The sequence below is a fragment of the Hetaerina americana genome, unplaced genomic scaffold (assembly GCF_022747635.1).
Source record: "Hetaerina americana unplaced genomic scaffold, ioHetAmer1.1.p SCAF_2, whole genome shotgun sequence".
Lineage (NCBI taxonomy): Eukaryota > Metazoa > Arthropoda > Insecta > Odonata > Calopterygidae > Hetaerina > Hetaerina americana.
In genome coordinates, this window is record NW_027286763.1 from 43,475,492 (window position 1) to 43,547,580 (window position 72,089).

Below are 72,089 nucleotides of genomic sequence, written 5' to 3' on the forward strand. Positions count from 1 at the left end.
TCTTATCCATCCAATAACTTTCATGAAATGCTCTCTGATTGGGCTGTAGAATCAAGTAATTAATAATGTAATACAATAAAGGCATCTCCGCAATAATACAGAAAAAAGCGGTTTCAACTGAGCGTTGCAGATCGTTTGAAATATTTGGGTGTCATCGGTTCATCTGATTGGATCATTGAATAAGACATTTTTTTAATACATACGGTGCTACCTTATGAGCTAAACTTCGCCGAATGTCCACTTGAAGGATGTAGCAATGGACAAAGAAATCCTTGTAAAATATAGGGAAGGAAAGAAAGAAATAGGAATGCCATTCCCCGTCACAAAGGCTACACGTGGAATATGTCGTGAGCATTTCGGACCCATCCCAAGGAAACATAATTCGAGAATCGAACGCAGAGAAAGGTATCCGCTTTGTCAAACCATTGCAGCGGAAGAACGCAAAAGTCTTTAAATGTATTTCGTATGCTGAAATAGAATCCCTGGATATCTGAAGACTCAACTGAAATAATCAACGTTCCAATCATTCGAAGGTTTCAACCTCCCTATTTCAGTTCAACGCCGAGGAAATAATTTATGTCCACTTAAAAACGGTAGATTGGAAAAGTTGATAGTGTCAAAAATAGTGAATCGAGGATTCGTTTTCTTCTAGTAACATTCACGAACAAAATATAGGGAGTGATAAACAAGCAAAGTATTTCTATTTTCAGACTTATTTCACCATGGCTACTTTCCTGATAGCCTGTCGGTTCCGGTTAGCTTGTAGGGTACCATGAATTTATGTATATCTTACATATCATTGTCCGATCCACATTTTCACTGAATAACTGAGCTTCTGGACTGCAATGCTGAAAGCTCGCTGAAAAGCACATCGCATTTTTCTATTGGCAAACTGCAGAACGTTGGAAATTTGTCAACAAATTATTATCACAAAACATAATTCACAGCTCGCAAGTGTGCGTCTGAGTACTTAAAAGTTGCATGAGTAGGCATGTGTGCTGCCTTCCATTTTGTGTAATTATTCGATGCATTGAAAACGTCAAAGATTTTTTAGGCTGCGTTCGATTTTTCTTTGATTCTTGATAACTAACTGTCATAACTTTTAAAAAGGTAAGTTTGACTTGCACAAATGAAATTTATAAACTCAATCCACTCTCCAGATACTGCAATCGCAATACGCATAAACGAATACCGTTTTACTACAGAGGAGAACTGCTTTATGGCGCAATTATGGCTATACGGCCAAAAAGTAGGCCAAAGAATGTGGAAAAACTCCACGCCCGTAATATACGATTCACCAGAAGGTGGTTTCGTACCAACAATCACACATCCCTCGATTGTTTACGGGAATTTCAATTCCTTGCCTAAGCGAGAAGCATGATCTCGGACGTTGTACCATCCTCACGGGAGAGGGGAAGACACGGTCAGGGTACGCGGACTTAAGGGGGATATAGCAGGGAATTTAATGCCTCCTGGAACTACCCGCTGACAATCTATAAGAAAATAATTGTAGTTTGCAAAACAATCGCTGGTAGTATCAGCACGCGAATGCCTTCGGTCGAAAAAAACAGCGAAAGAGTCTGGGAATTTCGGTCGCTGAGCAAACGTCTTCGGCGAAATAAAGGAATGAAGAACTCTTAACAGAAGAAATACGAGTAAACCGGTAATTGGCATCCAATATAGGAAGCGTGTGGGAAATGAGTAGGAGATGGAAATTGAGTAAATTGACCGTCCTCTTTTCTTGCTCCTGGCAAGGAGAGGGAACGGTTGATGCTGATGTTTACGAACAATGCTGAGAAGGAGTATTGGCCACTAAAAGGCACAGCCTGACTTATTGTGGTGTTTCCTCGGCAAGGAATTAACTTTCTCATTAACAACAATAGGACAGTTGAGTAGGAGTGCCTACTCGATTTTGTGAGAATACTTTAATACGGCCATGGAAAGTTTCTTTATATTTCTCTAAATTTTATAAGAAATATTCAACTACGCCATGCTCGAATACTCAACCCTTGCCAACAATTCATCAACATACAAATCCAGCCAACTACGCTCACTAATCTTTCAAGGGAATAACTACTTGGTGACGAAGACTTGCATGCCTGGGCGATGTCCTGGGCTACTACGTACGTAACCATTATTATCGGGTTACTCCCATTTGGTACAGTAAATAGAAAATATAAATGGAAAAACTCAGAAGCAATCCTTTACCCCCTTTTTAATATTATGTTTTCCATTCTCTACTTTTCTGCATGACAATTTCTTCAAGCAATCCTTCAGGGTGTGTGGAAGGGTGTGATTCCACACCAGGCATGCAACATCAAAATTAAATTCTGCTTAATCATTACTAACCGATAAACATGTGAAATAGTTCAAATATTGGAGATCTTGTTGACTACAGATCAAACACTACCGTTTCACATTTTTAAATACTTCTCTACGCGTGATAGACGTTTACTGTCGTTGATTAAGGAATGACTGAACCGAAAAAAAACATTAACTTAAGCAACCTCTCCAAAATCTGCAACAAACTTGAAGACATTCCGCGGAAAAACCTAACGTTCCGTATTTCATACGATCCATGAACCAATGAGATCAATTATTTATTACCAACTCGACGCCCATTACCTTCCCAATGCTGTCCCAATTTTAGCGATTATTATTCGAGCATTTGGTATTCAAAACAGAATGTCATTACTTAATGCAGTCATTTTACTATTCTGAACAAGACACAACTGCTTCAGAAACGTTACTACAGGCAATGGCACCGAAGAAATGGATCACTTCTGTCAGATCTTATCTATTTAATCTTAGTTATAACCTGTCCACTACCCATTACGGAACCGCTTTATAATGATTGTTTACGGAAACACTTTGGCCCGATATTCACTTAATCTTATAAAAATATGTATTTTTTTCACTGGTGAAGAAATAATACGATTATTATGCGACTTTAATGAGATTCATCTGAGAGCACAGTTAACACCTTAGTTAACTGACTACCCTTTTACATGTTCCACTGAACCGGATTACATGGTCTTATCAACACATTGTTCGTTTCTCATACTTTACGGAGAATTGAGAGAAAAAGGATTGATTAATACCAAGGAGGACTATGCACCTATTCTAAAAGTTTTCGCTTAAACGACGGTCTGAATTCAGCACTTCACGCACACTTCAGGAAAAATATTGTATCGATACCTTTTATATAAACTTTGTATTTACTAAATAACTGGATCCAATTTGACGATGCATCTATATTCCAATGGAAATATAAATCTCAAACGAACAAAGACCTTTCGTCTAACAAATATATCAAATTGTGGTCTGCCTGCAACTTTTATAGAAGTTGCTACAGCGGTGACGTTTATTCTTTTGTCCTGTGATTTGCTCTTACCGTAATAGTATCAAGAAACAGGATTAAATATCGCCGAATTACTTATTCGATATTCTCTATTTTGATTAGTGCATCTGAATCTTTGCAAAGCAGAATAAAATCTTTTAAAATATGCAAAACGAAAAATGGCATTGACCCCGCTGTCTCTACTCTTGGTTAGCTTGGCCACATATTCAACGAATATGATTCATCGAGAAGAAGTCGTAAATATGGATATCGCCTTATTATTCGAGCCTAAATTCTCTATTTCCCATCGAGAAGAAGTCGTAAATATGGATATAGCCTTAGTATTCGAGCCTAAATCCTCTATTTTCGTATTCCCGATGGAGTAGGGGTTCGAAAGAGAACTGCGCCATCTGGTCATATGCGGATCGCCCTGCATTTGGGAAGGCATACGTTGCAATCGCAACCAGTCTCATCACCACTCACTTAAAGGGTAAACTTCGTAAATATCATATATTCCCCCAACACGAATTGAGGAATCCTCGACAAAATGAAGCAGAAATTTAAAAGGATAACCCATTGACCAAACGGTGAGGGATACAAATGAAATGTCAGATACAGTTTCCTTTTTTTCTAATTCTAATTTTTCAAATTTTTTTTCAAATTTCTAATTCTAAATTCCTCTCCATAATATTTTTCTATCTTGTCTAAATTTCTATCAATGACTTTGATTCCCTTTTTTATGTGAACTTTCTAAATTATTTTTGATGATGTCAGACCATAAATGATCCCGATGTATGATTTCATTTATGGATAATTAAATTAACTTTCTTGGGTATTTTGTGCATTTTTTTACAAAAATTTGGAATCCAAAATAAAACAATGAAACCTATTCTATTCTTTTAATATTAATCATATTCTGTCTCAGATGCCTATTTTTCCAGGTCCCTTTGCTATTTCATAAAGCAATAAATAAAGACATGATACTGTTTATCATAATCATACTTACAGCCTTGGACTGTGGACTGTCCCCATTACTTGGTAAGTAATGAAGTAAAAGTATTGCTGAGAACATCAAGCTCGTATAATTTTCTACACAGTTACTTTCCTGTCTTCCCTTTAAACTGTCCTGAAACCCATATATCTCTCCTTTCCTTATATGTCTTGAACATAATGTGAGTAGTGAATGAAATAGCTGATAATTTATTCTAGTGGATGTTTATTGCCAGGGAACCGACAAATGGAGGCCTTAATATTTTGAAGGTGAACTTGTATACATTACAAAATCAGCCCACTTCCAAACACATTGGGACTACTTTTAATAAAGCAGTAAATTTCGGTCAGGGGAATAGTAAGCAAGCATAACTGCTCAAATTCAAAGAAGGTTTGTGTTAATTTGACTGTAATTGCTGAAATATAAACATCCAGTGTTTCAAGACATTGATACAGATGTCATTTCCTTTATCTAAAATACGCAGTAAGAATGGTTAGACCTCATTTTCTGCCTTCTTGCTGTAAGATTTGCGCATAATGATGGATGTAAATAGTATTTTATTTTGTTTTCATGAAATCATTGCAGTACAAGGGACCAGATTCTTTGTAACTTTTTAGAATACGTATTCTTGTGTTGTAATTGATTTCATATTTGACTTTTTAAAGAAACAAAAACAGTAAAGCCTGAAAAAAGCAGCCCAAATTTAAAAAAAATACGACGAGAAAATAATGCATTCCTTTGAAATTAAGATATAAAAGATAAAACTTGGAAAAATCTTATCTTGCCTAAAACTTTTTAATTTCAACAACTCAAAATTTATTAATGGTATTTGATGTTTACATGCAAATACTTTTGTACCATCTCTACTTTTCATTAAAATTTCCCTCATTTTCAATAGCGCTAGAAATGTTTATAAATATATTTTTTTAAAGCAATATACTAGTTATGTTAGGTTTTAGATGGACACAGCTAACACATGAATATCTTGTCTTTCCTAACATACCATCATGGAATGCAGTAGTAGAATCTAATTATTTCTTATAAAACTCTCTTGCTTGTTCCTTTAATGGCATAATAAACCTTTTTGCAAAGTATTTCTCAGCTGTTTATGTAAAACATAATAGTACTCCTCTGCAAAATTTTCATACTTTCACTTCACAAATTATTTTATATTGATTGGCCATCATGTTTGACTTTGCTCCAATCATTTTAGTAGACATATTCCGTCCATTACGTGAAACGTTCCATGAAGAGTGCGCACGTAATGATGGTAGCTCATATTTTTAAGTACAAAAGCCATATAAACATCTAGTACAAAGGATGGCATTGAGTTTAGTTTAACCCTTAAAATTACCAGCTGTATATGCCATGTAGAAAAGAAAAGTATATCTACGATACACGGTTTTTACTTAAAGTATCGGGAATATTTTCGGCAGAATAGATTTATTTCAGATTGCCATAATGCCTCTAAATTCTTCAAAGGACATCCTTTGAGTGCTGACAGCGGCATTTCTCGACTCTAATGCTCCCTGGTTAGCAGATTCCGAAAGGTCCTTAAGGGTAAGCATGCAAGCTTCTTTGACGACAGTAGGTTCCTTATAGATAGGTAGTGGTAGGGAGCATATAATTTATGGAATAGGAAATACTCTGCTAGTGCCAGCTGGGGACTGGAAGGGGGATGGATAATCGTCGCGTCGCGTTGTAGGTCTTCACAAGCAGACACTAGACTCTGCTTCCGGTCGACAGTCGAGACCTTCGGACGAGTTTCGCAAAGATCTTTCGCATCGCCAAAATTTCAGTGATAATGGTGTGATGTGCCATCTTATCATGCCAATACGATCTGCGCCCATGCGTACACTTAAACTGCGGGCTGAATTCAGCGCTTAATGCATACTTTAGGAAAACGATTTTATCGATGCCTTTTATATAAACATTGTATTTATTAAATAACTGGATCCAACTTGAGGATATATGTATATTCCAATGGAAACTTAAAACTCAGACGAATAAAGACCTTTGGTATAAAAAATATCTCAAATGCGGTCTGCCTTCACTTTTTATGGCATGTGCTATAGCGGTGACATTCATTCTTTTGTCCTGTGATGTGCTCTTATCGTAATAGTATCAAGAAACAGGATTAAATATTACCAAATGACTTATTCGATATTCTTACTTTTGATTAGTGCATCTGAATCTTAGCAAACCAGAATAACATCTTTTACAACATGCAAAACGAAAAATGGCATTGACCCCGCTGTCTCTACTCTTGGTTAGCTTGTCCTCATATTCCACGAATATGTATCATCGAGAAGAAGTCGTAAATATGGATATCGCCTTAGTATTCGAGCCTAAGTTCTCTATTTCCGTATCCTTGATGGAGTAGGGGTTCGAAAGAGATCTGCGCCATCTGGTCATATGCGGATACCCCTGCATTTGGGAAGGCATACGTCGGTCGCAATCGCAAACTAGTCTCATCACCACTCACTTAAAGTGTATACTTCGTAAATATCGAATTATCCCCCAACACGAATTGAGGAACCCTCGACAAAACGAAGCAGGATTTTAAAAGGATAACCCATTGATCAAATAGTGAGGGATACAAATGAAATGTCATTAATAGTTTCCTTTTTAGAATTCTTCTACTGCCTTAAGACACTTTTAATTTTCATGTTATTGATACTAATATTATCTCTAAATGTTTTATCAATGTTATTTTTTCCTACAATTTCCGATGCTATTGCCGCCTTCACTGCATATTTCATCATATTTTTTACCCGCTATTTTTTCTCACTGCAATGTAATTTATGAAATCCAATGTAATTAATACTGAACGACAGAGGCTTGCTCGTAAACTAGGGCTGACTGTTAAATTTACAGCCCATATTATCTGGCAATTCCGATAAGTGCAATAATAAGCCAACATCTTCTAGGTCAATAATAAAAGACGAAATGGAAACAAATATGGAATGTCAGTTTGTTGTTATGTGGTAGAGTGTGAACTTTTGCAACAAAATTTAATGGTAATAAATTTATCATCAAATTTCTTAGGTACCAATAGTATCACCATAATTACGACCACGTATGAATGATTATCTTAGTTATTTTTATACATTCTATTTCATTGTCTTTTACAAAAATTATCACCAAGCTAAATCGCTTTCCCGAAACAGTATACGATATGCTAACCTCACTTCACCAAAATCTTTAGGGATTGAAAAGATAAAAAACAGAGTCACTACTATAAATAAAATGTCTTTGACTTTCGTAAAACTTCTTTGCCTTCGGCCATAATAGACACCACACGATTTCCTATTTTAACAAAAACAAATAAAACGATTCCCTTGAGTGATTTCCTATCATGCTCTTCAATGTGCTTTCAATAGCCGAACACAAAGTAATACAAAGTTTATTTAAGTTAAACAATATTTCTCAGCGCAAGAGTCCAACAATGGCCTTATTTAATTTAAAAACACCATTCGTGAGACACTCTTAATAAACGCTAATACCCCCACTTCAGTAATTTTATTCGGTCAATGAAAGTCGGAAAAGAACTATTTAATATTAATTTCAAGTTTCACGCATAGTTATTACTTCTAATCTTATATATACAGAATTTAAATACACATTATTCATATGAAATTAACTTTTCATATGAAGTAGGAGCAAACAATTGGAAACGTGCAGAATATGGTAGATTGAAAATATGTTAACAAAATAAACAAATGATGTTGCGTCACAATGTCAACAACGTCCATTGTTATTTGTTTGCTACGGCATTTCATGAGTGCAAAAAGAGTATTTCTGCTCCCGAAAAATAGTGTAATATAGAAGTTACATCTATTACTGCGTAAAAAATAGTTATTGTATTTGAGCAAGAGTAAAGAAGAAGAACCTCAGCCTATTGAGAAAAGGCCCCAAGTCGTCCAAAGCAGTCTCTATAATGGTATGTTACTGTATGATATACCGCGGCCCCGCAACCCGTTTGGTCGTCTTAACATGCAACCCTGGTAAGAGGGGTTGATCATCCTGGTACTCACAGGGGACTAAGGCAGGTCCACTCTTTAAGACATAGGTTGTAGAATGGCTGACACCCAGATCCAGGTTCATGTACCACCTAACACAAGTACAATTTTCAGAAGATTTAATTTTCACAAAATACGTTTCCTTATTTTGCTCCGCGTCTGTCAGTGGTCATTACAAAGTAAATTTTACTTCTCCTCTTTTGGCTTATATGCAGTGACCTTTTTTTTTGCTAAAGTCATAAGATTTTATGTTTCGCTGTGCTCAGTGCCATGTAGTGTGTCGCAGCATCTTCTGAGTGGTAAAACATTTTCCGCTCCCAATTTTACTGTACCAGATAAGGAAAAACTAAGTTATATGAGTTCGCATCCCTTTCTAAGTGGTTCAATATGAAACATGCTAGAGCATTCAATATTTTTGTACCCCCTAATGGATACGGTTGATATTTTCCTTTTAGAATACGAATATGTACTATAAAATTATTTTATTGCATAAACTGAACCAAGCATTTCCGTTAGTAAACCGGAGATTTTACTTTTTTCTTTTGGATTTTTAGTCGTGACTTTTCGTTTCATGTTAAAGTGAAACTGATTTGTATCTCTGAGCTCAGTTTAGTGCTATGTTGTGTGATTAAACATTTCCTCAAGGTCCGAAAGGTTTTCACCCATGTTTTAACAGCGTTTGGCCAGGGCGAAATAAAATAGGGGAGCGTGCATTCTTTTCTGCGCGGATAAGAAGACTAAATAGAGGTGGTATCAATAATTATTTTATGCCTCAAAATTTGAAGTGTTTGATATTTATAAGTTATAAGTGTAGTTCATTTTCGAAATGACCCGATTTCCTTAACTTATGCAATCTCACGTCCGCATCGTCGTAAGAGGGAATATATTCCTTTACCCAACCGGTATCTGTTGACTTCGTATACCATTAATGCGGCACTAACGACTCTTAAAAATGAAGGTCACGGTCTCCTGCAGCGCCTTATAGAATAATAATGCAAGCGAAAGTATTTTATGTGTGAAAATGTGAAAAAAACACTGGATATTTTTTCTGGATTGGGAGACCTCCCATCTCTGTCTACATAATGCGTTATTCTATGTCCTATAAATTACATTCTGTGGAATGTAATTAAATGGAATACATTTCATCCTGTGGAAACGCAATGTCTTTGATCCTTTCCACCGGCATAAGAAAGGGTAAAGTACTTTATAGTTAGTATTATCCCACCACACGGCTGTCCTCGAAGTTGGACCGCGAGTCCATTAAACGCAGGCTGATTTAGAGCAAATGTTGCGTAAAAATTGTGCGTCTCGTGGGCTGGGAAATACGGTAAGAATTAAGAACCTATTGCTTATGAGTCTATCGGAAACGATAAGGTACGCCTCAATATGCTTAGGAAGTCGCCATGATGTGCTCGATGATATCGCCCATGTATCGAAAGCGGTTGAATCGTAATAAATTTATTTCGAAAATGAACAATGTTTACTCATTCAGCGTACATCAAATTTGACAAAGTGGGGCCCGAAACATTCGAATTTAGACTAAAGCAATTTCGACGTCAATAGACAGCACTTAGCTTATTGTTTTAAACAAGTCTATAATAATCATTGAATATCCAAATTTAATTATTCGTAATCCTTGTTGTCTTTCTTTCAGCCTTAAGGCGGCTGGTTACGGCATGCCTTTCCCGTCCAACCTGCTTGGGCGGAGATGGACATGCCGAGGAAGGATCTGATAGAGTGGATGCAAATGACGCTATAATGGGCAAGAAGCTGATAAATCAATTCCATCCTCAGCAGCATTCGCGGAAAACAAACCACGGCCTGTTATCTCCCCAGGACTGCCATCAGCAGCCGCTGTAAGGCTTTCTAGAAAGGATTAATGTTGACAAAAAGAACAAACCCAGCACAATGGAATCTTTATTGCAAAAAAATGTACAATATCAGTCAAGGGAAAAACTGCCAAATACTTTTTTTCAATCTACCATATTCTGCACACTTACATTTGTTTCTCCTACTTCATATGAAAAATGTGTATTGTGAAATTGTACTGTATACTGTATCTGTATTGTAAATTTGTACTTGGGTTGGTTGGCACATGAGCCTGGATCTGGGTGCCATCCATTCTACAACCTATGTCCTAATGAGTGGACATGCCTTAGCACCCTGTGAGTGCCAAGAGGTTCATGTCCTCTTCCCAGGGTTGAATGACAATACGACCAAACGGGGTGCGGGGCCTGGGTATATCAAATAATAACATACCATTATAGAGACTCCTTTTGACGACTTGAGGCCTTTTTCAATAGGCAGACGTTCTTCTTCTTTACTATTGCTCAAGTACAATAAATATTTTTTACGCCGCAATAGATGTAACTTCTCAATTGCACTATTTTTCGGGAGCTAAAAAACTTTTCTGCACTCATGAAATGCCGTAGCAAACAAATATCAATGGACATTGTTAACATTGTGATGCGACATCATTTGTTTATATTGTTAACATATTTTCAATCCACCATATTCTGTACATACAATTTTTCAGTCGTTAGATAGTGTCTTTTTTAAATCTACCATATTCTGCACGTTTTCATTTGGTTGCTCCTACTTCATATGAAAAATGTGTATTTAAATTCTGTATATTTAAGATAAGAAGTAATAACTATGAGTGAAACTTGAAATTAATATTAAATAGTTCTTTTCCAACTTTCAGTGACTGAATAAAATTAATGAAGTAGGGGTATTAGCTTTTATTATGAGTGTCTCACAAATGCTGTTTTTAAATTAAATTAATGTAATAAGGCCATTGTTGGACTCTTGCACGGAGAACTATTGTAAAACATAAGTAAAAATTATAAAAAAGGCTGAGACTCTGCTTAACCTTTTTATTTTGAAGAACTTCGATTATTTTGGGTGAACACAAATAACAGGTGTCTTTGATTTTTATTTTTGGATTATAAGCTAATGTCAAGTTGGTAAACATGATAGAGTTTTCTAATGAAGGAATTGGACATCATGGGCATTTCCAGGAAAGTTAGACAACGTTTGAAGAATGGTGTTCAAAGGTGAAAATGTCCATTAGGGTTAGGAATAATACTAACTAGTAAGAATCTTCATAGGTTATTTCTGGATTTCTATTGGATGCACAAATATTCAGATAATACTCGTGAAAAACATCTTCTAGTTTAAGGTGAAGCAATGGATATTTATTTTATTTTGGAATAATATGCAACATAAGGATAATTGAGTAGGATTAAAACCTAAAAATATTAGGTTATTCCGCTTGAATTGTCAAGTTCAATCCCCCTGCGCACTTAAGTATACCTTGAAATAATTGACAGGACACTTTGATGCAAAATCTGGTTGTGCTTATGAATAGGCTATGATTGGAAGCACCATTTCAAGAAAGCAAGCATAATATTCAAATTGAAAGTTAGTTTGTGTTAATTTGACTGTAATATTTCAAATATAAACATCCGGTATTTCAAGACATTGAGACAGATGTCATCTCGTTTATCCAAATACTTAGTTAGATGGGGAAGACTTTATTTTCTGCATTCTTGCAGTAAGCTTTGCACATAAATCAGCGGATGGATGTAAATAGTATTTTTTGTTGTTTTCATGAAATCATTGCTGTACAAGGGACCAAATTGTTTGAAACTTTGTGGAATACGAATTCCCGTGTTATAAGTGATTTAATCTTTGACTATTTTAAGAAACAAAAACTGTAAAGTCTGATAAATCAGGCCAAATTTACAAAAAATACGAAGGGATTGAAATTCTTTGAAATTAAGATATGAAAAATAAAACTTGCAAATACCTTGGCTTACTTAAAAGTTTTTAATTTCAACAACTCAAAATTTATTTATGTTTAAATGTCAACACTTTTGTACCATCTCTACTTTTCCATTACAATTTCCCTCATTTTCAATTGCCCTGGAACTGTTTATTAATATAGTTTTTTAAAGCAATATACTAGTCATGTTAGGTTTTGGATGGACACAGCTAACACATGAATATCTTGTCTCTCCTAAAATATCATCATGGAATCCAGTTGTTTAATCTAATTATTTCTTATAAAACAAGTAGTTTTCCTAGGTGGTTTAGCTATGAACTGAAATATTAAATGATAGAAGAAATTACAGCACAAATTATACAAACTAACTGGATTGCAACTTGATTATGCTAAATTTTCACTGTAAAGGCAAACTGTGCTAAATTGAAAAAGAATTGTTACAACAGATACATAAAACAACTCAAGTCAGCTAACCATCATAATTGAAAACATTTTTTGAATCATGTCAGCAGTGAGGAAGATACCGACAGACTACCCAATGTAATGCTTTTTAATGATTTTCCTGCTTGTTCTTATAATGGCATAACAAACCTTTTTGCAAAGTATTTCTCAGCATTTTATTTAAAACATAATAGTAATCCTCTGCACAATTTCCATACTTGCACTTCTATTTCTATCCTCATCGATAACAATCTCAGTGGAAGACATCAAATATAAACTATGTCAACTTTACCTCCAAAAGGATTGTGGTCCTGATGAAATCCCAACCGTACTTCTGAGCATGTGTCTCATGCCATTACTTTATCCTTTGTATATACTGTTTAATATATCCCTCACTACTGGAATATTTCCTAGTGCACTTAAATCTACATATATAGTACCAATACATAAGCAGGGTAACAGAAGTAATATATCTAACTATTGTCTAATTGCCAAGCTCTCAATAATCGTAAGAATCTTAGAATCATTGTTTGTAGATAAGCTAACTCCTATCTTTAATATTATCATAATCCCATCTAATTCCTAGAAAGGAAATGTCCTCCCTATCCTGATGTGTAAATTTCACATGCCATCGGGCATAGCATTGGGTGCACTCCCATCATCTACCAAACCTGGTAAATGGATAGTTTTTTGTGGTTCAAGAATTAAGCTGTAATAGATTTGGTACCAAGGTCTAGGGCAGGAAATTAAGTAGTGCATGAACATGTGTTTATCAAACATTTTCACATGGCCTGGCTGCAAGGAGAAGTATTAGGAAATCGATTCAAGTCGGATGCCTATTAAAATAATTTTTCTCAAATTTTCAGCATGACCAGGTTGATTATTCACTTCTCTTCCTCCCACCTATCGCTAAGTAGTGAGGTGTACACTTCTGTTTCCAAAAGGAATGTATTATCGTGACTATGAAGGTAAATTTGAACAATCTAACCCAATATGCTGCACAAGTTGCACCCCAAACTTTGAAGGTTCAACATTTATAATCCCAGTTTTCCAAGTTTTGCGTGGGATTTTGCACCCAAGCAGCATTCCCCACTATGCCCGAGAGGAGAATGGTGCTGCCCCATAGAGGGAAGTATGGTATTATGAGAAATTGTTGAGATCCACAATTTTTCACTACCTGGGCAACTCTTCTCTGAATTGTGTTCAATACTAATATCAGTCACGTCCAACCAGGTACAATTTATAAGGACACATTTAATATGGACATCCAACAGTTACAGAGAAGACTCAAAGTATGAAGAATTTCTCCTAAGTAATCATTTTCCCTCTTCAGAACCAACCCCCTTGATACTGAGAACCAATTAAGCTGCAGGAAAAAATCAAACTTATAGTTCTTTACTCGTCACATTAGGATGATTTTTCATTTTTCGGAATAGAAACTAATAATGAGCCAAGGAAGCATACCGGGTAAAATGCTACGAATAATTCCGTGAAAACACTTCTTCCCACATTTTTCTAAACCTTTAGGTAGTTCTGCGAGAATGATTTCCTCCCCCATTGCCTTATTTGATTTAAATACTCTTTTTTATAAGAGTGGTGCATCAATTAACTTCCTTGGAGCAAAATAGAGATTTTCAATTTGACGTTTAGTCTGTAAATGTATTCTTTGTAACTGTATTATTTTCCAATTAAATAGTGTACCTTTTTACAATCATTGACTAAAAATCAGTTAAATATCTAAAAAAAAATTAACCCGAACGCTGAACATTATCAGAGACAACAAATTACGTAACAGCATCAATTCCTTTTCTTTTGGGACCGATGACTATCCCAGAAATATCAAAACATTCTTACAATTGATCTATATGGAGAAATAGATATTTATTATTTGAACTTTGTCATAAGACAGAATTTAGTAAAATGTCCAATGTTGGAAATTAAACAAGCCAGTAATAACAAATGATGTTGCATAGCAACGGTATCAACGTCCGTTGTTATTTGTTTTCTACGGCATTTAACGAGTGCAGAAGAGTATTTATATTCCCGAAAAATAGTGTAATTGAGAAGTTACATCTATTGCGGCGTAAAAAATATTTATTGTATTTGAGCAATAGTAAAGAAGAAGAACGTCTGCCTATTGAAAAAGGCCTCAAGTCGTCAAAAGGAGTCTCTATAATGGTATGTTACTATTTGATGTACCCATGCCCCGCAACCCGTTTGGTCGTCCAGTCATGCAACCCTGGGAAGATGGCTTGAACCTCTTGGCATTCACAGGGGACTAAGGCATGTCCTCTCCTTAGGACATAGGTTGTAGAATCGATGGCACCCAGATCCAGGCTCATGTACCGACTTACCGAAGTACAATTTTCAGAAGATTTAATTTTCACAAAATACGTTTCCTAATTTTGCTGCGCGTCGGTCAGTGGTCATTCAAAAGTAATTTTTACCTAATTTCTTTTTGCTTTTATGCAGTGACCTTTCGTTTTTTGCTAAAGTCATAAGGTTTTATGTTTCGCTGTGCTCGGTGCTAGTGCTATGTAGTGTGTCGCAGCATCTCCTGACGGGTAAAAAATTTTCCCCTCCCATGTTTTTACTGTACCAGCTCAGGAAAAACTAAGATAGATGGGTGCGCATCCCTTTCTAAGTGGGTCAGTAGGAAACATGCAAGACAATTCAATAATTTTGTGACCACATAATGGAAACGGTTGATATTTTCCTTTTAGAATACAATTATGTACTTCAAATTACTTTACTGCATAAACTGTTGCAAGCATTTCAGTTTAAAAACCGTGGATTTTATTATTTTCTTTTGATTTTTATATCGTGACTTTTCGTTTTATGTTAAAGTCAAACTGTTTTGTATATCTGAGCTCAGTTTAGTGCTATGTTGTGTGGTAAAACGTCTCCCTACGGTCAGAGGGGTTTCCACTCATGTTTTAACAGCATTTGTCCAAGACGAAATAAAATAGGGGAGCGTGCATTCTTTTCTGCGCGGATTAGTAGGCTAAATACAGGTGGTATCAGTTATTATTTTATGCCTCAAAAATTGAAGTGTTTGATATTTATAAGTTAGAATAGTAATTCATTTTCGAAACGACTCCGTTTACCCTAACTTATGCAATATCACGTCCGCATCGTCGTAAGAGGGAATATATTCCTTTACCTAACCGGTATCTGTTGACTTCGTATACCATTAATGCGGCACTACCGACTCTTAAAAATTAAGGCCACGGTTACCAAAAGCGCCTCTTAAAATAATAATGCGAACGAAAGTGTTTTATGTATGAAAATGTGAAAAAAACACTGGGTATTCTTTCTGGATTGGGAGACCTCCAATCTCTGTCTACATAATGTTTTGTTCTATGTCCTATAAATTACATTCGTTTTCATAATATTTGTCAAATGAGTCTTAGTTTTCACAATCGGTATCCAAAGCCTAAGTTTGGTTTACTGCAGCCGCCCACCCTTCTCTCATAAGTTTTATTTCCTTATCCCCCGATAGCTTTCCTGAATAGCGTCCTCCCTAAATGCATTATGTCATTGTATCTTGGCGTTGCTCGATATCCATAGCAAGATATTAAGGTGAAGGTGTAAAATAAGTATTTCACCTCCTCTAGGTCGCCCTTTCAATTTTCTCGGACTTAACGTTGTGAATATTCATCTTAAAGGGATAAGACAAACTTTGTAAATTCACCAAAATGTATCAATGCGATATTACCGGTTTCGTCACACATTGGACATCTTCAGGTACCCTCTCGCCGCTCACATCCATACCCATACCGTTTACCTTATCTCCAGTATTCCTACCCCACTTTCCCCCCCAAACCCAACGCATTTACGATATACAGGTATACTATATGTACATCAGGGTAAACTTCTTGTAATAATTGCAGATGATTCTACAGTGTTGCGAAACTAGTCGACAACAATTAATTCTTTCCTGTGGAAACGCAATGCCTTTTATCCTTTCCTCCTGCTTTACAAAGGGATAAGTACTTCATAGTTAGTATTTTTCCGAATTCGAAGAGTTACCGCCAGTCTATTAGACGCAAGATGATTTAGAGAAAATGTTGCATAAAAATTGGGCGTCTCGTGGGCCGGGAAATACGGTAAGAATTAAGGGCCTATTGCTTATGAGTCCATCGCAAATGATAAGGAACGCGTCAATATGCTTAGGCAGGCGCCATGGTGCGCGCGATGATATCGCCCATGTATCGAAAGCGGTTGAACCGTAATAAATTTACTTTGAAAATGAACAAAGTTTACTCATCCAGCGTACATTAAATTTGACAAAGTTGGGACTGAAACATTTGAATTTAGACTAAAGAAATTTCGACGTAAAAAGACAGCACTAAGCTCTTTGTTTTAAACAAGTCCATAATAATTATTCAATTTCCAAAGGTCAATATTTGAATTCCATCTTGTCTTTCTTTTTAATATATCAGCGTTTTATTTGCTGACATATTTTCACTTGTCTACTTCAGTTGTAAATTGGGGGTCATGTGTACCCTAGCCTTTCTCAGTTTTTCCCTTGACTGAAATGATGAATTTTTTTGCAGCAAAGATTTCGATATGCTGGGTGTGTTATTTTGGTCACCATTAATTCATTCTAGAAAGCCTTACGGCGGCTGCTGACGGCATGCCTTTTCCGTCCAACCTGCTTGGGCGGAGATGGAGAGGTTGAGGAAGGATTTGATAGAGTTAATGAAAATGACGGTATGATGGGCCGGCAGCGAATACAGCAGGACCATACTCAGCAGCATTCGCAGGACAAAAACCAGTGCCTGTTATCACTCCAGGGACCACATTCGCCAAAGAAAATTGTAAATAAAAGTATAAGATAACCTATGCAACTATTTCCTTGTGTAAAAATCATTCTCCCAGCCGGGATTCCGGCCGAGTACTTACGTATCTAAAAAGAAAAAAACTTTCCTCACCATAGGGCTTTAGACTTGGAAAGTCTACTCTGCAAGTTGTTCAATGTGTGCCTCGGAAGATAGGCTGCACTTATCTTTCTTATTGTTTGACCTCTCCTAAAAATTTAAAGTGGTAGACCACCAAATGCTTATTCAAAAACTAGTATTAAGGCATCCAGGGCTCTAAACTAAAATTTAGGATCTCTAATTCAAAAAACCTAAAAAAATGATGGAAGTAAATGGCTTTCAGTCAAAACTTTTGGGAGTATAAAATGGTGAGCCCCAGGGATCTATACATATATAAGGTGGTCTGTTATTTCTGCGGATGATGAATGGCTTATCAAGTACCATGCCTGCTGATTGTACCCTTTGTGAATGATTGATGATTGATTGTATACGGTAAATACCCTACTTTTAAAGAGAAATGTAAAAATCCTGTACATGCACACGAAGAACTGAAAAGAGTGCAACAAAAAGCTAGGGACTGGTTCTCAGCTAATAAACTATTTTTAAAATTTGAAAAAACTTAATATTTTCAATGTGACCTTTGAAGTGCTGGTAAAGCTCAAAGCTGTGTTCAGCTCCCAGATTTTTTGTTGACTCTAATCGTTACACGAGTATTCATGTTATAGCCATAAGCAAAACTTCCAAATAATTTCTTTCATCAAATAAGCTTGCGTAATCATTCCAAAGAAACCTACCTGATACAGCAGAACAGACTAGCTGTGATAGGTTGAAAAACCTAATTGAGAATTAGTTGATTTCATACCCCTTGTATTTTCCACATTAAATATCAGAATTGGAGCTTTCAGGAGTGAAATAATAATACATATGTATCTCTTCACCGCAGTAATGATTTAAGACAATATGTTTATCTTTTGACCACATCTTTAGCGGAAAGTGCTGCTCTTCGATGAGTAAAAGGTCTTTCTTATTGTTACAGCCACTTCCAAACTTAACCAGGCTAAATTATTGTCTAAATCTACACCTAACTTACTCCTGTCTTGGGTGGATGCAAAAACAAGAGCGCTTCCGGCTGCTACAGGAAAAGCTGACCAAGAATACATTAAAGTAGGTTAGTAACTACAATAAATTTTGGGTTCGAATGTTGGATAGGATATTCAGACAAATGATCCAGTTATATCTCTTTTTATTCGTTCGCAGGTTTCCGCGACGGTGAGTAGGTGATTTCCACATATTTTGGGCTGCGTTCGCGTAGGTTGATTAAATTCTCAACAGTTTCGCCAGCTATCCTGCTGGCGTCCTAAGGTCAAGTATGGAAAGAAGCTTGTTGTTCCGTATTAAACCGGGAAAATCCGGCGCCAATACCGGGTAATTTCTTCGGCCAACAAGGGAACGTCCTCATATATGCGCGGAATATTTCTTTTCCACCGACTGTGGAGTAGATACCCACCCTCTCTGTTAAAGTTTTCTGGCCTTTTTTACGATTTCAATGGCCTCTCTTATTATCATCGGGAAGTATTTTTCTTCTTTCGCTACTACTTTAGCGTCGTCGAACAGAATAGTGTCCGGGTTCACTCCAGGCGTGCTCAGCGATGGCCGTTGCTTGGTCTTGGTCCAAACCCTGGCAGCTAAAATAGTAGCGAAAGAAGAAAAATACTTCCCCAAGATAATTAGAGAGGCCATTGAAATCGTTAAAAGGCCAGAAAACTTTAACAGAGAGGATAGATATCCACTCCACATGGCGTGGAAAAGAATTATACCGCGCAAATATGAGGAAGTTCCCTAATTGGCCGAAGAAATTTTCCGGTAATGGCGCCGGATTTTCCCTATACAAGACGGAACAACGAGCTTCTTTCCATCCTTGACCTGAGGAGACCAGCAGGATAGCTGGCGAAACTGTTGTGAATTCAAACGACTTACGAGGACGCAGCCCGAAAAATGTTGAAATCACATATCTGTTCTTATTTTTTCACCGCAAAACTTTCTAATTTCTGCCATTACCATATATTAATTTTAAACCCTAATCTGATGGAACTTGGTAGTTCAGGAGTAGAGCATTGGACTACTGACCAGAGGATCTGGGTTTAATTCTCGAGCATGAATCTAGCCACCATCATCTTGACTATATCTATGTGATTTTTCTGGTAGCTGATCATTCTGCGAACCAAAGGCGATATAGGAAAAGGAACCAACCCAAATTTGAAAATTTCAACTACTATTGGGTTTGATATTGTTCGATTTCTACCTTCACCTATCCAACCAACTTTCTGGTTGATAACAATGATTGTGGTTGCTTTTTACATGCTCCTGATGATGTCTTTACTGACGTTTTGATGAAAGGAATATATTACTTGAAATAAAGATTTCTTAATATGTATAATTTAAAGATCTTAAAATTGGATATAGTAGGTCATTTAATGAGGGTCAAAATCAAGAATAAAATGTCATTGGTTTCAGGTGTAAACGCCACAGTATCTGGCAATGAGAGCTTCATGGTCAAAAGAAGAAAGGTGTCATCAGAAGGGGACCTGCCCTCAGTAGTATGGAGTTTTTCCAAGCCTCTCACAAATGATCGTGGAAGATGCCACACTGGGAGAGTGTTTTATTTTACCCATTTTGCAGATAACAAAACAGAATATGCTAATGGACTCTATGAACATATTCAGGTAATTACCCATTGCCATTTAATGAATTTCAAAGCATTGATGCAATCTTCTTTAATGACCTATCGTTCTAGAGATTTTGATGCTAATAAGTCTATCACTTGCTTATGTCATTTCATTCAAAGAAATTTCATTTCACTTAAAAATAGTTAAGCATATCATCCAGAAATAAAATAAAGAGGATAATATATTTTTATACTATTTTTCCATGGTTCCAGGAATTCCAAATAATCCAATTTAAGTCAAATGAACTCATTAGTTTTCTCCAAAGTCTGTTTTCTTTGGGAAGGCTTTTCCATACTTTGGTCTTCCATTGAAGAGTACTTAGTTTATTAAATAGAATATGTTTTGAGCATATTTCAATATGCTCTCTGGTAATACTAAATAATGCAGTTAAAAACTGGATTTTACGAACTGTTTTAGTTGAAATCTGTTTCAATTTTATCAACTCACTTAATATACCCCACCTTCTAGCACCTCACTATCCTCTCAACAGACACTGCAAGATTGTGGGTAATGCCATCTCTGGCCATGTCTCCATGTCTACTTTCTTAATTATGTAAAAAAATTACTACATTAGGTATTAATGTGCTCATTCCTTGGTCACTTATTATTAATTTCACAGCATTTCATTCCAAACATATAATGGGACTTGGGTTTAATGATTGTGCACATTTTAACTGCCTTTCTTTAAAAAGTAACGTGTCTTACTGCTAAGAGAGCCATTAGTATTTTATTAAATAGACTTGTATATTGGATGCTTCTGTTTTTTTTTGCAGCCAAATTTTAAATTTGCCTATATTTCCTTATATAGGTCAATAAGAAGATTCCAAGCAAAGAAGGTTCCATGCCGTTACATTATGAAACATTGAGTGAAAATTCTGCCTCAAATGCTTTAAGTGAGAATGATGATAAAACAGATTTGATAGGTAAGAAAGCAAAAATACTTGGAATCTCTCTCTAGTTTTAAAGCCTAGAGAGCAAAAGCTTTACAGTATATAATAGAACAAGCCTGGTAAATTAAATGAATGGACTGGGAAATTAAACAAAGAATGTTAATAAAGCTGTAAAATGGATATTTTTTTTGCTGTTGCATTATGTCATTTTTTTAAAATTATCCTTTTTTCCATATTAAGATAAAAATAAGATCAATTTCTTTAAGTCATAATTATTGAAATGGATATTTACAACAAAAATTTGGTATTCTTTCAATAAAAGTCATATGGATATGCACATGCAAAACATACTGACTCAATATATCAGTTTGAAAATTTTATCAAACTTTTTGATATATTCATACATTTCAGTTAAGTTAAACATAAAATCATACCATGATGTTCAATAAGTTTTGCAGAGTTCAAAGATGATTGCTTCGTAACTGATCATTTGAATTTCACAAACAGAAGGGATTTAGCAAAAAAATTTGATTTTTTACAGTATAGGCTTATCTGAATATTGTTATGTAGATAGTATGTCAACTGGAATACTTGGGCTTTTATTGGAAGCACCGTTTCCGACCATTGGTGCAGGATGTATTCATTGGATGGATAGCACTTTTAAACATGTATATGGATTTTATTCCCATTTTTATGAATTTTAGGGTTCTATTTTCAGAACTTGATTACAACATATGTTTCTGGTACACCTGCAATGCCATAGTGAGAAGAGAGAGCAAATAGGTAGAATGGTTTATACCATGAATAATCGGAAAAAGAAATGGCACAGCTATCAAAAGTGGTTTGGTTCTCATTCAATATTTGAAAGCCAACACTACATTTAGTCCCTTTTCAATATATAATATTTCCTTCCTCCACTCTATGGTACATTTAAACTGTCTAATTTTAAATAAGTGTAGAACTTGCAATGGAGTTTTTCTTGATGGATTAATAATTTTAAGAAAGAGAAATGTGATATTGTAGATATTATAACGTGATGATGAATTGATAAAAGTACCATATCAACCATGGATCAAGTCTAGTTGCAAACATTTACCCTTCCCTGAAGTAGTCACAATTTACCTATTCCTATCATGGGCTTCTAGTGCATATATTTTGGAAGCTAGATTGAAAATTCTCATTTATAATAATCTTTTTTAAAATCATTGACTTATGCTGATTTGATATCCTTCTGTTCCAGATTTTCCTTCACTTGCATCACTTAAAGATTTGCACAACAAAGAAGTATGGATTTGAGAGAACAATAAAAGCCTGACTCAGAAGAGAACTGTGGCTAATTTTAAACTTTATTGATCCAGCTGAAATTGTAAATTCCTCTTAAAAATAATTTTCTATCTTGTCTAAACTTCTATCAATCACTTTTATTCCCCTTGATATGTAAAATATTTTAATATTTTGGATGATGTCAGACCAAAAATGTTCCAGATGTATGGTTCTACTTATGGATAGTTAAATTAACTTTCTTGGGTATTTGGTGAGTTTATGTTGTATTACAATTTGGAAACCAAAATAAAAACAATGAAACCTATCCAATGGCATTTATATCAATTTTATCCTGTCTGAGATGCCTATTGCTCCAGATCCCTTTTTCTATGTAAAAAAGCAATTAATTAAGATATGATACTGTTCATTATAATCATACTTACTGCCGATATGGGTTTATGGGGATTGTACGCGTTACACCGTAAGTATTAAAGTAAGAATGTGGCTGACAACATCATACTCATATATTTCTCTGCACAGATAATGTCGTCTCTTTCGTTTAAACTGTCCTCAAACCTATATAGCCATCCTCTCCTATATGTCTTGACCATTGTGTGAGTAGTGCATGAAATAGCTGATTATTTATTCTGGTGGGAGTTTATTGGCAGGGAACCAACAAATTGAGGCCTTAATATTTTGCAGGAGAACTCGTCTCCATTACAATAACCAGCCCACTTCCTAACACATTGGGACTACTTTTAATAAAGCAGTAAAAGTCAGCCAGGGGAATAGTCAGCTAGCATACAGTAATACTAAAATTCAAAGGTAATTTGTGTTAATTTGACTGTAATTCTTCAAATATAAACATCCGGTGTTTCAAGACATTAAGACAGATGTCATCTCCTTTATCCCAAATACACAGATGGCGAAGATTCCATTTTCTGCCTTCTTGCAGTAAGCTTTGCGCATAAATTAGTGGATGGATGTGAATAGTATGTTTTTTTTTTGTTTTCATGAAATCATTGCTGTACAAGGGACCAAATTGTTTGGAACTTTGTAGAATACGTATTGTTGTGTAATAAATGATTTAATCTTTGACTTTTTTAAGAAAAAAAAGGTAAAGCCTAACAAACCAGCCCAAATTTTAAAAAAATACAAAGGGAAAATAATGCAATCCTTTGAAATTAAGATATAAAAAATAAAACTTGGAAATACCTTGGCTTACTTAAAGGTTTTTCATTTCAACGACTCAAAATTTATTAATCGTATTTGATGTTTAAATGTAAACACTTTTGTACCATCTCTACTTTTCCATTAAAATTTCCCTCATTTTCAACAGCCCTGGAACTGTTTATACATATATTTTTTAAAGCAAAATACAAGTTATGTTAGGTTTTGGATGGATACAGCTATCACATGAATATCTTGTCTCCCCCAACATAACATCATGGAATCCAGTTGTTTAATCTAATTATTTCTTATAAAACTGATAGTTTTCCTCGGTGGTTTAGCTTTGAACAGAAAAATTAATATTAGAAGAAATTACAGCACAAATTGTATAAGCTAACTGGATTGCAATATGATTATGCTAAATTTTCACAGTAAAGGCAAAATGTGCTAAATTGTTAAGGAATTGTTACAACAGATACATAAAGCAACTTGAGTCAGCTATCCAACATAATTCAAAACATTTTTGGAATCATGTCAGCAGTGAGGAAGATACCGACAGGCTACCCAATGTAATGCTTTTTAATGATTTTCCGGCTTGTTCTTATAATGGCATAACAAACCTTTTTGCAAAGTATTTCTCAGCATTTTATTTAAAACATAAAAGTACTCCTCTGCACGATTTTCATACTTGCATCTCTATTTCTATCTCCTCTATAACAATCTCAGTAGAAGAGATCAAATATAAACTATGTCAACTTTACCTCCGAAAGGATTGTGGTCCTGATGACATCCCAGCCGTACTTCTGAGTATGCTTCTCATGCCATTACTTTATCCTTTGTATATACTGTTTAATAAATCCCTCATTATGGGAATTTTTCCAAGTGCACTTAAATCAACATTTATAGTACCACTACATAAGCAGGGCAACAGAAATAGCATATCTAACTATCGTCCAATTGCCAAGCTCTCAATAATAGTAAGAGTCATAGAAACATCATTTGTAGATAAGCTAACTCCAATCTTTAAGAGTATAATTATCCCTGAGCAGCATGGTTTTACTAAAGAAATCTCAACACTCACTATTCTTTTGGTTTTTCAAAAGCAACTTATTGAAGGTATGAAAAAAAGCTCACAAACAGATGTCATGTAAACTGACTTCAATGAGTATTTTGATACTGTTATTCATGAGCTTCTTCTTAGAAAGTGAGATGCACTGGGAATGAGTGGTACCTTACTTGACTGGATGGAAAGTTACTTGACCAACAGAGAAGTTGTAGTAAAAATTAATGCATCTAAAAGTATATGTTTCAATCCATGAAGAGGCATTCCCCCAGGATCCCATACCATTCCCGGGAAGTAAATGGCCTCTCTCTCCTAATGTGTGAATTTCACATACCATGAGGCATAGCATTGGGTGCACTTCTATTATTTACCAAACCTGTTATATGGATAGTTTTATGGTTCAAGTAATTAATCTGCAATTTAATTTGGTACCAAGGTCTATGGCAGGAAATTAAGTAGTGCATGAACATGTGTTAAACAAACATTTGCACATGGCCTGGCTGCAACGAGAAGTATTAGGAAATCGATTCAGTTCGGATGAATATTAAAATATTTTTCTCAAATTTTCAGCAAGACCAGGTTGATTCTTCACTTACCTCCCTCCCACCTATCGCTAAGTAGATTGGTTGGCACTTCCGTTTCTAAATACAATGTATATTTGAGACTATGTAGGTAAATTTGAGCAGTCTAACCATCTATGCTGCACAATTTGCACCCTAAACCTTGAAGGTTCAACATTAATAATCCCAGTTTTCCAAGTTTTGCGTGGGATTTTGCACCCAGGCAGCATTCCCCACTATGCCCGAGGGGAGAATGGTGCTGCCCCATAGAAGGAAAAAAAGGAATTATGAGAAATTGAAGATATCCACAATTTTGCACTACCTGGGCAACTTTCCTCTGAATTTTGTTCAATACTAATACCAGTCCCCTCTGGGATGAATTCTAAATATTCAGAGCAATCCATTATGAGATGTAGTTACTGAGAAATGGCATATTTCTTACTAGTGCAAAAGGAAGAATCGATATGATTTGAGATTCCATGGGATAGAATTTATAGTTTCTATACACTGTAGCATTTTATGGAGGCTGGTACGGGTATTCGCCGCCAATATAGAGGTAAGAACTGGTGAATCTGCATACATATTAGCATTCCAATCTTTTGGAATTCCCTGGCTCAATCATCACCACTAGATCCTTACTGCTTACCTCCTCCCTCCCAAGCATGTCCTTAGCTTCCCCTACCCCAGCCCTCACATTCCCGCCACCCAAACCTTATTATAATTTGCTCTGCATTTTAATTGGACTAAATGAAAAAAAATGAAAGATGTTTGGTCACTTAGTAACACAGAACTGATAAGCATTGGGGCAGACTACTTCCTAGGATGTGTACATTATAATCTTGACAGATATTTCCTTTTTTTGTGAAAAACTCATCCCTATCCCCATTTTAGCTTGAAATTTTTCTCATTCCATGAGTTGACACGTATTTAATATTATGCAAAAATTGACTTAAGATCAGATATACTTACAGTATATCAAAGTCTTCCTGAAATTTCTTTGATTTACATACTAGAAGTTGTTATGGTAATACAGGTGAATACTCTTTTTCAGGTGTTAAGGTAAAATCATTTTTATGTTTTTTATTATGAAATTAACTGTTTTAAAGAAGATTTATTCTGTTGCGTGTAATAATAAGCAGTGTCTGTGAATGATGAAATATAAAGAAATTGCTACACTCACAGATCTACTTGTCACTCACAAAAAAGGCTTTTTATTTATTTGCTCAATAGCTAGCTGAGAAATTCATTAAAAGAATCTACAAAAGGAATATGATCCTTCCTTTGCATGGAAGACCTTACTTTGCAGGAATAAGTATTAGGATAAACCATACATTTGCTGGGGTCGTAATTGATGTGGAGGAGATGAGGTGCTGTATAATAAGAACAGGTGAGAATAGAGAATATGGCTTACAGAAGGCAACAGAACTCACCGATATATCAGTGGGAGGAGACTGTTCCCTGGGGTTTCTCCGCAGATGTGGAATGCTATTACCAACTCCTCTGGTTGTTCACAATTTTTTTTTAGATTTTCCTATTCCTCCCTTATTCCGAAGAGCCAACAGGGTTTCTTGCTCTCCTAAGTAGGGTTGCAGTGCAACTACGTACTACATAGAGGTCAGATGTAATCCATTCAAATGATGAGGATGTACTTATATCATTGGCTTTGCTGCCACCATCTGTTAATTAGGTCATTAGCTCAAAGTAGTAGTACACTTGTTACCTCTTCCTCTCCCTGAAGAACTTATCCCAATTTTCATATGTTTCCTTATCCGCCAGTGATGAGATCTGCTCATCACTGGGAAGGTACATGATGGAGCTCTCTCTTATGGAGGTAATTATGGTGTACCTATTTTTGCAAAATGTCTTGAATAAATCTTTGTATTCCTGGATGGTTAATAAATTATATTATTATTCTGTGTGCTAGTTATTTCAGTAAATAAAATAAATTGTATATTATTACCTGTGATATGTTTCATGTCAAATGGTCTTCTTGATGCCTTTTTTGCAAGGAAAACTGCCTGTGATTTTTAATTTTGGATTAAAAGCTCATGTCAAGTTGGTAAACATGATAGAGTATCCTCATGAAGGATTAGGACATTATGGGATTCTCCTGGAAAGTGAGACAATGTTTGAAGAATGGTGTTCAAAGATGATAATGTCCGTTGCTCGGAGATGATCACTGTTAAATAAGGTTAGGAATAAAACCAACTTGTATGAATCTTGATAGATTATTTCTTGATATCTATTGCATGCGCAAATATTGTAGATGAAACTCACGAGAAAAATCTTTTAGTTTAAGGTGAAGCAATGGATGATTATTTTTTTGGAATAACTTTCAAATCAAGGATAAGTGAGTAGGATTGAAACATAAAAATATTTGATTATTCTGCTTGAATTGTTCCCATGTTCAATCCCTCTGCGCACATAAGTATACCTTGAAATAATTAAAAGGACATTTTGATGCAAAATCTGGTTGTGCAAAAAGGAGCTTATGTAGTTGGATGACGTAAATGATCCAAGATGCACTTCTGTAGAAGAAGATTTAAGTTTAAATGCAAGGTATTGAACACTGGGTCAAGTGAAATGGAGTTATCTATTGTAAGAAATAGGGACCTGGTGACTCAATGAGTAACTAGAAGCTCACTATTTGAAGCAAAACCTTTAATATGGTGACTATGGTCTCTCTATCATTCTAATAATTCCCACTTCCTTTCCATCTCAACTGGCACAGGCCTGACATGTCTATTTAGCATTTCCCATCCCCATCGCTCAATTTTCCAACTTCCATTTCCTCAGCAATTAAGGTTCCAAAGTTCTTATTTCCATGGTGGTGATCCTATTCTGAATGTTCTATTCTGTTGCTATCCGCTCGACTATTAATTTACAATATCCTAAAATCACTGGAAGGGAATGCATAAGTGACTAGTGTATTTTTTGATTTAAAGAAAGGCTTTGACAAAGTCCCGCACAAAAACTGGTGTATTTACAAAACTTTTATAGTACCTGGGAAAGTGAAAAACTGGTACAGTACAGTAATCTTACAGTAAACTATTCAAATTATACTAGTTCCATTAAAAAGAAAGAACACATGTGGCAACTACATAGATCGAAAAGGTCTCGTCACCAACCACTCAGAAATAAATATATGACGGCTTAATTTTGACAAATAAGGACTCTTAATTTATACTGCAACATTACTTTGCATCATCATAACCTCATTTTGGATACAATTTTTTTTGTAGTAAATTTCTCTATGCTCAAGGCAAACAACTTACAGTAGATTTTTAAAATGTTGAATCCACGGTTATAACATTGGGGATTGTAATGCAGAAGGCACTTCACGCACACTTTAGGATTATTCTATTTATTTAATTAAAAAACGCCATTCGTGAGACACTGTTTATAAACGCTAATACCCCCATTTCAGTAGTTTTATTCGATCACTGAAAGTCGGAAAATAACTATTTAATATTAATTGCAAGTTTCAAGTATAGTTATTACTTCTAATCTTAAATATACAGGATTTACATAAACATTTTTCATATGAAGTTCAGTTTTCATATAAAGTGGGAGCAACCAAATGAAAACGTGCAGAATATGCTAGATTTAAAAAATACACTATCTAACGACTAAAAAACTTGTATGTACAGTGGAGAGAAAGAACTAATGTAGCAAAGGTTAAATTTTTCACTTCGTTTTGATTAAGTTATTAATTAGCTCCTCAAGAGAGATTTTCATGATCTCTTCCTGCTCCACGACTGGAATAATTAAAGAGGGGATCCGACTATTGGAAGTTGTTGACCGGATATACTAGTTGACCGGATATACTATATATAGTAGTTCTTCACTCTCTCTACTCGTAGAACATACAAAGTCGTTTTCTAAGAGGCAGATGTGATCCTCAAAGGGAGTTAACATTTTGATAGAGTTTCCAAAAGGTCTTCGGTACCTTCTGTAAGTATTCAACAGAACTTGAATTACTGTCATCTTGAAGAAATTATCAAACCTGATGAAGGTACTTTTTCAACAAGTCAACAATTAGGAAAGTCAGATATATATTCAATACTCATATGTTTCAGTTTTATAATTCACGAGACGACTTTTCCTTTTCGAAGGGCACTCTTACATAATAACCTGATTCTCTGAGAATCGACGATAGATCTTATTCATCCAATAACTTTTATGAAATACTCTCTGATTGGGCTGTAGAATAAAGTAATAAATAATGTAATGCAGTAAAAGGCATCTTAATAATAATACAGAAAAACATAGTTTCAAATGAGCGTTGCAGATCGTTTGAAATATTAGGGTGCCATCGTTTCATCTGATTGGATCATTAGGGAAGACATGCAATACATACGGTGCTACCTGATTGGCTACACTTCGCCGAATGTCCACCTGAAGGATGTAGCAATGGACAAAGGATTCGTTGTAAAATATAGCAAGGGAAAGAAAGAAATAGGAATACCATTCTCCGTCATAAAGGCTCCACATGGACTATGTCGTGAGCATTTCAGACCCATCCCAAGGATACATAATTCGAGAATCGAACGCAGAGAAAGGTATCCGCTTTGTCAAACCATTGCAGCGGAAGAACGCAAAAGTCTTTAAAATGTATTTCGTATGCTGAAATAGAATCCCTGGATATCTGAAGACTCAACTGATATAATCAACGTTCCATTCATTCGAAGGTTTCAACCTCCCTATTTCAGTTCAACGCCGAGGAAATACTTTATGTCCACTCGAAACTGGTAGATTGGAAAAGTTGATAGTGTCGAAAATAGTGAATCGAGGATTCGTTTTCTTTCTGTAACATTCACGGACAAAATACAAGGAGTCATAAACAAGCAAAGTATTTCTATTATCAGACTTATTTCACCATGGCTACTTTCCTGATAGCCCCTGAGATACACATACGGCGGCTTGCGAAACACTGCGTAGATCTCAATTTGCATACGTGCATGAATGATTGTGTTGATTAAAATATCAGCATAAATGATTCCATTCATCAATCTATCAAAACAAACTTTCAGAGATCAGCAAAGATGAAGGTCAGAGGTACTCACCAGGTATTGGATGGAAAGCTACTCGGCTCCACAGCATTGGATGAAGTTCACAACTGCGACCAGCGGGACTTTTAAATCAGCTAGTTTGAATGCTGCTTCTCGTCCTGAAATAGACATGGAGGAACATCAATAAGCGTGAAATTAAGGACTACATTGCTGTTGATTTCAAATGTTACCTATTGCGTGGTACTAATGTAATTTGAACGGATTGATTCATTTATAATCGGGATTTTATCCGCATATAATGCTTATAACAGCACAACAATTTTGCTGCCGTTCTTGTCGGCTTTATTACGTGAAGAAGGTAACTGGAACCCCGGCGAAGCTGTTGTATTTTTATAAACATTATAGGCAAATGAAATCCCAAAAATATAATGAATTCACGCTATTTCCACTTCTGCGGAAGCCTTTAACAAAAAAATTAGGAACAATTAGAAAAGTATTAGAGAAATGTGACCAAAAACTTAAAGAGCAATTATATCTTTATCAGGTTAGGCCTCATTTACAGTATGCTGATAGTACTTGTGAATGGCTTCTCCATGAAGTTGGATTGATTTGCCGAATTCGATCGCGCATAGAATAGAGGAGCTAGATTTGTTAAACGTTGTCATGACAAACTGAGTAGCTTATCAAAATCATTAGAGGTTCTTGGTCGGGAATCACTCACGAAGCGAAGGATGAATTGCAGGTTAAATCTCATGCATAAATTGGAAGGAGGCTCTTTAGCGATGATGCTGCAAATGAACAATTAGCCTTATCGTACTACGGTATAAGAGAGCTCGTGTAAATAAAGTTAATTTTTTTATTTTAGCAAACTGAATGGCACCGCTAGGGTCTGTGGCAGGGACTGAATGCACACCAGACTAATTAAAACCCGAATATGACCCTACCATGGTCGGACAATGCTATTCTGTCACAATTATCGTGATTAAATGTAGAGCAGATAGATTTGAGATGTCATTTTTCCCAGGAACTTAAACGGCTCAGAATAACGTTGCCCGACCGCCCTAGGGGTATTTTGTGTCTAAAGTAGTCTGGTGTGTGATCACCCCCTGTAGCACACCTTAGCGTTAGCTTGTAGGGTACCATGCAATTATGTATATCTTAAATATCATTGTCCGCTCCACATTTTCACTAAATAACCGAGCTTCTGGACTGCAATGTTGCAAGCCAGCTGAAAAGCACATCGCACTTTTCTATTGGCAAACTGCATAACGTTGCAAATGTGTCAACAAATTATTAACATAAAACGTAATTCACAGCTCGCAAAAGTGCGTCTGAATACTTAAAATTTGCATGCGGGGGCATGTGCACTGCCTTCCATTTTATGTAATTTTTCGATGCATTGAAAATGTCAAAGTTTTTTTAGGCTACGTTTGATTTTTCTTCGATTCTTGATAAATAACAGTCATAATTTTGAAAGCGGTAAGTTTGACGTGCACATATGACATTTATAAACTCAATCTACTTTCCAGATACTGCAACCGCAATAAAAATAAAGGAATACCGTTTTACTACATAGGCGAACTGCTTTATGGCGCTTTTATGGCTATACGGTAAAAAAGTAGGACAAAGAATGTGGAAAAACTCCACGCCCGTAATATACAATTCACAAGAAAGTAGTTACGTACAAACAATCACACATCCCGCGATTGTTTATGGGAATATCAATACTTTGTCTGGGCGAGATGCATGGTTTCGGACGATGTACCATCCTCTCGGGACAGGGAAAGACACGGTCAGAGTACGCGGACATAAGGGGGGTATTGCAGGGAATTTAATGCCTCCTGGAACTACCCGCTGACAATCTATAAGGAAAAATTTTTAACTTGCATAAAAAATCGCTGGTAGTATCAGAACGCGAATGCCTTCGGTCGAAAAAAACAGCGAATAAGTCTGGTACTGATGCGGGTATTTCGGTCGCTGAGCAAACCTCTTCGGCGAACTGAAGGAATGAAGAAATCTTAACAGAAGAAATACGAGTAAACCGGTAATTGGCATCCGATATAGGAAGCGGGGGGGAAATGAGTAGGAGATGGAAATTGAGTAAATTGACCGCCCTCTTTCCTTGCTCCTGACGTTTGAATCTGATGTTTACGAACAATGCTGAGAAGGAGTATTGGCCATTAAAAGGCACAGCCTGACTTACAGTGGATACTCCTTGGCAAGAAATTAACTTTCTCATTAACAACTACAGGAAAGGTTACTGGGAGTTCCTACTCGATTTGGTGAGAATACTTTAATACGGCCGTGGAAAGTTTCTGTATATTTCTCTAAATTTTATAAGAAATATTCAACTACGCCATACTCGAATAATCAAACCTTGCCATCAATCCATCAATATACAAATCCAACCAACTACGCTCACTAATCTTTCAAGGGAATAACTACTTGGTGGCGAAGGCTTGCATGCCTGGGCGATGTTTTGAGCTACTACGTACGTAACAATAGTTATCGGGTTACTCCCTTTTGGGCCAGTAAATAGTAAATATAAATGAAAAAACTCAGAAGCAACCCTTTCACCCTTTTTAATATTATGTTTTCCATTCTCTACTTTTCTACGTGGCAATTTCTTCCAGCAATCCTTCAGGGTGTGTGGAAGGGAGTGATTCCACACCAGGCATGCAACATCAAAATTAAATTCTGCTTAATCATTAGCTACCGATAAACGTGTGAAATATTTCAAATAATGGAGATCTTGCTGACTACAGATCAAACACTATGCATCAAATTTTTAAATACTTCTCTACGCGTGAGAGTCGTTTACTGTCGTCGATTAACTCACCTGAAATGCACCGTAAAAACAGCCCTCTAGCATCATGTTTGAAAGCAATATATTTTACGTACTTTCGCATTTGGTAGACATTTTACTTATTTCTCGGTATGGATGCTTACGCCGTTATTACACATGTAATGTGTACCCCACTTACATTATACGTCGCGGAAGCGAACTTAAACCTTTACCAGTAAGCATAACTTCTCCTATATACTGGTGTCCGAACTAAATTTTGTGCGCGACCGCTCTTCTATCTAACAAGTAGAAGGGTTTCCACCAAACAAAACACGTGCAAGTAGAGACCCAGAGGCAAGGCCGTAAACGTCAAAAATTGAGGGCCGGTGAGAATTGGGGAAGGTGGCAGTGTTAAAAGCGTGGGTAACCCAAAAAAAGAACCGTCTCAAAGTGGTCCTTGCAGAAGCAGTACTAAAAAAACTTTTTCGCAGAATGGGGGGGGGGGGGGGGGAAGAGGACTGACTGACTCCAAAACTTTTAGAATCAAATTTTATGAAACGACTCGTAAAAGCACAACAACCTGCATCGCTTTCTTCGTTGTTTGGAAAGACTCATGTCTCAAATATCTGCACTCTTCTCCTTCAAAGAACCATCACGACGGGCTCCGACGTTAATTAAAGCAGCCTCTCCAAAATCTGCAACATACTTGAAGACATTCTGCGGAGAATCTAACGTATCGTATTTCATACGATCCATCACCAAATGAGATCAATCATTTATTACCAACTCGACCCCGATTACCTTCCCAATGCTGTCCCAATTGTAGCGATTATTATTCGCGCAGTTGGTATTCAAAGCAGAATGTTATTACTTAATGCAACCATTTTACTATTCTAAATAAGACACAACTGCTTCAGAAACGTTACTACAGGCAATGACACCGAAGAAATGGATCCCTTCTGTCAGACCTTATCTATTTAATCTTAGATAAAACCTGTCCACTACTCATTACGGAACCGCTTTATAATGATTATTTAGGGAAACACTTGGGCCCAATATTCATTGAATCTTGTAAAAATTTGTATTTTTATCACTGGGGAAGAAATAATACGATTATTACGCGACTTTACTGAGATTCATCTGAGAGCACAGTAACACCTTAGATAACTGACTACTCTTTTACATGTTCCACTGAACTGGATTACATGGTCTTATCAACACATTGATTGATGACGGAGGATTGAGAGAAAAAGGATTGATTAATGCCAAGGTGAACACAGCACCTATTCTAAAAGTTTTTAGTGTCAAAATCAATATCATCACCTTAAAAAAATGGTAAATAATAACACCCTTCTAATTTCAAGAGAAGGAAATATTCTGCTAATGCCAACTCGGGACTGCAAGGGGGTTGGGTAATCGTCGCCTCGCGTTGTAGGTCTTCAAAAGCAGACACAAGACTCTGCTTTGGGTCGCCCGTCGCGACCTTCGGACGAGTTTGGCAAAGATCTTTCGCATCGCCAAAATTTCAGTGATAATGTGGTGATGTGCCATCTTATCATGCCAATACGATCTGCGCCCATGCGCACACTTAAACTGCGGGCTGATTTCAGCGCTTAACGCATACTTTAGGAAAACAATTTTATCGATGCCTTTTATGTAAACTTTGTATTTATAAAATAACTGGATCCAACTTGACGATATATCTATATTCCAATGGAAACTTAAATCCCAAACGAACAAAGACCTTTCGTCTAACAAATATCTCAAATTGTGGCCTGCCTGCACTTTTAATGGCACGTGCTATAGCGGTGACGTTAATTCTTTTGTCCTGTGATGTGCTCTTACCGTAATAGTATCAAGAAAAAGGATTAAAAATTGCCGAATTCCGTGTTCGATATCCCTGCTTTTGATTAATGCATCTGAATCTTTGCAATGCAGAATAAAATCTTTTACAACATGCAAAACGAAAAATGGCATTGACCCCGCTGTCTCTACTCTTGGTTAGCTTGGCCACATATTCAACGAATATGATTCATCGAGAAGAAGTCGTAAATATGGATATCGCCTTATTATTCGAGCCTAAATTCTCTATTTCCCATCGAGAAGAAATCGTAAATATGGATAACGCCTTAGTATTCGAGCCTACATTCTCTATTTCCGTATCCCTGATGCAGTAGGGGTTCGAGAGAGAACTGCCCCATCTGGTCATATGCGGATACCCCTGCATTTTGGATGGCATACGTCCGTCGCAATCGCAACCAGTCTCATCACCACTCACTTAAAGGGTAAACTTCCTAAATATCATATATACCCCCAACACGAATTGAGACCCCAAATACAAATTAAATGTCAGATATTAATTTCTTTTTAAAATTCTTATCCTGTCTTAAGACACTTACTTAAGACACTCACTTAATGTTTAATCCATTTTATTTCATATGGTCACCTGCAGCTACCGATGTTAATACCGCCTTAAGTGCACATTTTATCATATTTTTTACCCGTCATTTTTTCTCACTGCAATGTAATTAATGAAATCCAATGTAATTAATACTGAACGACACAGCTTTGCTCGTAAATTAGGGCACACTTAAATTTACAGCCCATATTCCCTGGTGATTCCGATAAGTATAATAATAAATCAACATCTTCTAGGTTAATTATATAAGACGACATGGACACAATTTGAGGATTGATATTGAAGCAAATATGGAACTTCAGTTTGTTGTTGTGCGGTAGAGTGTGAACTTTTGCAACAAAATTTAATGATAATATATTTATCATCAAATTTCTTAGGCCCAAATAGTATGAACATAATTACGACCACATACGAACGATTATCTTAGTTATTTTTATACATTCCATTTCATTGTGTTTCACACATATCATCATCAAGCTAAATCGCTTTCCCGAAACAGTATAAGATATGCTAACCCCATTTCACCAAAATCCTTAGGGATTGAAAAGTAAAAACAGAGTCACTACTTTAATTAAACGTCTTTGACATTCGTAATACATTATTGCAGTCGGCCATAATGGACACAACTCGATTTACCAGTTTATCAAATGCAAAATATAACGATTCTCTTGAGTGATTTTCTAAAATGCTCTTAAATGTGTATTTCAACATCCGAGAACGAACTAAATGATTTATCGTAAAAGAAAATGGTAGTATCTACCCAAATAATCGAAATTCCTAAAAATAAAAAGGTTAAGCAGAGTCTCGCCCTTTTTTAATATTTTTATTTATGATCTAAAATATTTCTCAGCTAAATAGTCCAACAACGGCCTTATTATTTTTATTTAATTTAAAAACACCATTCGTGAGACACTATTAATAAATGCTAAAACCCAGATACAGAATTTAAATACAATATTTTCATATGAAGTTCATTTTTCATATGAATTACTGGCGAACAAATGGAAACCTGCAGAATACGGTAGGTTGAATATGTTAACAATATAAACAAATGATATTGCGTAGCAACGGTATCAACGTCCGTTGTTATTTGTATACTACGGCATTTTGCGAGTGCAGAAAAGTGTTTTAGCTCCCGAAAAATAGTGTAATTGAGAAGTTATATCTATTGCGGCGTAAAAAATATTTATTGTACTTGAGCAATAGTAAAGAAGAAGAACGTCTGCCTATTGAAAAAGGCCTCAAGTCGTCAAAAGGAGTCTCTATAATGGTATGTTATTATTTGATATACCCAGGCCCCGCAACCCGTTTGGTCGTATTGTCATGCCACCCTGGGAAGAGGACTTGGACCCCTTGGTACTCAGGGGGACTAAGGCATGTCCGCTCCTTATGACATAGGTTGTAGAATGGATAACACCCAGATCTAGGCTCATGTGCCAACTAACCCAAGTACAATTTTCAAAATATTTAATTTTCACAAAATACGTTTACTTATTTTGCTGCGCGTCGGTCAGTGGTCATTCAAAAGTAATTTTTACCTAATTTCTTTTGGCTTTTATGCAGTGGCCTTTCGTTTTTTGCTAAAGTCATAAGATTTTATGTTTCGCCGTGCTTAGTGGTAGTGCTATGTAGTGTGTCGAAGCATCTCCTGACGGGTAAAAAATTTTCCGCTCTCGTTTTTTACTGTACCAGCTCAGGAAAAACTAAGATAGATGAGTGCGCATCCCTTTCTAAGTGGTTCAGTAGGAAATATGCAAGAGAATTTAATAATTTTGTGACCACATAATGGAAACGGTTGATATTTTCCTTTAAGAATACGAATATGGACTTCAAATAACTTTATTGCATAAACTGGTTCAAGCTTTTCGGTTTAAAAACCGTAGATTTTAGTTTTTTCTTTTAGTTCTCGTTTTATGTTAAAGTCAAACTGTTTTGTATTTTTGAGCTCAGTTTTGTGCTATGTTGTGTGATAAAACATTTCCCTATGGTCAGAAGGTTTCTACTCATGTTTTAACAGCATTTGTCCAGGACGAAGTAAAATAGGGGAGCGTGCATTCTTTTCTACGCGGATAAGAAGACTAAATACAGGTGGTATCAATTATTATTTTATGCCTCGAAATTTGAAGTGTTTGATATTTATAAGTTACATTGGTAATTCATTTTCGAAACGACTCGATTTACCCTAACTTATGCAATCTCACGTCCGCATCGTCGTAAGAGGGAATATATCCCTTTTATCTAACCGGTATGTGTTAACTTGGTATACAATTAATGCGGGACTATCGACTCTTTAAAATTAAGGCCACGGTTACCAAAAGCGCCTCTTGATATAATAATGCGAGCGAAAGTATTTTATGTGTGAAATTGTGAAAAAAACCTCCCGAGCATTCCTCCCCCACTTTACCCTCCAAACCCAATGCATTGACGATATACAGGTATATGTATATCAAGGTAAACTTCTTGTAATCAGTGCAGATGATTCTGCAGCGTTACGAAACTAGTCGACAAGAATTAATTCTTTCCTTTGGAAACGCAATGCCTTTGATCCTTTCCTTCTGCTGTACAAAGGGAAAAGTACTTCATAGTTAGTATTTTTCCAATACATAGGATTGGGCGATCAGGTTGAAGTGTTACCGCCAATCCATAAGACGCAGGCTGATTTAGAGCAAATGTTGCATAAAAATTGGGCGTCTCGTGGGCCGGGAAATACGGTAAGAATTAAGGGCCTATTGCTTATGAGTCCATCGCAAATGATAAGGAACGCGTCAATATGCTTAGGCAGGCGCCATGGTGCGCGCGATGATATCGCTCATGTATCAAAAGCGGTTGAACCGTAATAAATTTACTTTGAAAATGAACAAAGTTTACTCATCCAGCGTACATTAAATTTGACAAAGTTGGGACTGAAACATTTGAATTTAGACTAAAGAAATTTCGACGTAAAAAGACAGCACTAAGCTTTTTGTTTTAAACAAGTCCATAATAATTATTCAATTTCCAAAGGTCAATATTTGAATTCCATCTTGTCTTTCTTTTTAATATATCAGCGTTTTATTTGCTGACATATTTTCACTTGTCTACTTCAGTTGTAAATTGGGGGTCATGTGTACCCTAGCCTTTCTCAGTTTTTCCCTTGACTGAAATGATGAATTTTTTTGCAGCAAAGATTTCGATATGCTGGGTGTGTTATTTTGGTCACCATTAATTCATTCTAGAAAGCCTTACGGCGGCTGCTGACGGCATGCCTTTTCCGTCCAACCTGCTTGGGCGGAGATGGAGAGGTTGAGGAAGGATTTGATAGAGTTAATGAAAATGACGGTATGATGGGCCGGCAGCGAATACAGCAGGACCATACTCAGCAGCATTCGCAAGACAAAAACCAGTGCCTGTTATCACTCCAGGGACCACATTCGCCAAAGAAAATTGTAAATAAAAGTATAAGATAACCTATGCAACTATTTCCTTGTGTAAAAATCATTCTCCAAGCCGGGATTCCGGCCGAGTACTTACGTATCTAAAAAGAAAAAAACTTTCCTCACCATAGGGCTTTAGACTCGGAAAGTCTACTCTGCAAGTTGTTCAATGTGTGGCTCGGAAGATAGGCTGCACTTATCTTTCTTATTGTTTGACCTCTCCTAAAAATTTAAAGGTGTAGACCACCAAATGCTTATTCAAAAACTAGTATTAAGGCAACCAGGGCTCTAAACTAAAATTAAGGACCTCATATTCAAAAAATTCTAAAAACATGATGGAAGTAAATGACTCTCAGTAAAAACCGTTGGGAGTATAAAATGGTGAGCCCCAGGGGTCTATACTTATATAAGGTGGTCTGTTATTTCTGCGGATGATGATTGACTTACCAAGTACCATGTCTGCTGACTGTATCCTTCGTGAATGATTGATGCCTGATTGTATATGGTAAATACCCTACTTTTAAAGAGAAATGTAAAAATCCTGTACATGCACATGAAGAACTGAAAAGAGTGCAACAAAAAGCTGGGGACTGGTTCTCAGCTAATAAACTATTTTTAAATTTTGAAAAACAAAATATTTTTAATGTGACCTGTGAAGTGCTGGTAAAGCTCAAAGCTCTGTTTAGCTCCCAGATATTTGGTTCACTCTAATCATTACAGGAGTAGTCAAGTTACTGCCATCAACAAAAACTTCCAAAGAATTTCTTTTATCAAATAAGCTTGCGTAATAATTCCATAGAAACCTTCCTCATACAGCAGAACAGACTAGCTGTGATAGGTTGAAAAACCTAATTGAGCATTAATTCATTTCATACCCCTTGTATTTTCCAAATTAAAAATTATAATTGGATCTCTCAGGAGTGAAATTTTAATATATATGTATCTCTTCACCGCAGTAATGATTTTATGGTATAATATGTTTATCTTTTGACCACATCTTTAGCGGCAAGTGCTGCTCTTCGATGAGTAAAAGATCTTTCTTATTGTTACAGCCACTTCCAAACTTAACCAGGCTAAATTATTGTCTAAATCTACACCTAACTTACTGCTGTCTTTGGGGGATGCAGAAACAAGAGCACTTCGGGCTGCTACAGGAAAAGCTGACCAAGAATACTATAAAGTTGGTGAGTAACGATAATAATAATTGGGTTCAAATGCTGGAAAGGATATTCAGACAAATGATCCAGTTATATCTCTTTTTATTCGTTCGCAGGTTTCCGCGACGATGAGTAGGTGATTTCTACATATTTTGGGCTGCGTCCACGTAGGTTGATTAAATTCTTAACAGTTTCGCCGGCTATCCTGCTGGCGTCCTAAGGTCAAAGATAGAAAGAAGCTTGTTGTCCCGTATTGTACCGGGAGAATCCGGTGCCAATACCGGGAAATTTCCTCTGTCGTTAAGGGAACGTCCTCATATTTGTGCGGAATATTTATTTTCCACCGACTGTGTAGTAGATACCCACCCTCTCTGTTAAAGTTTTCTGGCCTTTTTTACGATTTCAAAGGCATCTCTTATTATCATCGGGAAGTATTTTTCTTCTTTCGCTACTACTTTAGCGTAGTCGAACAGAATAGAGTGTCCGGTTTCACCCAAGGCGTGCTCAGCAGTGGCCGATGCTCTAAACTGTTTGGTCTTGGTCCAAGCCCTGGTCCTGGTCCAAACTTTTTGATTGGGTCCAAGACCAAACAATTTACAGCATCGACTATCGCTGAGCACGCCTGGAGTGAACCCGGGCACTCTATTCTGTTTGACGACGCTAAAGTAATAGTGAAAGAAGAAAAACACTTCCCGAAGATAATTAGAGAGGCCATTGAAATCGAAAAAAAAGGCCAGAAAACTTTAACAGAGAGGATGGATATCCACTCCACAGTGCGTGGAAAAGAATTATTCCGTGCAAATATGAGGACGTACCTGATTGACCGAGGAAATTTCCCGGTATTTGCGCCGGATTTTCCCCATACAAGACGGGACCTCAAGCTTCATTCAATCATTGACCTGAGGAGACGAGCAGGATAGCTGGCGAAACTGTTGTCAATTTAACGACATACGAGGACGCAGCCCGAAAAAATTTAAAATCACATATCTGTTCTTATTTTTTCACCGCAAAACTTTCTAATTTCTGTCATTACCATATGTTATTTTAAACCCTAATCTGAGGGAACTTGGTCGTTCAGGAGTAGAGCATTGGACTACTGCCCAGAGGATCTGGGTTTAATTGTCGTGCATGGCTCTAGCCACCATCATCTTTATTACATCTATATGATTTTTCTGGTAGCAAATCATTTTGCGAAAACAATGCGATTCAGAGAATGGAACCAAGCCAGTTTTGTGAATTTCAAATAGTATTGCGCTTGGTATTGTTCGATTTCTACCTTCACCTATCCAACCAACTTTCTGATACATAAAATGATTATGGTTGCTCTTTACATGCTCCTGATGATCACTTTACTGACGTTTTGATGAAAAGAAAAAATTACTTAAAATAAAGATTTCTTAATATATATAATTTAATGATCTTAAAATTGGATATAGTTGGTCAATTAATGAGGGTCAAAATCAAGAATCAGATGTCATTGGTTTCAGGTGTAAACGCCACAGTATCTGGCAATGAGAGCTTCATGGTCAATAGAAGAAAGGTGTCATCCGAAGGGGACCTGCCTGCAGTGGTATGGAGTTTTTCCGAGCCTCTCACAAAAGATCGTAGAAGATGCCACATTGGGAGAGTGTTTTACTTCACCAGTTTTTTAAATAACAAATCAGAATATGCTAATGGACTCGATGAACATATTCAGGTAATTTTTAATTGCCAAAATAATGAATTTCAAAGCGTTGATGAAATCTTGTTCATTGAACTCACATTCTAGAGATTCTGATGCTCACAGGTCTTTCACTTGCTTATGTCATTTCAATCAAAGGCCTTTAATTTCACTTAAAATAGTTAAGCAATCATCTAGAAATGAAAAATTGAGGAAAGTATTTTTTTTTACTTTTTTTGCATGGCTGCAGGAATTTCAAATAATCCAATTGAAGTCAAATAAATTCATTAGTTTTCTCTCAAGTCTGCTTTCTTTGGGACAGCTTTTCCATACTTTGGACTTCCATTGAACAGTACTTAGTTTATTAAATAGAATATGTTTTGAGCATGTTTTAATATGCTCTCTTGCAATACCAAAAAATGCAGTTAAAAACTTGATTTTACAAACTGTTTTAGGAGAAATCTGTTTCAATTTTATCAACTCACTGATTATACCCCGCCTTCTAGCACCTCACTATCCTCCCAACAGACACTGCTAGATTGGGGGGGTAATGCCATTTATGGCCATGTCTCCATGTCTACTTTCATAATTATGAAAAAATTACTACATTACATATTAATGTGATCATTCCTTGGTTTCCTATTATTAAGTTCACAGCATTTCATTCCAAATGTATATTGAGACTTGGGTGCAATGGTTGCGCACATTTTAAATGCCTTTCTGTAAAAAGTAACGTGTCTTACTGCTACGAGAGCCATTAGTATTTTATTAATTAGACTTGTATATTGGGTGCTTCTGTTTTTTTATACAGCCAGATTTTAAATGTCCGTATATTTCCTTAAATAGGTCAATAAGAAGATACGGAGCAAAGAAGATTCCATGCCATTACTTTATGAAACATTGAGTGAAAATCCTGCCTCAAATGTTTCAAGTGAGAATGATGATGAAGCAGATTTGATAGGTAAGAAAGCAAAACTACTTCCAATCTCTCTCTAGGTCTTAAGCCCAGAGAGCAAAAGCTTTACAGTAGTTATTAGAGCAAGCCTGGTAAATTAGATGAATGGACTGGGAATTTAAGGAAGAAGTATGAATAAAGCTGTAATATGGATGCTTTGTTTTTGCTGCTGCATAATGTAATTTTTTGCAAATTATTCTTTTTTCCATATTTAATTAAAAATAAGATCAATTTCTCAAAGTCATAATCATTGAAAAGGATATTTTAAACAAAAATTTGGTATTCTTTCAATAAAAGTCATAGTGATATGCGCTTGCAAAATATACTGACTCAATATATCTGAATGATAATTTTATCAATATTTTTGATATAATGATACATTTCAGTTAAGTTAAACATAAAACCAAGCCATAATGTTAAATAAGTTTTGTGAAGAGTACTGTGATATTGTAAATATTATAACGTGAGAAGGAATTGAAAAAAGCACCATATCAACTATGGATCAATCCTAGATGCAAACATTTACCCTTCCCTGAAGTAGTTACAATTTACATCTTCTTATCATATGCTTCTAGTTCAAACATTTTGGACACCTGAGGTATATTGGTGAATTGAAAATTCTCATTTATAATAATCTTTTTGAAAATCATTGACTTATGCTGATTTGATATCCTTCTGTTCCAGATTTTCCTTCACTTGCATCACTAAAAGATTTGCACAACAAAGAAGTGTGGATTTGAGAGAATAATACAAGCCTGACTCAGAGGAGAAAAGTGGCTAATTCTAAGTTCTATTGATCCAGCTGAAATTCAAAATTCCTCTCAATAATATTTTTCTATCTTGTCTTAATTTCTATCAATGACTTTGATTCCCTTTTTTACGTGAACTTTCTAAATTATTTTTGATGATGGCAGACCATAAATGATCCCGATGTATGATTTCATTTATGGATAATTAAATTAACTTTCTTGGGTATTTTGTGCATTTTTTTACAAAAATTTGGAATCCAAAATAAAACAATGAAACCTATTCTATTCTTTTAATATTAATCATATTCTGTCTCAGATGCCTATTTTTCCAGGTCCCTTTGCTATTTCATAAAGCAATAAATAAAGACATGATACTGTTTATCATAATCATACTTACAGCCTTGGACTGTGGACTGTCCCCATTACTTGGTAAGTAATGAAGTAAAAATATGGCTGACAACATCAAGCTGCTATGTTTTTCTGCACAGCTACTGTCCTGTCTTCCCTTTAAACTGTCCTGAAACCCATATATCCCTCCTTTCCTTATATGTCTTAAATAATGTGAGTAGTGAATGAAATAGCTGATAATTTATTCTCGTGGATGTTTATTGGCAGGGAACCGACAAATGGAGGCCTTAATATTTTGAAAGTGAACTTGTATACATTACAAAAACCAACCTACTTCCAAACACATTGGGACTACTTTTAATAAAGCAGTAAATTACGGCCAGGGGAATAGTAAGCATGCATAATGCTCAAATTCAAAGGCAGTTTGTGTTAATTTGACTGTATTTGCTCAAATATAAACATCCAGTGTTTCAAGACATTGATAGAGATGTCATTTCCTTTATCCAAAATACGCAGTAAGTTGGGGACGACTTCATTTTCTGCCTTCTTGCTGTAAGATTTGCACATAAATTAGTGGATGGATGTAAATAGTATTTTATATTGTTTTCATGAAATCATTGCAGTACAAGGGACCAGATTCTTTGTAACTTTTTAGAATACGTATTCTTGTGTTGTAATTGATTTCATCTTTGACTTTTTAAAGAAACAAAAACAGTAAAGCCTGATAAAGCAGCCCAAATTTAAAAAAAATACAAGGAGAAAATAATGTATTCCTTTGAAATTAAGATATAAAAATTAAAACTTGGAAAAATCTTATCTTGCCTTAAACTTTTTTAATTTCAACAACTCAAAATTTATTAATGGTATTTGATGTTTAAATGTAAATACTTTTGTACCATCTCTACTTTTCATTAAAATTTCCCTCATTTTCAATAGCGCTAGAAGTGTTTATAAATGTATTTTTTTTAAGCAATATACTAGTTATGTTAGGTTTTAGATAGACACAGCTAACACATGAATATCTTGTCTTTCCTAACATATCATCATGGAATGCAGTAGTTGAATCTAATTATTTCTTATAAAACTAACTTGCTTGTTCTTTTAATGGCATAATAAACCTTTTTGCAAAGTATTTCTCAGCTGTTTATGTAAAACATAATAGTACTCCTCTGGACGATTTCCATACTTTCACTTCTATTTCTATCTCATTTATAACAATCTCAGTGCAAGAGATCAAATATAAACTATGTTAACTTTACCTCCAAAAGGATTGTGGTCCTGATGAAATACCAGCCCTACTTTTGAGTATGTGTCGCATTCCATTACGTTATCCTTTGTATATACTCTATAATAAATTCCTCACTACCGGAATTTTTCCTAGTGCACATAAGTCTACATATATATTACCAATACATAAACAGGGTAACAGAAGTAAAATAGTATCTAACTATTGTCTAATTGCCAAACTCTCAATAATAGAGAGAATCATAGAGTCATTGTTTGTAGATAAGCTAACTACAATCTTTAATAGTATCATTATCCCTGAGCAGCATGGTTTCACTAAAGGAGGCTTAAAACTCACTACTCTTTTGGTTTTTCAAAAGTATTTTATGGAAGATATGAAAAAAAGGTTACAAACAGATGTAATATATCCTGACTTCAATGAGTTTTTTGATACTGTTATTCATGAAATGATTTTGAAACTGTTATTCATTCTTAGAAAGTGAGATTCACTGGGAATCAGTGGTACCTTACTTCCCTGGATGGAAAGTCACTTGAAAAAAAGGCAAATTGAAGTAAAAATTAATGCATGTAAAAGTAAAAATTTCTATCCATCATCAGGCATTTTCCAAGGATCACATCTGATTCCCGGATAGGAAATGACCTCCCTGCCCTGATACAGACAGGGTATGAAATAAACTATTTCTCAATTAGGTTTTTGAACCTATGACAGCTAGTGTGTTCTGCTGTATGAGGAAGGTTAGAATGATTATGCAAGCTAATCTGAAGAAAGAATTCTTTGGATGTTTTTGTTGATAGCAGTAACATGACTACTCCTGTAATGATTAGAGTGAACAAAATATCTGGGAGCTAGAAAGAGCTTTAAGTTTTACCAGCACTTCAAAGGTCACATTGAAAATATTGTGTTTTTTCTTATTCTAAAATTGTTTATTAGCTCAGAACCAGACCCCAGCTTTTTGTTGCACTCTCTTCAGTTCTTCATGTGCATGTCCAGGATTTTTATACATCTGTAATTTAATTCGATGCCAAGGTCAAGGGCAGGAAATTAAGTAGTGCATGAAGATGTGTTAAACAAACATTTGCACATGAACTGGCTGCAAGGAGAAGTATTAGGAAATCGATTCAATTTGGATGCCTTATAAAATAATTTTTCTCACATTTTCAGGAAGACCACGTTGATTCTTCACTGCCATCCCTCCCACATATGACCAAAAAGTGTAGTCGACACTTCTGTTTCCAAATAGAATGCATATTCAGACTATGAAGGTAAATTTGAACAATTTAACCATCTATGCTGAACAATTTGCACCCCAAACTTTGAAGGTTCTACCTTTATAATCCCAGTTTTCCAAGTTTTGCCTGGGATTTTGCACCCAGGCAGTATACCCCACTTTGCCCTAGGGTAGAATGGTGCTGCCCCATAGAGGGATAAATAGGAATTATGAGAAATATAAGATATATACAATTTTGCACTACCTGGGCAACTCGTCTCTGAATTGTGTTCAATACTAATATCAGTCACCTCTTGGATGATTTCTAAATGCCGAGAGCAATCCATTATGGGATGAACTTAATGAGAAGTGTTGTATTTCTTACTAGTGCAAAAGGAAGAATCCAAATAATATATGTTTCAATGGGGTAGGATTTATAGTTTCTATTCACTGTAACCATTTTCTGGAGGCTGATACAAGTATTGGCCGCCAATATAGAGGTAAGAACTCGTGAATCTGCATACATATTAGCATTCCAATCTTTTGAAATTCCCTGGCTCAATCATCAACCCTAGATCCTTACTGCTTACCTCCTCCCTTCCCAGGATGTCCTGAGCTTCCCCTACCCCAGCCTTCACATTCCCTTTGCCAACACCTTTAAGTCTAATATTTACTCTAGTTGATCTATTATAATTTGCCCTGCATTTTGATTGGACTACTAGAAAAAAAAATGAAAAATGTTTGGTCACTAAGTAGCACAGAAATGAAAAGCATTTGGAGACTACTTCCTAGGATCTGTACATATTAATCTTGAAAGATATTTCCATTTTTGTCAAAAACTCATCCCTTACTCAATTTAAGCTTGACATTTTCCTGATTCCTTGAGTTGATACTTACTTAATCCTTAAGTAAAATTGACATAAGTGCAGAAATCAAATAAATCATTGTCTCTCTGAAATTTCTTTGATTTACATACTAAAAGGTGTTAAGGTAGTGCAGGTCAATACATGTATGCAGGTGTTAGGGTAAAAGCATTCATTTGTTTTTTGTTGTGAAATTATCTGCTTATGAATAAGATTTATTCTTTTTTGTTTAATAATAAGCAGTGTCTGTAAATGATGAAATATAAATGAGTAACTACATTCAAAGATCCACTTGTCACTCACAAAAAAGGCAGTTTATTAATATTCTAGTTGAGAAATTCATTAACAGAGAGGAATATGGACTATCCTTTGCATGGAAAACCTTACTTTACAGGAGTAAGTATTAGGATAAACCATATATTTGCTGGGGTCGTAATTGATGTGGAGAGGATGAGATGCTGTATAATAGAACAAGTGAGAATATGTCTTACATAAGGAAACAGAACTCACCGATAAATCATTTTCAGGAGAATGTTCCCCAGGGTGTCTCCGCAGATGTAGAAAGCTATCACCAATTTCTCAGGTCATTCATATTTTTTATTTTTTATTTACCCTATTCCTCCCTTATTCTGGAGAGCCAACAGGGTTTCTTGCTCTTACCTAAGAAGGGTTGTAGTGCAATTATGTACTACATAGAGGTCAGATGTAATCAATTACAATGATGCAGATGAACTTGTATCATTGGCTTTCCTGCCACCATCTGTTAATTAGGTCCTTAGCCCAAAGTAGTAGTACACTTGTTACCTCTACCTCTCCCTGAAGAACGTAACCCAATTTGTCCCTTGTGGAAAAAATGGCCACCTACTTTCCTAAAGGACCAATTACAAGAGAATAAGAATTTGAAGTTTGTGTCTTTCATAATGTATTTGTTGTTTGCCATAAGTGTCCTTAACTGCCAGTGATGAGATCTGCTTATCACTGGGAAGGTACATGAAGGAACTCTCTTTTGTGGAGGTTATTATTGTGAACCTATTTTTGTTAAATATTTTAAATAAATCTTTGTATTCCTGGATTGTAAATAAATGATATTAGTATTCTGCGTGCTACTTATTTCAGTAAATAAAATAAATTGTATCTAAATGCCTGTGATGTGTTTCACATCACACTGGTCTTCGTCATGCTTTTTTTTTTTAGAAAACTTTTTTAATTTAATTTTTAATTTTGGATTATAAGCTAATGTCAAGTTGGTGAGCATGATGGAGTGTTCTCATGAAGGAATTGGACATTATGGGATTCTGTAGGAAAGTGAGTCAATGTTTGAAGAATGGTGTTTAAAGGCGATAATGCCCGTTGCGCAGATATGATCACTGTTAAATAAGGTTAGAAATAATACTAACTTGTATAAATCTTGATAGATAATTTCTTGATTTCTGTTGCATGCACAAATATTATTGATGAAACTCACGAAAAAAATCTTTTAGTTTAAGGTGAAGCAAAGGTTGATTATTTTTTTGGAATAATTTTCAATTTCAGGAGTGGGATTGAACCTAAAAAATATTTGATTATGCTGCTTGAATCGCCAAGTTCCATCCCACTGCGCCCTTAAGCATACCTATAAAAAATTTACAGGATGTAGTAGTTGGATGACGATGGAAATGAACTTTTATAGTACCTGGGAAAGTGAAAAACTGGAACAGATAGTAATCTTACAGTAAACTATTCAAATTATGCTAGTTCCTTATAAAAGAAATAACATATGTTGCAACTACATAGATCGAAAAGGTCTCGTCACCAAACACTCAGAATTAAATACATGACCGCCTAATTTTGACGAATAAGGACTATTAATTTATACTGAAACATTACTTTGCATTATAAACTCATTTTGAAAACAATTTTTTTGTGGTAAATTTCTCTACGCTCAAGAATAAAAACTTACTGCAGATTTTTAAAATTTTGAATCCACGGATATAACATTGGGGATTGTAATACAAAATGTCCTTCACGCACACTTTAGAATTATTCTCATATATTTATTTAATTTAAAAACACCATTCGTGAGACACTGTTAATAAACGCTAATACCCCCATTTCAGTGGTTTCATTCGATCACTGAAAGTCGGAAGATAACTATTTAATATTAATTTCAAGTTTCACGCATAGTTATTACTTCTAATCTTTAATATACAGAGCTTAAATACACATTTTTCATATGAAGTTTATTTTTCATATGATGTAGGAGCAACCAAATGAAAACTTGCAGAATATGGTAGATTTAAAACAGACACTACCTTACGACTGAAAAATGGTATGTACAGTGGAGAGAAAGAACTAATGTAGCAAAGGTTAACTATTTCACTTCGTGTTGATTAAGTTATTAATTAGCTCCTCAAGAGAGATTTTCATAATCTCTTCCTGCTCCAAGACTTGAATCATTAAATAGGAGATTCCACTATTGGAAGTTGTTGACTGGATATAGTTCTTGACTCTCTTTACACGTAGAACATACAAAGTCGTTCATTAGAGGCGGATGTGATCCTCAAAGAGAGTAAACATTTTGATAGAGTTTCCAAAAGGTCATCGGAACCTTCTGTAAGTATTCAGAAGAACCTGAATTACTGTCATCTTGAAGAAATTCTCTTACCTGAGGAAGGTACTTTTTCCATTATTCAACAATTAGGAAAGTCAGATAATTATTCAATACCCATATGTTTTAACTCTACTATTCACGAGATAACTTTTCCTTTTCTAAGAGCGCTCTTACATAATAACCTGATACCTTGAGAATAGACGATAAATCTTATCCATCCAATAACTTTCTTGAAATGCTCTCTGATTGGGCTGTAGAATCAAGTAATTAATAATGTTATACAATAAAGGCATCTCCGCAATAATACAGAAAAAAGTGGTTTCAAATGAGCGTTGCAGGTCGCTTGAAATATTTGGGTGTCATCGGTTCATCTGATTGGATGATTGAATAAGACTTTTTTTTAATACACACGGTGCTACCTTATGAGCTAAACTTCGCCGAATGTCCACTTGAAGGAGGTAGCAATGGACAAAGAAATCCTTGTAAAATATAGGGAAGGAAAGAAAGAAATAGGAATGCCATTCCCCGTCGCAAAGGCTACACGTGGATTATGTCGTGAGCATTTCGGACCCATCACAAGGAAACATAATACGAGAATCGAACGCAGAGAAAGGCATCCGCTTTTTCAAACCTTTTCATAGGAAGGACATAAAAGTCTTTAAAATGTATTTCTTATGCTGAAATGGAATCCCTGGATATCCGAAGACTCAACTGAAATAATCAACGTTCCAATCATCCGAAGGTTTCTACCTCCCTATTTCAGTTCAAAGCCGAGGAAATAATTTATGTCCACTTAAAAACGGTAGATTGGAGAATTTGATAGTGTCAAAAATAGTGAATCGAGGATTCGTTTTCTTCTAGTAACATTCACGAACAAAATATAGGAAGTGATAAACAAGCAAAGTATTTCTATTATCAGACTTATTTCACCATGGCTACTTTCCTGATAGCCTGTCGGTTCCGGTTAGCTTGTAGGGTACCATGAATTTATGTATATCTTACATATCATTGTCCGCTGCACATTTTCACTGAATAACTGAGCTTCTTGACTGCAATGCTGAAAGCTCGCTGAAAAGCACATCGCACTTTTCTATTGGCAAACTGCCGAACGTTGCAAATGTTCAACAAATTATTAACATAAAACATAATTCACAGCTCGCAAGTGTGCGTCTGAGTACTTAAAATTTGCATGAGTAGGCATGTGTGCTGCCTTCCATTTTGTGTAGTTATTCGATGCATTGAAAATGTCAAAGGTTTTTTAGGCAACGTTCGATTTTTCTTTTATTCTTGATAGCTAACTGTCATAACTTTTAAAGAGGTAAGTTTGACTTGCACAAATGAAATTTATAAACTCAATCCACTCTCCAGATACTGCAATCGCAATACGCATAAAGGAATACCGTTTCACTACAGAGGCGAACTGCTTTATGGCGCAATTATGGCTATACGGCCGAAAAGTAGGCCAAAGAATGTGGAAAAACTCCACGCCCGTAATATACGATTCACCAGAAAGTGGTTTCGTACCAACAATCACACATCCCGCGATTGTTTACGGGAATTTCAATTCCTTGCCTAGGCGAGAAGCATGATCTCGGACGTTGTACCATCCTCACGGGAGAGGGGAAGACACGGTCAGGGTACGCGGACTTAAGGGGGACATTGCAGGGAATTTAATGCCTCCTGGAACTACCCGCTGACAATCTATAAGAAAATAATTGTAGTTTGCAAAACAATCGCTGGTAGTATCAGCACGCGAATGCCTACGGTCGAAAAAAACAGCAAAAAAGTCTGGGAATTTCGGTCGCTGAGCAAACCTCTTCGGCGAATAAAGGAATGAAGAACTCTTAACAGAAGAAATACGAGTAAACTGATAATTGGCATCAAATATAGGAAGCGTTTGGGAAATGAGTAGGAGATGGAAATTGAGTAAATTGACCGTCCTCTTTTCTTGCTCCTGGCAAGGAGAGGGAACGGTTGATGCTGATGTTTACGAACAATGCTGAGAAGGAGTATTGGCCACTAAAAGGCACAGCCTGACTTATTGTGGTTACTCCTCGGCAAGGAATTAACTTTCTCATTAAAAAAAAATAGGACAGTTGACAGTTACTCAACCCTTGCCAACAATCCATCAACATACAAATCCAGCCAACTACGCTCACTAATCTTTCAAGGGAAAAACTACTTGTTGACGAAGACTTGCATGCCTGGGCGATGTCCTGGGCTACTACGTACGTAACCATTGTTATCGGGTTACTCCCATTTGGTACAGTAAATAGAAAATATAAATGGAAAAACTCAGAAGCAATCCTTTACCCCCTTTTTAATATTATGTTTTCCATTCTCTACTTTTCTGCATGACAATTTCTTCAAGCAATCCTTCAGGGTGTGTGGAAGGGTGTGATTCCACACCAGGCATGCAACATCAAAATTAAATTCTGCTTAATCATTACTAACCGAAAAACATGTGAAATAGTTCAAATATTGGAGATCTTGTTGACTACAGATCAAACACTACCGTTTCACATTTTTAAATACTTCTCTACGCGTGATAGACGTTTACTGTCGTTGATTAAGGAATGACTCAACCGAAAAAAAACATTAACTTAAGCAACCTCTCCAAAATCTGCAACAAACTTGAAGTCATTCCGCGGAAAAACCTAACGTTCCGTATTTCATACGATCCATGAACCAATAAGATCAATTATATATTACCAACTCGACGCCCATTACCTTCCCAATGCTGTCCCAATTTTAGCGATTATTATTCGAGCATTTGGTATTCAAAACAGAATGTCATTACTTACTGCAGTCATTTTACTATTCTGAACAAGACACAACTGCTTCAGAAACGTTACTACAGGCAATGGCACCGAAGAAATGGATCACTTCTGTCAGATCTTATCTATTTAATCTTAGTTATAACCTGTCCACTACCCATTACGGAACCGCTTTATAATGATTGTTTACGGAAAAACTTTGGCCCGATATTCACTTAATCTTATAAAAATATGTATTTTTATCACTGGTGAAGAAATAATACGATTATTATGCGACATTACTGAGATTCATCTGAGAGCACAGTAACACCTTAGTTAACTGACTACCCTTTTACATGTTCCACTGAACCGGATTACATGGTCTTATCAACACATTGTTCGTTTCTCATACTTTACGGAGAATTGAGAGAAAAAGGATTGATTGATACCAAGGAGGACTATGCACCTATTCTAAAAGTTTTCGCTTAAACGACGGTCTGAATTCAGCACTTCACGCACACTTCAGGAAAAATATTTTATCGATGCCTTTTATATAAACTTTGTATTTACTAAATAACTGGATCCAATTTGACGATGCCTCTATATTCCAATGGAAACTTAAATCTAAGACGAACAAAGACCTTTGGTCTAACAAATATCTCAAATTGTGGCCTGCCTGCACTTTTCATGGCACGTGCTATAGCGGTGACGTTAATTCTTTTGTCCTGTGATGTGCTCTTACCGTAATAGTATCAAGAAAAAGGATTAAATATTGCCGAATTCCGTGTTCGATATCCCTGCTTTTGATTAATGCATCTGAATCTTTGCAAAGCAGAATAAAATCTTTTACAACATGCAAAACGAAAAATGGCATTGACCCCGCTGTCTCTACTCTTGGTTACCTTGGCCACATATTCAACGAATATGATTCATCGAGAAGAAGTCGTAAATATGGATATCGCCTTAATATTCGAGCCTAAATTCTCTATTTCCCATCGAGAAGAAGTCGTAAATATGGATATAGCCTTAGTATTCGAGCCTAAATTCTCTATTTTCATATTCCCGATGAAGTAGGGGTTCGAAAGAGAACTGCGTCATCTGGTCATATGCGTATCGCCCTGCATTTGGGAAGGCATACGTCGGTCGCAATCGCAACTAGTCTCATCACCACTCACTTAAATTGTATACTTCGTAAATATCGAATTATCCCCCAACACGAATTGAAGAACCCTCGACAAAACGAAGCAGGATTTTAAAAGGATAACCCATTGATCAAATGGTGAGGGATACAAATGAAATGTCATTAATAGTTTCCTTTTTAGAATTCTTCTACTGCCCTAAGACACTTTTAATTTTCATGTTATTGATACTAATATTATCTCTAAATGTTTTATCAATGTTATTTTTTCCTACAATTTCCGATGCTATTGCCGCCTTCACTGCATATTTCATCATATTTTTTACCCGTCATTTTTTCTCACTGCAATCTAATTCACGAAATCCAATGCAATTAATACTGAACGAAAAAGCGTTGCTCGTAAACTAGGGCTGAATGTTAAATTTACAGCCCATATTCCCTGAAGATTCCGATAAGTGCAATAATAAGTCAATATCTTCTAGGTTTATTATATAAGACGAAATGGAGACAAATTGTGGATTGATGTTGAAGCAAATATGGAATGTCAGTTTGTTGCTGTGCGGTAAAGTGTGAACTTTTGCAACAAAGTTTAATGATGATAAATATATCATCAAATTTCTTAGGCACAAATAGTATGAACATAATTACGACCACGTAAGAACAATTATCTAATTTATTTTTATACAGTCCATTTCATTGTGTTTTACAAATAGCATCACCAAGCTAAATCGCTTTCCCGAAACAGTATACGATATGCTAACCCAATTTCACCAAAATCTTTAGGGATTGAAAAGAAAAAAAAAACAGAGTCATCACTTAAATTAAAAGTCTTTGACATTCGTAATTATTAATTGCAGTCGGCCATAACAGACACCACTCGAATTACTAGTTTAACAAATAGAAAGAATAAGGATTCTCTTGAGTGATTTTCTAACGTGCTCTTCAATATTTTTTTCAGAAGTCGAGAACGAGCTAAATGATTTATCGTAAAAGAAAATGGTAGTATCACCCCAAACAATCGAAATTCTTAAAATTAAAAAGATTAAGCAGACTCTTGCCCTTTTTTAAAATTTTTATATATGTTTTACAATAGTTCTCAGCACAATGGCCCAACAATGGTCTTATTCTATTTATGAAATTTAAAAACATCATTCGAGTGACACTGTTCATGATCGCTAATACCCCAACTTCAGTAATTTTATTCGGTCACTGAAAGTCAGAAAAGAACTATTTAATATTAATTTCAAGTTTCACGTATAGTTATTACTTCTAATCTTTAATATACCGTATTTAAATACGCATTTTTCATATGAAGTTGGAGCAAACAAATGGAAACGTGCAGAATATGGTAGATTGAAAATATGTCAACAATACAAACAAATGATGTTTCGTAGCAACGGTATCAACGTCCGTTGTTATTAATATGCTACGCCATTTTACGAGTGCAGAACAGTATTTATATTCCCGAAAAATAGTGTAATTGACAAGTTACATCTACTGCTGCATAATAAACATTTATTGCATTTGAGCAGGAGTAAAGAAGAAGACCCTCAGCATATTGAAAAAACGCACCAAGTCGTCCGAAGCAGTCGCTATAATGGTATGTTAGTGGTCATTCAAAAGTAAATTTTACTTCTTCTTTTTTTGGCTTTTTTGCAGTGACCTGTCGTTTTTTACTAAAGTCATAACATTTTAACTTTCGCTGTGCTCAATGCTAGTGCTATGTAGTGTGTCGCAGCATCTCCTGACGGGTAAAATATTTTCCGCTCCCAATTTTTGCTGTACCAGCTCATGAAAAACTAAGATAGATGAGTGCGCATCCCTTTCTAAGTGGTTCAGTGAGACATGCAAGAGAATTCAATTATTTTGTGAACTTATAATGGAAACGATTGATATTTTCCTTTTAGAATGCGAATTTGTACCTAAAAATACTTCATTGCATAAACTGTTGCAAGCATTTTAATTACTAAACAGTAAATTTTAATTTTTTTCTTTTGATTTTTATATCCTCTTAAAATAAGAATGCGAGGGAAAGTGTTTTATGTGTGAAATTGTGAAAAAAAACTTCCCATTATTCCTCCCCAACTTTCCCCCCCAAACCCAACGAATTGACGATATACAGGTATATGTATATCAAGGTAAACTTCTTGTAATCAGTGCAGATGATTCTACAGCGTTGCGAAACTAGTCGACAACAATTAATTTTTTCCTGTGGAAAGCAAAGCCTTTTATCCTTTCCTCCTGCTTTACGAGTACTTCATAGTTACTATTTTTCCACCACACCGATTTGCGCGATCAGGTCCAAGTGTTACCGCTAATTCATAAGACCCAGGCTGATTTAGAGCATATCTTGGAGTAAACATTGGGCGTCTCGTGGGCCGGAAAATACGGTAAGAATTAGGGGCCTATTGCTTATGAGTCCATCGGAAATGATAAGGAACGCGTCAATAGGCTTAGGCAGGTGCAATGGTGCGCGCGATGATATCGTCCATGTATCGAAAGCGGTTGAGCCGTAATAAATTTATTTCGGAAATGAACAAAGTTTACTCATTCAGCGAACATAACATTTGACAAAGTGAGGACTTAAAGATTTGAATTTAGACTAAAGCAATTTTGACGTATATAGACGGCACTAAGCTTTTTGCTTTAAACAACTGCATAATAATCATTCAATTTCCAAAGGTGAATATTCGAATTCCTTCTTGTCTTTCTTTCTAACACATCAGCGTTTTATTTGCTGACATATTTTCACTTGTCTACTTCAGTTGTAAATTGGGGGTCATGTGTACCCTAACCTTTCTCAGTTTTTCCCTTGACTGAAATTATGAATTTTTTTGCAGTAAAGATTTCGATATGCTGGGTTTGTTATTTTTGTCACCATTAATGCATTCTAGAAAGCCTTACGGCGGCTGCTGATGGCATGCGTTTCCCGTCCAATCTGCTTGGGTGGAGATGAACATGTGGAGGAAGGACCTAATGAGGTGGATGCAAATGACGCTATGATGGGCAAAAATCTGAAAGAGCAAGACCATCCTTGGCAGCATTCATGGAAATCGAACCACGGCCTGTTTCCTCCCCAGGACTTACGACCAAATTCACCGCAGAAAATTGTAAATAAAAGTATAAGATAACCTATTTCCTTGTGTAAAAATCATTCGCCAAGCTAATTTCCGGCCGAATACTTACGTATCTAGAAATAAAACACATTTCTTTCAATATGGCATCAGACTTGGAAAGTCTACTGAGCAAGTTGTTCAATGTGTTCTTCGGAAGATAGGCTGCACTTATCTCTCTTAATTTTTGATCTCTCCTTAAATTTTAAAGGTGTAGACAACCAAATGCTTATTCAAAAACTAGAATTACGGTATCCAGGGCTCTAAACTAAAATTGAGGACATCATATTTAAAAAATTCTAAAAAAATAATGGAAGTAAATGGCTTTCAGTCAAAACTGTTGGGAGTAAAAAATGGGGAGCCCCAGGGGTATATACATATATTAGGTGGTCTGTTATTTTAAAAAAAAAGGTGGTTTGGTTTGAAAAACCTAATTGAGAATTAGTTGATTTCATACCCCATGTATTTTCCATATTAAATATCAGAATTGGAGCTCTCAGGAGTGAAATAATAATATATATGTATCTCTTCACCGCAGTAATGATTTTATGGTACAATATGTTTATCTTTTGACCACATCTTAAGCGGCAAGTGCTGCTATTCGATGAGTAAAAGATCTTTCTTATTGTTACAGCCACTTCCAAACTTAACCAGGCTAAATTATTGTCAAAATCTACACCTAACTTACTGCTGTCTGTGGGGGATGCAGAAACAAGAGCGCTTCCGGCTGTTACAGGAAAAGCTGACCAAGAATACAATAAAATTGGTCAGTAACTACAAAACTTTTTGGGTTCAAATGTTTGATAGGATATTCAGACAAATTATCCAGTTATATCTGTTCTTATTCGTTCGCAGGTTTTCGCGGCGATGAGTAGGTGATTTCCACATATTTTGGGCTGCGTCCGCGCATGTTGATTAAATTCTAAACAGTTTCGCCAGCTATCCTGCTGACGTCCTAAGGTCAAAGATAGAAAGAAGCTTGTTGTCCCGTATTATACCGGGAGAATCCGGTGCCAATACCGGGTAATTTCTTCGGCCAATAAGGAAACGTCCTCATATTTGCGCGGAATATTTCTTTTCCACCGACTGGGTGGTAGATACCCACCCTCTCTGTTAAAGTTTTCTGGCCTTTTTTACGATTTCAATGGCCTCTCTAATTATCATCGGGAAGTATTTTTCCTCTTTCGCTACTATTTTAACGTCGTCGAACAGAATAGAGTGTCCGGGTTAACCCAAGGCGTTCTCAGCGATGGCCGATGCTCTAAACTGTTTGGTCTTGGTCCAAGTCCTGGTCCTGGTCCGAACTCTTTGGTTGGGCCCAAGACCAAACAGTTTACAGCATCGACTATCGCTGGGAACGCCTGGAGTGAACCCGGGCTCTCTATTCTGTTCGACGACGCTAAAATAATAGCGAAAGAAGAAAAATACTTCCCGAAGGTAACTAGAGAGGCCATTGAAATCGTAAAAAGGCCATAAAACTTTAACAGAGAGGATGGATATCCACTCCACAGTGCGTGGAAAAGAATTATTCCGCACAAATATGCGGGCATTCCCTTATCGACCAAGGAAATTTCCCGGTATTGGCGCCGGATTTTCCCTATACAAGACGGGACCACAAGCTTCATTCAATCATTGGCCTGAGGAGACCAGCAGGATAGCAAGCGAAACTGCTGTGAATTCAAACGACATACGATGACGAAGCCCGAAAAATGTTAAAATCACATATCTGTTCTTATTTTTTCACCGCAAAACTTTCTAATTTCTGTCATATGTTAATTTTAAACCCTAATCTGGGGGAACTTGGTAGTTCAGGAGTAGAGCATTGGACTACTGCCCAGAGGATCTGGGTTTAATTGTCGTGCATGGCTCTAGCCACCATCATCTTTATTACATCTATATGATTTTTCAGGTAGCAAATCATTTTGCGAACAAAATGCGATACAGAGAAAGGAACCAAGCCAGTTTTGTGAATTTCAAATAGCATTGCGCTTAATATGGTTCGATTTCTACCTTCACCTATCCAACAAACTTTCTGATACATAAAATGATTATGGTTGCTCTTTACATTCTTCTGATGATCACTTTACTGACGTTTTGATGAAAAGAAAAAATTACTTAAAATAGAGATTTCTTAATATATATAATTTAATGATCTTAAAATTGGATATAGTTGGTCATTTAATGAGGGTCAAAATCAAGAATCAGAAGTCATTGGTTCCAGGTGTAAACGCCACAGTCTCTGGCAATGAGAGCTTCATGGTCAATAGAAGAAAGGTGTCATCCGAAGGGGACCTGCCTGCAGTGGTATGGAGTTTTTCCAAGCCTCTCACAAAAGATCGTCGAAGATGCCACATTGGGAGAGTGTTTTATTTCACCAGTTTTTTAAATAACAAATCAGAATATGCTAATGGACTCGATGAACATATTCAGGTAATTTTTAATTGCCAAAATAATGAATTTCAAAGCATTGATGCAATCTTGTTCAATGAACTCACATTCTAGAGATTTTGATGCTCACAGGTCTTTCACTTACGCATGTCATTTCACTCAAAGGCCTTTAATTTCTCTTAAAATAGTTAAGCAATCATCTAGAAATGAAAAATTGAGGAAAATATTTTTTTTAACTTTTTCTGCATGGGTGCAGGAATTCCAAATAATCCAATTGAAGTCAAATAAATTCATTAGTTTTCTTTCAAGTCTGCTTTCTATGGGACAGCTTTTCCATACTTTGGTCTTCCGTTGAACAGTACTTAGTTGATTAAATAGAATATGTTTTAGCATGTTTTAATTTGCTCTCTTGCAATACCAAAAAATGCAGTAAAAACCTGATTTTACAAACTGTTTTAGGAGAAATCTGTTTCAATTTTATCAACTCACTGATTATACCCCTTCTAGCACCTCACTATCCTCCCAACAGACACTGCTAGATTGGGGGGGGGTAATGCCATTTATGGCCGTGTCTCCATGTCTACTTTCATTATTATGAAAAAATTACTACATTACATATTAATGTGATCATTCCTTGGTCTCCTATTATTTAGTTCACAGCATTTCATTCCAAATGTATATTGGGACTTGGGTGCAATGGTTGTGCACATTTTAAATGCCTTTCTGTAAAAAGTAACGTGTCCTACTGCTACGAGAGCCATTAGTATTTTATTAATTAGACTTGTATATTGGGTGCTTCTGTTTTTTTATACAGCCAGATTTTAAATTTCCCTATATTTCCTTAAATAGGTCAATAAGAAGATTCCGAGCAAAGAAGATTCCATGCCATTACTTTATGAAACATTGAGTGAAAATCCTGCCTCAAATGTTTCAAGTGAGAATGATGATGAAGCAGATTTGATAGGTAAGAAAGCAAAACTACTTCCAATCTCTCTCTAGGTCTTAAGCCCAGAGAGCAAAAGCTTTACAGTAGTTATTAGAGCAAGCCTGGTAAATTAGATGAATGGACTGGGAATTTAAGGAAACAGTATGAATAAAGCTGTAATATGGATGTTTATTTTTTGCTGCTGCATAATGTAATTTTTAGCAAATTATTCTCATTTCAATATTTAATTAAAAATAAAATCAATTTCTCAGTCATAATCATTGAAGAGTATATTTTAAACAAAAATTTGGTATTCTTTCAATAAAAGTTATAGTGATATGGGCATGCAAAACATCCTGACTCAATTTTTTTTTTAAAGTTAATCTACCGGTTAAGGTAGGTTTTTGGATGGACTCCTGCTTCAATGACCACGTTTCCGCACCGTGCATAGCTCCGCTCCATATCAAAGTTTTTACGAGTCTTTTCTTAAAATCCTTACTATAAGTCCCTGTCATCAACTCCCTCCTCCTTGTGAAAGCCTCTTTTCCTAGCGCAATTCTTCTCCTTACGTCCGTACTACTTTGACCGTGTTGGTCCAAAACACTACTGAGATACGTAAACTGTTCTACCTGCTCTAGTTTTTGCCCTCCTATTTTAATGTTAAGCTTGGCCTTTTTCATTCTAGAAAATCGAAACCCTTTGTTTTATTAATATTGATTTTCATCCCATACCTGTCGCACTAAATTTTCAATTCACTCAGCAATGCTTGCAGCCCCTTGGCTGACTGGTAAACTAAAGCTTGGTCATCAGGATACCTAACTGATTTTACTAATTCCCAGCCCACTTTCATTCCTACCTCGAGTTCTTCCCATGCCTCTTTGATCATTTCCTCTGCATACAGGTTGAACAGCAACGGTGATAATGGGCAACCCTGCCTTAAACCCCTTCCTAACACTGCCCATCCTGACTCCCCGTTTCCCACCCGCACCCGAGCAGTCTGAGACATTTATAGGTGTCGGATTAGCCTCCTTTCCCTCCAATCTATTCCTATCTTATGCAAAATAATGACTCAATATATCAGAATGAAAATTTTTTCAATATTTTTGATATAATTATACATTTTAGTTAAGTTAAACATAAAACCAGTCCATAATGTTAAATAAGTTTTGTGAAGAGTACTGTGATATTGTAAATATTATAACGTGAGAAGGAATTGAAAAAAGCACCATATCAACTATTGATCAATCCTAGATGCAAACATTTACCCTTCCCTGAAGTAGTCACAATTGACCTCTTCTTACCATAAGTATGCTTCTAGTTCAAGCATATTGGACACCTGAGGTATATTGGTGAATTGAATATTCTCATTTATAATAATCTTTTTGAAAATCATTGACTTATGCTGATTTGATATCCTTCTGTTCCAGATTTTCCTTCACTTGCATCACTTAAACATTTGCACAACAAAGAAGTGTGGATTTGAGAGAATAATACAAGCCTGACTCAGAGGAGAAAAGTGGCTAATTCTAAGTTCTATTGATCCAGCTGAAATTCAAAATTCCTTTCCATAATATTTTTCTATCTTGTCTAAATTTCTATCAATGACTTTGATTCCCTTTTTTGCGTGAACTTTCTAAATTATTTTTGATGATATCAGACCATAAATGATTCCGATGTATGAATTCATTTATGGATAATTAAATTAACTTTCTTGGGTATTTTGTGCATTTTTTTTATAAAAATTTGGAATCCAAAATAAAACAATGAAACCTATTCTATTCTTGTAATATTAATCATATTCTGTGTCAGATGCCTATTTTTCCAGGTCCCTTTGCTATTTCATAAAGCAATAAATAAAGACATGATACTGTTTATCATAATCATACTTACAGCCTTGGACTGTGGACTGTCCCCATTACTTGGTAAGTAATGTAGTAAAAATATTGCTGACAACATCAAGCTCCTATAATTTTCTACACAGCTACTTTCCTGTCTTCCCTTTAAACTGTCCTGAAACCCATATATCTCTCCTTTCCTTATATGTCTTGAACATAATGTGAGTAGTAAATGAAATAGCTGATCATTTATTCTAGTGGATGTTTATTGGCAGGGAACCGACAAATGGAGGCCTTAATATTTTGAAAGTGAACTTGTATACATTACAAAATCAGCCCACTTCCAAACACATTGGGACTACTTTTAATAAAGCAGTAAATTTCGGTCAGGGGAATAGTAAGCAAGCATAACTGCTCAAATTCAAAGGGAGTTTGTGTTAATTTGACTGAAATTGCTGAAATATAAACATCCAGTGTTTCAAGACATTGATAGAGATGTCATTTCCTTTATCTAAAATACGCAGTTAGAATGGTCAGACCTCATTTTCTGCCTTCTTGCTGTAAGATTTGCGCATAAATTAGTGGATGGATGTAAATAGTATTTCATTTTGTTTTCATGAAATCATTGCAGTACAAGGGACCAGATTCTTTGTAACTTTTTAGAATACGTATTCTTGTGTTGTAATTGATTTCATCTTTGACTTTTTAAAGAAACAAAAACAGTAAAGCCTGAAAAAAGCAGCCCAAATTTAAAAAAAATACGACGAGAAAATAATGCATTCCTTTGAAATTAAGATATAAAAGATTAAACTTGGAAAAATCTTATCTTGCCTAAAACTTTTTAATTTCAACAACTCAAAATTTATTAATGGTATTTGATGTTTACATGTAAATACTTTTGCACCATCTCTACTTTTCATTAAAATTTCCCTCATTTTCAATAGTGCTAGAAATGTTTATAAAAAAATTTTTTTTAAAGCAATATACTAGTTATGTTAGGTTTTAGATGGACACAGCTAACACATGAATATCTTGTCTTTCCTAACATACCATCATGGAATGCAGTAGTAGAATCTAATTATTTCTTATAAAACTCCCTTGCTTGTTCCTTTAATGGCATAATAAAACTTTTTGCAAAGTATTTCTCAGCTGTTTATGTAAAACATAATAATACTCCTCGCCACAATTTTCATACTTTCACTTCACAAATTATTTTGTATTGATTGGCCATCATGTTGGACTTTGCTCCAATCATTTTAGTAGACATATTCCGTCCATTACGTGAAACGTTCCATGAAGAGTGCGCACGTAATGATGGTAGCTCATATTTTTAAGTACAAAAGCCATATAAACATCTAGTACAACGGATGGCATTGAGTTTAGTTTAACCCTTAAAATTACCAGCTGTATATGCCATGTAGAAAAGAAAAGTTTATCTACGATACACGGTTTTTACTTAAAGTATCGGGAATATTTTCGGCAAAATAGATTTATTTCAGATTGCCATAATGCCTCTAAATTCTTCAAATGACATCCTTTGAGTGCTGACAGCGGCATTTCTCGACTCTAATGCTCCCTGGTTAGCAGATTCCGAAAGGTCCTTAAGGGTAAGCATGCAAGCTTCTTTGACGACAGTAGGTTCCTTATAGATAGGTAGTGGTAGGGAGCATATAATTAATGGAATAGGAAATACTCTGCTAGTGCCAGCTGGGGACTGGAAGGGGGATGGATAATCGTCGCGTCGCGTTGTAGGTCTTCACAAGCAGACACTAGACTCTGCTTCCGGTCGACAGTCGAGACCTTCGGACGAGTTTCGCAAAGATCTTTCGCGTCGCCAAAATTTCAGTGATAATGGTGTGATGTGCCATCTTATCATGCCAATACGATCTGCGCCCATGCGTACACTTAAACTGCGGGCTGAATTCAGCGCTTAATGCATACTTTAGGAAAACGATTTTATCGATGCCTTTTATATAAACATTGTATTTATTAAATAACTGGATCCAACTTGAGGATATATGTATATTCCAATGGAAACTTAAAACTCAGACGAATAAAGACCTTTGGTATAAAAAATATCTCAAATGCGGTCTGCCTTCACTTTATATGGCATGTGCTATAGCGGTGACATTCATTCTTTTGTCCTGTGATGTGCTCTTATCGTAATAGTATCAAGAAACAGGATTAAATATTACCAAATGACTTATTCGATATTCTTACTTTTGATTAGTGCATCTGAATCTTTGCAAACCAGAATAACATCTTTTACAACATGCAAAACGAAAAATGGCATTGACCCCGCTGTCTCTACTCTTGGTTAGCTTGTCCTCATATTCCACGAATATGTATCATCGAGAAGAAGTCGTAAATATGGATATCGCCTTAGTATTCGAGCCTAAGTTCTCTATTTCCGTATCCTTGATGGAGTAGGGGTTCGAAAGAGATCTGCGCCATCTGGTCATATGCGGATACCCCTGCATTTGGGAAGGCATGCGTCGGTCGCAATCGCAACTAGTCTCATCACCACTCACTTAAAGTGTATGCTTCGTAAATATCGAATTATCCCCCAACACGAATTGAGGAACCCTCGACAAAACGAAGCAGGATTTTAAAAGGATAACCCATTGATCAAATAGTGAGGGATACAAATGAAATGTCATTAATAGTTTCCTTTTTAGAATTCTTCTACTGCCTTAAGACACTTTTAATTTTCATGTTATTGATACTAATATTATCTCTAAATGTTTTATCAATGTTATTTTTTCCTACAATTTCCGATGCTATTGCCGCCTTCACTGCATATTTCATCATATTTTTTACCCGCTATTTTTTCTCACTGCAATGTAATTTATGAAATCCAATGTAATTAATACTGAACGACAGAGGCTTGCTCGTAAACTAGGGCTGACTGTTAAATTTACAGCCCATATTATCTGGCAATTCCGATAAGTGCAATAATAAGCCAACATCTTCTAGGTCAATAATAAAAGACGAAATGGAAACAAATATGGAATGTCAGTTTGTTGTTATGTGGTAGAGTGTGAACTTTTGCAACAAAATTTAATGGTAATAAATTTATCATCAAATTTCTTAGGTACCAATAGTATCACCATAATTACGACCACGTATGAATGATTATCTTAGTTATTTTTATACATTCTATTTCATTGTCTTTTACAAAAATTATCACCAAGCTAAATCGCTTTCCCGAAACAGTATACGATATGCTAACCTCACTTCACCAAAATCTTTAGGGATTGAAAAGATAAAAAACAGAGTCACTACTATAAATAAAATGTCTTTGACTTTCGTAAAACTTCTTTGCCTTCGGCCATAATAGACACCACACGATTTCCTATTTTAACAAAAACAAATAAAACGATTCCCTTGAGTGATTTCCTATCATGCTCTTCAATGTGCTTTCAATAGCCGAACACAAAGTAATACAAAGTTTATTTAAGTTAAACAATATTTCTCAGCGCAAGAGTCCAACAATGGCCTTATTTAATTTAAAAACACCATTCGTGAGACACTCTTAATAAACGCTAATACCCCCACTTCAGTAATTTTATTCGGTCAATGAAAGTCGGAAAAGAACTATTTAATATTAATTTCAAGTTTCACGCATAGTTATTACTTCTAATCTTATATATACAGAATTTAAATACACATTATTCATATGAAATTAACTTTTCATATGAAGTAGGAGCAAACAATTGGAAACGTGCAGAATATGGTAGATTGAAAATATGTTAACAATATAAACAAATGATGTTGCGTCACAATGTCATTGTTATTTGTTTGCTACGGCATTTCATGAGTGCAAAAAGAGTATTTCTGCTCCCGAAAAATAGTGTAATATAGAAGTTACATCTATTACTGCGTAAAAAATAGTTATTGTATTTGAGCAAGAGTAAAGAAGAAGAACCTCAGCCTATTGAGAAAAGGCCCCAAGTCGTCCAAAGCAGTCTCTATAATGGTATAATGGTATGTATAATGGTATGATATACCCAGGCCCCGCAACCCCTTTGGTCGTCTTAACATGCAACCCTGGTAAGAGGGGTTGATCATCCTGGTACTCACAGGGGACTAAGGCAGGTTTACTCTTTAAGACATAGGTTGTAGAATGGCTGACACCCAGATCCAGGTTCATGTACCACCTAACACAAGTACAATTTTTAGAAGATTTAATTTTCACAAAATACGTTTCCTTATTTTGCTCCGCGTCTGTCAGTGGTCATTCAAGAGTAAATTTTACTTCTCTTTTGGCTTATATGCAGTGGCCTTTCGTTTTTTGCTAAAGTCATAAGATTTTATGTTTCGCTGTGCTCAGTGCTAGTGCCATGTAGTGTGTCGCAGCATCTCCTGAGGGGTAAAACTTATTCCGCTCCCATTTTTACTGTACCAGATAAGGAAAAACTAAGATATATGAGTTCGCATCCCTTTCTAGGTGGTTCAATATGAAACATGCTAGAGCATTCAATATTTCTGTACCCCCTAATGGATACGGTTGATATTTTCCTTTTAGAAAACGAATATGTACTATAAAATTATTTTATTGCATAAACTGAACCAAGCATTTCCGTTAGTAAACCGGAGATTTTACTTTTTTCTTTTGGATTTTTAGTCGTGACTTTTCGTTTCATGTTAAAGTGAAACTGATTTGTATATCTGAGCTCAGTTTAGTGCTATGTTGTGTGATTAAACATTTCCTCAAGGTCCGAAAGGTTTTCACCCATGTTTTAACAGCATTTGGCCAGGGCGAAATAAAATAGGGGAGCGTGCATTCTTTTCTGCGCGGATAAGAAGACTAAATAGAGGTGGTATCAATAATTATTTTATGCCTCAAAATTTGAAGTGTTTGATATTTATAAGTTATAAGTGTAGTTCATTTTCGAAATGACCCGATTTCCTTAACTTATGCAATCTCACGTCCGCATCGTCGTAAGAGGGAATATATTCCTTTACCCAACCGGTATCTGTTGACTTCGTATACCATTAATGCGGCACTAACGACTCTTAAAAATGAAGGTCACGGTCTCCTGCAGCGCCTTATAGAATAATAATGCAAGCGAAAGTATTTTATGTGTGAAAATGTGAAAAAAACACTGGATATTTTTTCTGGATTGGGAGACCTCCCATCTCTGTCTACATAATGCGTTATTCTATGTCCTATAAATTACATTCTGTGGAATGTAATTAAATGGAATACATTTCATCCTGTAGAAACGCAATGTCTTTGAACCTTTCCACCGGCATAAGAAAGGGTAAAGTACTTTATAGTTAGTATTATCCCACCACACGGCTGTCCTCGAAGTTGGACCGCGAGTCCATTAAACGCAGGCTGATTTAGAGCAAATGTTGCGTAAAAATTGTGCGTCTCGTGGGCTGGGAAATACGGTAAGAATTAAGAACCTATTGCTTATGAGTCTATCGGAAACGATAAGGTACGCCTCAATATGCTTAGGAAGTCGCCATGATGTGCTCGATGATATCGCCCATGTATCGAAAGCGGTTGAACCGTAATAAATGTATTTCGAAAATGAACAATGTTTACTCATTCAGCGTACATCAAATTTGACAAAGTGGGCCCCGAAACATTCGAATTTAGACTAAAGATATTTCGACGTCAATAGACAGCACTTAGCTTATTGTTTTAAACAAGTCTATAATAATCATTGAATATCCAAATTTAATTATTGGTAATCCTTGTTGTCTTTCTTTCAGCCTTACGGCGGCTTGTTACGGCATGCCTTTCCCGTCCAACCTGCTTGGGCGGAGATGGACATGCCGAGGAAGGACCTGATAGAGTGGATGCAAATGACGCTATAATGGGCAAGAAGCTGATAAATCAATTCCATCCTCAGCAGCATTCGCGGAAAACAAACCACGGCGTGTTTCCTCCCCAGGACTTACGACCACACTCACCGCAGAAAATTGTAAATAAAAGAATAAGATAACCTATGCAACTATTTCCTTGGATATAAATAATTCGCCAAGCCGCGATTCCGGCCCAATACTTACGTATCGAGAGAGAAAACACTTTCCTCACACTAGGTCTTTAGATCTGGAAAGTCTACTGAGCAAGTTGTTCAATGTGTGTTCCCCAAGATGGGCTCCACATATCTCTCTTATTGTTTCACCTCTCTTCAAATTCTAAAGGTGTAGACAACCAAATGCTTAACCAAAAATTAGTATTAAGGCATCACGGACTCTAAACTAACATTCAGGACCTCGTATTCAAAAAAACCTAAAAAAATCATCGAAGCAAACGGCTTTCAGTAAAAACTGTTGGGAGTATAAAATAGTGAACCCCAGGGGTACATATATATGGTGGTCTGTTATATCTGCGGATGATGAATGACGTATCAAGTACCATGCCTCCTGATTGTATCCGTTGTTTATGATTGATGACTGATTGTACATGGTAAAGACCCTACTTTTAAAGAGAAATGTAAAAATCCTAGACATGCACACGAAGAACTGAAAAGAGTGCAACAAAAATCTGGGGACTGGTTTTCAGTTGAGAAACTATTTTTAGAATGTGAAAAAACTCAATATTTTCAATGTGACCTTTGAAGTGCTGGTCAAGATCAAAGCTCTCTCTAGCTTCCAGATTTTTTGTTGAATCTAATCATTACATATTCGCCGCAGTAATGAATTTATGTTATAATATGTTTTTCTTTTGACGACATCTTTAGTGGAAAGTGCTGCTCTTCGATGAATAAAAGATCTTTCTTATTGTTACAGCCACTTCCAAACTTAACCAGGATAAATTATTGTCTAAATCAACACCTAACTTACTGCTGTCTTTGGGGGAAGTAGGAAGAAGAGCGCTTCCGGCTGCTGCAGAAAAGCTGACCAAGAATACATGAAAATGGGTAAGTAACTACAATAATTTTTGTGTTTAAATGCTTGATAGGATATTCGGACAAATGATCCAGTTATATCTGTTCTTATTCGTTCGCAGGTTTCCGCGGCAATGAGTAGGTGATTTCCATATTTTTCGGCTGCGTCCGCGTATATCGTTTAAATTCACAACAGTTTCGCCATCTATCCTGCTGGCGTCCTCAGGTCGTTAGTAAGTTAAATTTAGTAAGGTGAATGCAGTCCTAAGTCCTGGGGAGATAACAGGCCGTGGTTTGTCTGCCACGACAGCTGCTGAAGATGGTCTTGCTTTATCAGCTTCTGGCCCGTCATAACGTCATTTTCATCCACTCTATCAGGTCCTTCCTCGACATGTCCATCTCCGCCCAAGCAGGTTGTACGGGAAAGGAATGCCATCAGCAGCCGCTGTAAGGCTTTCTAGAAAGGATTAATGTTGACAAAAAGAACAAACCCAGCACATTGGAATCTTTATTGCAAAAAAATGTACAATATCAGTCAAGGGAAAAACTGCCAAATACTTTTTTTCAATCTACCATATTCTGCACACTTACATTTGTTTCTCCTACTTCATATGAAAAATGTGTATTGTGAAATTGTACTGTATATTGTATCTGTATTATAAAATTGTACTTGGGTTAGTTGGCACATGAGCCTGGATCTGGGTGCCATCCATTCTACAACCTATGTCCTAATGAGCGGACATGCCTTAGCACCCTGTGAGTGCCAAGAGGTTCATGTCCTCTTCCCAGGGTTGAATGACAATACGACCAAACGGGGTGCGGGGCCTGGGTATATCAAATAATAACATACCATTATAGAGACTCCTTTTGACGACTTGAGGCCTTTTTCAATAGGCAGACGTTCTTCTTCTTTACTATTGCTCAAGTACAATAAATATTTTTTACGCCGCAATAGATGTAACTTCTCAATTGCACTATTTTTCGGGAGCTAAAAAACTTTTCTGCACTCATGAAATGCCGTAGCAAACAAATATCAATGGACATTGTTAACATTGTGATGCGACATCATTTGTTTATATTGTTAACATATTTTCAATCCACCATATTCTGTACATACAATTTTTCAGTCGTTAGATAGTGTCTTTTTTAAATCTACCATATTCTGCACGTTTTCATTTGGTTGCTCCTACTTCATATGAAAAATGTGTATTTAAATTCTGTATATTTAAGATAAGAAGTAATAACTATGAGTGAAACTTGAAATTAATATTAAATAGTTCTTTTCCAACTTTCAGTGACTGAATAAAATTAATGAAGTAGGGGTATTAGCTTTTATTATGAGTGTCTCACAAATGCTGTTTTTAAATTAAATTAATGTAATAAGGCCATTGTTGGACTCTTGCACGGAGAACTATTGTAAAACATAAGTAAAAATTATAAAAAAGGCTGAGACTCTGCTTAACCTTTTTATTTTGAAGAACTTCGATTATTTTGGGTGAACACAAATCACAGGTGTCTTTGATTTTTATTTTTGGATTATAAGCTAATGTCAAGTTGGTAAACATGATAGAGTTTTCTAATGAAGGAATTGGACATCATGGGCATTTCCAGGAAAGTTAGACAACGTTTGAAGAATGGTGTTCAAAGGTGAAAATGTCCATTAGGGTTAGGAATAATACTAACTAGTAAGAATCTTCATAGGTTATTTCTGGATTTCTATTGGATGCACAAATATTCAGATAATACTCGTGAAAAACATCTTCTAGTTTAAGGTGAAGCAATGGATATTTATTTTATTTTGGAATAATATGCAACATAAGGATAATTGAGTAGGATTAAAACCTAAAAATATTAGGTTATTCCGCTTGAATTGTCAAGTTCAATCCCCCTGCGCACTTAAGTATACCTTGAAATAATTGACAGGACACTTTGATGCAAAATCTGGTTGTGCTTATGAATAGGCTATGATTGGAAGCACCATTTCAAGAAAGCAAGCATAATATTCAAATTGAAAGTTAGTTTGTGTTAATTTGACTGTAATATTTCAAATATAAACATCCGGTATTTCAAGACATTGAGACAGATGTCATCTCGTTTATCCAAATACTTAGTTAGATGGGGAAGACTTTATTTTCTGCATTCTTGCAGTAAGCTTTGCACATAAATTAGCGGATGGATGTAAATAGTATTTTTTGTTGTTTTCATGAAATCATTGCTGTACAAGGGACCAAATCGTTTGAAACTTTGTAGAATACGAATTCCCGTGTTATAAGTGATTTAATCTTTGACTATTTTAAGAAACAAAAACTGTAAAGTCTGATAAATCAGGCCAAATTTACAAAAAATACAAAGGGATTGAAATTCTTTGAAATTAAGATACGAAAAACAAAACTTGCAAATACCGTGGCTTACTTAAAAGTTTTTGATTTCAACAACTCGAAATTTATCTATGGTAATTGATGTTTAAATGTCAACACTTTTGTACCATCTTTACTTTTCCATTACAATTTCCCTCATTTTCAATAGCCCTGGAACTGTTTATAAATATAGTTTTTAAAGCAATATACTAGTCATGTTAGGTTTTGGATGGACACAGCTAACACATGAATATCTTGTCTCTCCTAAAATATCATCATGGAATCCAGTTGTTGAATCTAATTATTTCTTATAAAACAAGTAGTTTTCCTAGGTGGTTTAGCTATGAACTGAAATATTAAATGATAGAAGAAATTACAGCACAAATTATACAAACTAACTGGATTGCAACTTGATTATGCTAAATTTTCACTGTAAAGGCAAACTGTGCTAAATTGAAAAAGAATTGTTACAACAGATACATAAAACAACTCAAGTCAGCTAACCATCATAATTGAAAACATTTTTTTAATCATGTCAGCAGTGAGGAAGATACCGACAGACTACTCAATGTAATGCTTTTTAATGATTTTCCTGCTTGTTCTTATAATGGCATAACAAACCTTTTTGCAAAGTATTTCTCAGCATTTTATTTAAAACATAATAGTAATCCTCTGCACAATTTCCATACTTGCACTTCTATTTCTATCCTCATCGATAACAATCTCAGTGGAAGACATCAAATATAAACTATGTCAACTTTACCTCCAAAAGGATTGTGGTCCTGATGAAATCCCAACCGTATTTCTGAGTAAGTGTCTCATGCCATTACTTTATCCTTTGTATATACTGTTTAATATATCCCTCACTACTGGAATTTTTCTTAGTGCACATAAATCTACATATATAGTACCAATACATAATCAGGGTAACAGAAGTAATATATCTAACTATTATCTAATTGCCAAGCTCTCAATAATCGCAAGAATCTTAGAATCATTGTTTGTAGATAAGCTAACTCCTATCTTTAATATTATTATAATCCCATATAATTCCCAGAAAGGAAATGTCCTCCCTATCCTGATGTGTAAATTTCACATGCCATCGGGCATAGCATTGGGTGCACTCCCATCATCTACCAAACCTGGTAAATGGATAGTTTTTTGTGGTTCAAGAATTAAGCTGTAATAGATTTGGTACCAAGGTCTAGGGCAGGAAATTAAGTAGTCATGAACATGTGTTTATCAAACA